The sequence below is a fragment of the Microtus oregoni genome, unplaced genomic scaffold (genome assembly GCF_018167655.1).
Source record: "Microtus oregoni isolate MIOR12 unplaced genomic scaffold, Mior012 000029F_ref0000214, whole genome shotgun sequence".
Classification (NCBI taxonomy): Eukaryota; Metazoa; Chordata; class Mammalia; order Rodentia; family Cricetidae; genus Microtus; species Microtus oregoni.
The window spans coordinates 13380766-13452854 of NW_024543088.1; the positions used below are offsets into that span (position 1 = coordinate 13380766).

Consider the following 72089-nt stretch of genomic DNA (forward strand, 5'->3'; position numbering starts at 1 on the left):
TTTCCTTTATCATATGAAAATATTCCTGGCCCATTTGGTGGGCAAGTTGGCCTATTTATTTGATCTTCCTTCTGCTTTAAATCACCATCCATCTTTTCCCTTTTATTCCGGCCTATTGCCCTCTGAGCATCCGGCAGTGCTACATATAGATACTGCAGGACCTTCTCTCGTAGGTGCAGTAGGCTCTATGCACTGTGGAGAGGTTCCAGCTCCTGAAGACAGAGTTAGGGAGTGAGTGTAAACTGCTGTGTGTAACCGTGGAATTCTGAAATGATGAATAATGCGGGCAACACGTGGATAGTTGGGTAGTTCTAGTGTCGGTTTAGTGCCATGAGAATTGAAGAATGCCAGCCTGGAAGGCTCTGTGTTGTGAAATGATGAGTTATCTCACTGGACACATCAATAACAAGCTCGATATTGATAGAAGTTAAGTAATTTAAACGCGCACTAGTCAGCCAGCACTGCCGCGATAAAACACCATACAGTAGGACTCAAGCAGCAGGGACTTATTTCTTTTGCTTCTGGAGGTTGTAAGTCCAAGAAGGTGGCAGTAGATGGGTGGTGTGTGTGTGTGTGTGGGGGGGTCCTTTTGGGTCCTGCTTTATGCTTATGCACGCTTAGTTGTCCTCACGTGACCTCACGCGGCAGAGAGAGAACGCGCTCCTCTTCTTTTCTAGTGATGCTAAGTCCAGCGCAAGACTTCACTTTACAGTAATCAAAGGACCAGGTTCCAGCACTTTGAAAGCAGGGCTTAGCCACATGAGCTTTAGAGTTGTGCAAAGGTCATAATACACCCTTGGTTTGTGTGTAAATAAGGATCAAAGCCAAGACCTCCAGAAACCACAGGAAGCTACCTTTCTAGACCAAAGGGTCAATCTAATTTACATCACTTACCTTTGAAGACCGGGTGTGTGTTTCAGCTTTACAAAGAAAGCTGAAATAAAGGTAAGGGTGGCAAATCCAGCAGAGCCCAGAAAATGAGGCTGACAAATTGTCCTAGTTCTGGATAGTTAGATCTGGTGTTAGAACTTCTCTGTGGCAGCTGAGGTCCATCTCAGAGCATTTTCTCTGTGCATTAGTGGTTATGTCTCCTAGCAGCACCCCAAATAGGGTATTTTAGAGATGTTCGATGAAAAATATAGCCATGCTTTGAAATAAATTTATTCTGGGTGCCGTTCAGCTTGTATTTCTTCAGGCGCAATCAATAGAGTGGTTGTGGAAATTCTTTCCGCTTCAGTCTGTGGTGACTTGTGACATTTGTTTCTATGCTTTGCAGCAAAGGGAATCAAGGGTTGCTACATGTCACGAAGGCAAAACCAATTCCAGCCTCCGGTGCTGCTCTCTCCTGAGGTCGTCATCCTCACCAGGGTGCGTGAGGGGTGCAAGAAGACCTTAACCATTGTTCCTGTTCTCATCCTTTATGGCCTGGAAATACCAGCTGTGTTTTCTAGTTAGCTGATCTGTCCAACACTCGTGCTTAAGGCTTAACGAGCAGTAGATGTTATAAATGAAGATCAAGATAAATTTATTAAGATAAATTATATTAATATACAAAACCATACAGCATTGACTACTCCAGTAGGTATTTTACAGCCGTTTGATTTAGCATCTCTTCAGGACGCTCTCCATAGAAGTAACTCCTCATCCTTGATACAGAAAAAGTAAACATGCGCTTCAACCTCACTGATGTTTGTGTTGCCCTGGAAAATGTTCAAGGGACCCATATACGCCCCAGAGGGACACAGGCTGGTTGTTCTTTTTATCTAGAATGCTTAACCTGAAGCCTCTTGAAGGCTTGATTTTAAAACTATTTATAACTGCATTATAAGATTTCTTAGGATGGACTTCAAATCTGAATGCAAAATTCACCTACGTTATTGTACTTGAAGGCCATTTTATACACTGTCATCAGCATTGCGTGCTTTGAACTGCGCTCATCACATGAGTGCTGGTATGGGGTTTTCAACGTCTGGCATCACAATTGATGCTTGGGAAGTTTGGAATTTGGGAGGAATTTTGGTTTTCAACTTCTGGATCAGACATACTCAGTCCACACTTGCATTTACAATTGTGGCTATGTTGTTCATTAAGAGAATGATGCTACTGGCAAAACCATAGCCTGCAGTCACAGAATGGGAGAAGTGCCCTATGTCATAGAACTTGTATATAACTGATGTGTTTCAAAGTGACTACATCTCTGGTTTTTCTAATTATGGAAACCAAAAATTCCTTCTTTTCAAACTTTTATTTATTTTTTAAGACAGGGTTTCACTATGCAGCCTTGGCTAGCTTGGAACTCGCTATGTAGACTAGTCTGGCCTAGAACTCAGAAAGATCCACCTGCCCCTGCCTCTCTGGTACAGGATTAAAGGGTGTGCTACCATGTCCAACTTTATTTAAACCTTTGAGACCTCGATTTCTATGATCTGCACCAAAGCAAACCCCAGGATAAAGTGTTTGATATCTAGAAGAACAGTACTACAAACATCTGACTTTCAAAGGTCCACTTGGCTGAGCTGGGATGACGTATTTCCAGGTTGAAAACTAAAGGCAAAGCACTGGGGTAAATGATGCTTCGTGTACTTTGGAACTCAGATCGTCTAAATATCAAAGAAAGAGCCTGGGCTCATACACTTGCAGTGTATTGCTTAAGTTTCATCTGCTGACCCAAGCTAAAGTCATCTGAGTAGAGGGAATCCCATTGAGAAAAGGCTATCAAACTAGCCTGAGGGCATGTCTGCAGAATCATTTTGTTGATTGATCTTTGATGTGGAAGGGTGTAGCCCACTGTGGGAGGTACAACCCCTAGGAAGGCAGACTAGATAGATATAAGACTGCAAGCTGAGCAAGCCATGAGGAGCAAGCCAGTAAGCAGCATTTCTCCACGGCCTCTGCACCACCTCCTGCCTCAAGGTTTCTGCTGTGAGCGCCTGCCTTGACTTACCTCGGTGATGAACTGTGATTGGCATGTATAAGCTAAATAAATCTTTTTCTCCCCAAGTTGCTTTGGTTATGGTGTTTTATCACATCAACAGAAACCTGACTATGACATTCAGGGTGACAGTTCCTTCCAATTTTCAATAAAATCATACAAGAAAAAGATGATCTTCAAATGAACCCATTAATTCTGAAAGAAAACGGGAAAAATCAGTTATTTCTAAGTGTTACCCTTCCTGTCACCACTCAGCGCTCCCAAAATGCCCAAAGTGACTAACCAGAAGCTTTGCATGACAGATGAGTAAACCTCTCCACCTCTTGCTAATGCTAACACTGGTACAAGCAGACATGTAATGATAAGAGAGACTGAATGGTAGTGACTAGGGAAGTGAGGACCATTTAAAAATATTGGTTTCTATCTGCCTCCTCCATGGCTGGCAGTGGGAAGAGTAGAAATTTTTTGCAGAGTCCATGTCTAGGACTTGCACGCTTAAGGGATTAGATGGTGGTCCACTCCTCCCAATATGAGATTCAGATGGCCAGGCAGAATGGCAGGAATGTAAACCTTATTGCTAAGAGTTCGACAGTCAGTAAGGGCAGGGACCAGACTGCTGGGCAGTGACTGTGGGTGAATTCTGTTTTTGTTGCCCTTTCATGTTATGTCCAAGAAGTCAACACACCAACCAATAGCTGTCAGGTCCATTGCAGAATTGCAAAACTTATATGGTAGATGTCAATACCTGCCTCAAAAGTCATGTCTGAAGGAAGGAAGAACTGACAGGTTTGAGCATCTCCCCAGGGACCATCTGTCAAGTGGCTAACCTGGACAATGAAGAGACAGTCCTCCCAGAGCACAGGGAAGGGCTGCAGACAGAGTCTTAAACAAGCAACTCCCTGTACTCCCAGGTTGAAGAGCCCTTGACAGTAGCTATACATGTGAGTTCAGGGCTCACCCTCCTCTTCTCTCTAAAACGGAAGCCTTACTGCAGTGGTGGTGTTTTCTCTCTGCCTCTGTGAATTGGCAGTGTTACATGTACCCTTTTGCTAAGCCATGAGGAACTACATTTAGATCTAACAGAGAAAAATGGCCTAACTTAGAGATTCTGTAATTAAAGTGGAAAACAGCAGCTAGATGAGCCTTAGTGTGGTCTGTCTTCACAGGGAAAGGATGGCAAGCATTCTGCAAGGTAAATGTCTATTTTTGTTATATTAGCAGGAACAATTTTGGAAATCTTTGTAAACACATTACAAGGTGCTAATGGATGCCAGGCAGTTAGAGGGCAGAAACAAAGCAAGTGGTATTTAACCCATACTTTGTTCAGCCTGGCATCTAACTGGAAACTCAATTTCCCACATTTAAATCCCATGTTCTGTCTGCAAGAATGGGTCCCTCCTGGGAGAATGTCCAAGTAAATACTGCTTCTTCAAATCCATTAAATCTAAGGAAGGCCACATGGGTGAAGCCAACCAGTAAAGGCTCTGGGAAGCTTTGTTGGAGTTATTGAAAAATGGATCCTACATTGATTTAAACTAGGAATGTCGATTGCTCGTACAACATGAAGTCAGAACTACTGCACTACTGCTGGCCACCCCAAAGGGAGCCAACATACAGCTTACTGAAGCAGAGAAATAAAAGAAATTATTTCTAGAATTATTATTAATAATTAATATTATTAGTGTTAATTAATGATGTTAATATTAATTCTATTCCTAGAGTTCCTAGATCTAGTTCATAGCTTTAGACAGACAAACCAACTTTTCAATTGTTTTGAGTCGATAGGCTTCTTTGTGTGTTTAAGCGAGATTGTTAGCCTTCTGTCACTTTTGAGCAAAGAATTCTTAATTCTTTCAAATGGTCATCTAACACAACTTATTTTTTAAAGACTTCTATATTTCTGAATCCCAATATGTGTTTGTTTCAAATACAGCATTTTAGGACAGGAATTGTTGATTAAGGAATTGACTGGAGGAAATCATGTTAACCTGAAATAACATTAAAACATAGCAAAGGTTGTGAAGATCTGAATTAGAAAGCAACCCCCCTCCCAATAAAGTGCTAAAGTACCATCATTTATTAGTATTTGTAGCCCACCTGTGCGTTTGTTTGTATTAGGAAGCACTATGCGATAAAACTTTGAAAGCAGCTAAAAAGATAAAGATCTGAATAGCAATAACAATTAAGGGGAGAGGAAGTGATGTGAAAGTCACAGGTTGGGTCTGCACTCCAGTGCAGCAGAGAATTGGTCTTCACCTGCTGAAATGACAAGCCACAGTGGAGATTAAAGAGCGCTGTGGTATGCCTATGGTGAAAGAAAGATGTCGTCAGGTGACCCTGCTCCTAACAGTGACACCACTGAGCTCGCCATGTAGTTAAGTCAAGTCTTCAACAAAAACTTCACAAAAATGCATGAAGGCCCTTTCTGTGGTTTCTAAGAAAGCTGATCCTTCACGAAGTTCCAATCAAGGCGATTGGAAGAGGGCTTTGATGGAATAAAGACTATGCAGGCCCTTTCTACCCTTCTTCAGTTATGAAGCATATTTGAGAATGTTTGGAGATTATAATCTAGAGCAGAGGTTCTCAACCTGTGGGTGGCAAACCCTTTGGGGGTCACATGTCAAATATCCTGCATATCAGATATTTACATTACAATTCTTTTTTGTTGTTTTTGTTTTTGTTTTTCTAGACAAAGTTTCTCTGTGTATCTTTGGTGTTTGTCTTGGAACTAGCTGTTGTAGCCCAGGCTGACCTTGAATTCACAGAGATCTACCTGCCTCTGCCTCCCAAGTGCTGGGATTAAAGGCATGTGCCACCACTGCCCGACTACATTACAATTCTTAACAGTAGCCAAATTATAGTTACGAAGTAACAATAAAATAATTCTATGGCTGGGAGTCACCAGGACATGAGGAACTGTATTAAAGGGTCGCAGCATTAGGAGGGCTGAGAACCACCGCTCTAGAGAGAGGGTGTCCTGTCTCTTGAGACTCATTCATCATAGCAGTCAGATGGTTTATAAACGCTTGCAGTTAAGATCACACAGCGGCTTGATACATGGGGTACACAGCTAGAATTCTAGCTACGGGAGGCTGGGGAGGATGCTGGTTTTGAATCTGAGTCCAAGATTGGTGTGTGTGTGTGTGTGTGTGTGTGTGTATGTGTGACAGAGAGAGAGAGAGAGAGAGAGAGAGAGAGAGGACTTTTCTGTTGTTTTTAAAAGATTGTCTTCATCCTTTAGCTTCCATTCCAGCCCAGATGTTTCCACTGGACTTCTGCTTTGCCCTCTGGTTATGCTGCCTACTGGGGATTCATTGCCACACTTTTTTAAATTACTTGGTTGTGTTAATTTTTCTAGGTTGTCCTATGGTTTTTAATTAATCTAAAATAAATCCTGTGTGCTATACTCTCTCCTCTATTCCCAAGTCTCCTCACTTACCTCTGAAATTTGTTTTATTTTCCTTAGTCCACTCACACCTGTCACACCATTTCCTATACAATGGGAAGGCCTGGCCAATGCCTCCCACACTACCCAGAATCTGGCCTCCCAGCTGGCCAGGGTCCTCTCAGCTCCATGGCAGGGCACATTTAGCATTTCCAGCCTTCACACCCCACTTCTGTTTGGCCCACAAGAGGTATGTAAGGAATGGGTGAACATTTTTGGCTCCCTCTCAAAATATATACATTAAAGTCCTAACCACCAGCACTTCGAAATGTGACCTTGACCTTCGAATGAACCACTGTATCCAGTTAATATTAGTCATTCTAAAGCAGGCTCCTAACCCAACGTGACTAGTGCTCACAGCAGCAGAATCCCAAAGAGAACACTAGACACAGGAAGGACAGCAAAGTATAAGTAAAGGCAGAAAACTTCAGGATGATTCTACAAACCAGGGAATGACAGAGATTGCCTGGGAGCCACAGAAGCCAGGAGAAGGGTTCATGGCAGAGTCTGCTGTACCTCTCAGCGAGAGCTAGTCCTGCTTCTACCTGGCTCTTGGGCTTCCAGATTACAGAACTGGACATCAATCCGTGTCTGTTACTGAACCACCCAGTCTTGCGCAGTTCCTAGTTCAGGCAGCTCCAGCAGAAGAGCACAACAGCCACCTCGGTTCCTTACGTCGTATTCACACTGCTTTCATAACTTCGGGGCTAAGTAACCGGAACAAAGAGCGCAGCCTGAAATAGCCAATAGCTGGCCCTTTACAGAGAGTTTGCTGGTTTGCAGCTTGTCTGATGGGTAGGCTGGGAAACAGGTGGTGTCTTTTCTGAAAACTGCCTGCTGGTCATTACAAGTACTTTTTTCTTCCACAGAGACCGGTGTATGCTCGGCTGATTTGCCTAGGACCAGGAAGTCCTATTCAAATCTCAAGTATAGTGAAAATAGGAAGGCAATTTGTGATCCAGGGCATGTCCTTCAGTTTAATTTTTTATCATCAATGAAGTGTTTATCATAATCTCTTTCCTGTACTTGTATATATGTCTCAATTGGTCTCAGATCCGGAAGAGGGAGCTGTATAAGTCATCGCCCTCCACAAACCTCAGCTTCTTCCTCTTCATGTCAAAACAGCATTGGAAACACAATTTCCTTCTTGAAGTCTCTCCAAAAAGGAAGCGAGCACTGATTTTTTTTTTCATTTGGCCATATCCTCTCTGAAGATGCAATTCTCATGACTCATTCTTAAAACACCACACGGCCACATAAAGCTGCTTGCACTAATGCTCACAAAGTTCAGATTCTTTTTCCAGGCATCTCTGTGTGTTTATGAGTATCTATATTTCCTTTTATGGAATAAACCTAAGTCACTACAGGGCTCTGTAGACAATGAGCTTCGGCATGGACTTTTGCTTGAGGTCTGGTTGGTTTAAACGCTAATTCTATGCTATGCTAATTAAAGGTTTCCCTTCATTAACAGTGAACACCCTCCTAATCCATTGCCAGAAGCTTTATTCACATTGAGAAGAAATAAAAATATTAAAGATGAAAATGACATAGGTAACAAATAGTAGCTTTGCAACTTAGAAAAAATTAATAATAATAAATATAAATAGTATATTTATTTAATAAACATATCTAGCATAATAGATAATACAAATATGTAATATGTGTGTAATATGTATACATATGATAAGAATATCTAGAAATAAACCTAAGAAAAGATAATGTTTCCCCATTGATCTTTGTCAAAAATACTCATAACAACCAGTTTTCTCTGATATCCAAAGGTGGAGGCATGAGAGAAGATGAGTCAAGAGTTAGGAAAGGACTTTGAGAGAACAATCTGGCTTTGAAAAAAAGATGCTCATGAGAAGTAACTGGATGGAGACTTTGGCGTTCTCAGTTTGATCATTTAAAATTCTACACCATAGATGGATTTGGGAGGATAGGCAAGGTGGCCCCAGCAGAATCTGTTGGCTGAAAATAGCTAAAGATATTCAGAAAAGGAATGCATTCTAAGGAAGGTCAGCTGTATTTGAACTCTGGGTCATTGGCAGAGGAGAAATGTAGCCATTGGGAGGACATGGTTTTTCTGGCTTGATGATTGTTGACAAGAGAAGGTCACAACAGAAAGTGAAGGAAGAGAAAAGAACAGTTTCCTAAGGACTCCAAGAGGGCACTGTTCAATAAACAGCATATGGAAGAGGGGAAAGTGGGTGTGGGTAGAGCAGAGGGTGCTCTCCCTCCTCAGGACTTGCAGCTGGGTTCTGAGGCGCATGATGGAACAGCCTGGAGTCGAAGGAAGCAAAGAGGTGAGTGTAACACTCAGCCTCAGTGTGTCTGGAGATTTTGTGCTTCATGATGGGAAACCCTGATAGATAACACCACAAAGTCTCACATGGACTATAACACCAGAAAGAAACACCAGTGCCTGCCACCACATGCCCAACAAATCCATGTTCCCCATGCCTTACCCTACCAAGACTCCTAGCACACAAAGACTTAGAGACTTACTGTGGTCAGAAATTGTAGGACTTACAGCTTCTAAAGGTGGGAACCCAATCACAAAGAGAGGATGTTATTAAAATTACTGCTTCTACTTGTGAAGATGTCATAGAGGCATGAGCACTAGGTGAGGACATGTTAGATATCAGCTGTGTGGCCTTGGTCAAGTTACTCAAGTGCTCTGGCTTTGCTTCTTGTATTAAAAGAATGGGATCTTTCCAGCGGTCTGGCAAGGCCATCATGGAGCTGACTTAGAAGCATATGTGGGCCGGCCGGTGGTGGCACATGCCTTTAATCCCAGCACTTAGGAGGCAGAGGCAGGCGGATTTCTGTGAGTTCGAGGCTAGCCTGGTCTACAAGAGCTAGTTCCAGGACAGGCTCCAAAGCCACAGAGAAACACTGTCTCGAAAAACCAAAAAAAAAAAAAAAAAAAGAAGAAGCATATGTGGGAAATACTCCGCTTTAATAAGGTGTCCTGGAATACTGCAGAGTCTGGTATCCATAAAGGTTTTGAGCACACTGATTTATAGGTTGTATTGTTTCTTCACACACCGCTTCCCGAGAAATAACTTTCCCCGTGTACATAATAGTCATAGCAAAACCTAGGGCTCCTTGAATAGCTGCTTTGAGAGGCATCCATGAATGACTGCATATTCTAAGGGGATACAGCTTGGGAAATAAAGCAATAGCTGGCGCATACGAGAAAGAATTAAGAGGAGAAAAGCCTTGGAGGGCACTGGGAAATGTGGACATAAAATTGTTGGCCTAATTTTTCCAGAAAATGGAACAGTCAGTGTCCAATCTCCTTGGTAGTGATGGCACTATTGGGAAACCCTAACTTCAAATGGCCTGCCAATTTCTGTTTTTTTGTGTCCAAAAAGAGGCATTTTTCACTTCTATGAAGCCGCTGAAAGCCCTTGTTTTATGGTAAAATAAAAGCAAAAGCCTAATTACAGAACATCGCATGTGCTCATACTAAATATATAATGAATGAGAAAGCTTTAAAAGGGCATAATAAACACTTTGATCAAACAAATCTGATTGCCCCCAACAGAAAGGCCGTCCCCATCACTCACTGAGGGGTCCAATTTCCATCAGTAATGATGCTCTGAGGTGAGGATTTCTTCTCACAGATCTCAGAGATCACAGCACTTCCTTTAGCCAATAACGGGTGACTGTTTATGAGCCTGGCAGTTAACATACACAGAGTGGAGGGTAGGGCTAGCTTAAGTCCAAGAAGTCACTATGCATAGTGACTTCAGAGTGTGTTTTCTCCTTTAGGGTCACACATTCACAGGAGTCTGTGGCACCTTTGGCTTTCACCCTTTTTCCTATCCTGTCCCAGGGTTCAAGCTGTTTTCCTTAGGTGAGAAAAGTAGGACCATTCTTTTCCTTAATGCCAAGCTAGTCTTTTCCTAAGACTCGGTGAGATCAGATCTACGTGAGTTCTCAGGAAATTCTACCCAAGCACCTGGCCTAGTCCTTGGCAATCACCCACAGCTGGACAATTTTCTCCATTTCTATTATTTCCTTTACATTTTTATTACATTTATTACAAGTACACACATGTGGAGGTCAAAGGACAGCTAGTGGGAATTAGCAGTCTCCATGTGGCACCCAGAGATTGAACTCAGGTCCTCAGGCTTTGAGGCAGGCACCTCTATATGCTCAACCATCTTGCAAGCCCTCTCTTTTACTTTTTAAATGTCCTCCCTGACTCAACTCTGGAAGGATAGATGCCTTGGGTCCCCATGAAGCCCCCCTTTCTATGTTACCCCAGAGAGCTGCTCCCCTGCACTAGCCACATGTGGCTATGGATCACTTTGGCTGCGGCTTATACATGCTGAACACACATTCTACTGCGAAAATAATATATTAAGAATTCTGTGTGTCAGTTATTTGATGAAATGATACCTTTTATTTCACCTGTTGTTTTTCTTCTTAATTTTCTTTCTTTTGTTTTTTTCTTATTTAAAAAACAAGACCTTGGCCTTGTACCCACAGTTCTCATGTCACCTCGAATCACAAAGTTGTGCCACCCTAACCTTTCTTGACTTAAAAAAGAAATAATGTGCGCGCTAGATCAATTTAAATAACATGAGTAGCTCGACTTAAACTCCCACGGGTGGTACTAATGCAGCGCCTTAAACTCTAAACCTCCCTGGTCTTCATCAGAGACCCCACCCCACTCCCCAGATGACCTCCACATCTCCAGGCCTACATTATTTTTCCCAGTGGGTATAATCACTTAGCAGTGAGCTAGTTAAAACTGGTTCCCTTTGAAGGTTTCTAACTAAAAAGAATTTCTTGACTCACAAAGAGTACTTGGTACCACTCACGGGAAGCATGCTGGTCCTAAAATTATTCCATCAGGAACACAAAGCATGTTTTCGTTATTCTCAGAGGACTTAAAACAAAACAGGCGGAGTGGGGGGTGGAGTGCTCTCAGACACTCTTGCTTGTCTTGGAGGGCACAGTTGGCTTCCTGGATAATTACATCCAGCGTGACATGCAGTGGAATGAAGTTGGTCAGGCATTCAAGGGAGTGTGGAAAGGTTCCTCTGAGAATCTAGAGCTAATAGAAAGGGATGGTGAGGCCGGATGTGTTTTTAGGCCGGATGTGTTTTTCTTGCAGGGAGTTCACAAGCAATATCAATCTAGCCCAAGGGAGCAATGGGGTTGGATACTGTCCAAGGGCTTAGATCAATGGCTCAACTTATCTCCCAAATGTGTTCGCTGCTATTTTTATACTACTGATGGTTTAGTAGGAAAATGGATTCAGATAGAGATACATTCATAGCAAGTCGTCATTGATTGCAGGTGTGTGCAAACCTGACTCTTGATGTCCAGATACCAAGAAGGTGTCTTTGTCACCCACCTCTCCACTACCAGCTCTCGTTTCCTGTCTGTCTGCCCATCGCCTCCATCCTCAAGTTGTAACTGTGGGACCCATTATTTAAAGAAAATAAATTGGGTGTAAAGAGAATGGGGCGGGGACTAGAAGCAGGAAACACAGAAGCCTGGAAGGAATTAGGGCTACTCAGGGAGGCCCAGACCTCAGATGGTGCTGCTCGGCCTTTATTTTGCTTGCTGCCTCAGGAACACTTTTCAGGGCACCTAGTTGGATTTGTCTTATTGTGTCTTATAAATCTTACAGTGCCTCCAGGACTAACTCTCACCACAGACTTGTTTGAATCAAGAGACTGTCTTTGCACAATGCAAATGCTTCTGAGTGTTAAAGGGCTTTTTCTAATTTACACAATGGTGTGAATTTATTTAAGCAAATTGCCTTTCGGCCCTGAACTCACTGCTTTGGCAGTCCCCTTTCAAAATAAAGAGCTGGAAGACTGCCTAGGTGGGGCTGCTCCCCGAGTCCACTGTGCCAGCATTTTAGAGACAAACAAATCTGTGTTGTCAACTCCTTGAAGGCATTTTTATTTGAGGGATGGCAAGTTTGGAGTTCGCTTTACCCAGAGGCAGCTCTCAGATTTCCCCCAGTAGTAAAAATGGTGTTTATGATTGGGTCCATAACCTCTGTCCTGGAGCAGCTCTTGTGGCTCCTCCCCTCCTGGGGATCTGTGGTCAGTTAACAGTGTCTGTGGGAGGGATATACGCTTCTTCAGTGGTATGGCCACTGCTAACTTATGTTTCCACAAACATCCTCTGATCCTGCAAGTAGCCTTAGTGAAATTCATGGGATTATCACTCCCAACCCTCCCCTGCAAAAACAAACAAACAAACAAAACAAAAAACAAAAAAACTACAGACAAGAATAGGAGAACTATTTGTGAAAGGGAAGATCAGCAGGGCTGGGGGAGCAATAGAGAGCAGTGGGGGCAAATATGAAAATATCACACTGAGAGTCATTTCCCTAGTTGGAGTTACTAGTGTTATGGTGAGCACCATGACCAATGGTAACTTGGGAAGGAAAGGGTTTATTTTACTTCCCTATCCTGAATCACAGTCCCTTGAAGGAAGTCAAAACAGGAACTCAAACTAAACTAGGCAAAAACCTGGAGGCAGGAGTTGACGCAGAGGCTATGGAGGGGTGTTGCTTACTGGTTTGCTCCTCATGGCCTGCTCAGCCCACTTTCTTAGACAACCCAGGACCACCTGTCCAGGGATGGCACCACCCACAAGGGACTGGGCTTCCCCCGCATCAATTACTAACAAAGAAAATGCCCCACAGGCTTGCCTACAACTACATCTTATGAAAGCATTTTTCTTTTCAATTGAGATTCCTTTCTCTCAGATGATTTTAGATTGTGTCAAGCTGACATAAAACTAGCCAGGACACCATTATTATAGGTAATAATTATATATGCTAATAAAAAGAGGTGTTTGTTTTTTGTTTTTGTTTTTTTGCTTTTTTTACTGTGAAAACTAGGAAGATTGCTATTGATGGTAGAATTATGGTCTTCTAGTCTTAACTGTGGGGAAGGAAAGGTCCTGTTTGCTAAGCCTGTTGGCGGGTTAGAAAATGACTCATAGTAAATTATCAGTTCTGCTCGCTGTGTAGGAGCAACTGTGCAATTACTGAGAAACCTGAACATCAGGACACTCAATGAAAAGGTGACGTCTCCTCTGCATTTCAATCACTCTGGTGGGAGCTTTCCTGGCTGTCTGCCTTCTCAAGGGAGCCACTGTGGTATTCTGTCACTTCCTCAGATCCCATCCATCAGTTGGGTTACCCTCGTGGGTTCTGTTTCCCCTAGGTCATGTGACGTTTTGGGACATGGTGATAAAGACATTTTGATGAACCAATGTTAGTTGGGCTTCTGAATGTTCCCCTGAGTCCATCTGCCTAGCACTTCCTTGTAAAATCCAGTTTTAGGAAGAACCCTCCATTCTATCCTCATTATTTAACCATCCTCCATGTCTTTGGTTTGTGTCTCTTTTGTCAGCCTCCACCAAGGATGTCACACCAACCCAGCCTGGTTTCAGCAAGAATCCCATTAGGTTGGTTTGTAATCCTCTTGGTAATCTTGGAAGTCTTGGATTACTGACTTTGTACTTCGCTTTACCCAGAAGTTCCCCTTTGTCCAGACTGCTTCAGAGTTGAAAAATCTGCTTAAAAATCTAGATGTCATAGTCCTAACAGAACCTTCTTGAAGCATTCTATTCAACTCTTCTCTGTGTATACACGTATGATGTGCATATGTGAGGGCATTTGTGAGCCAGAGACGCAAAAGGACGATTCTGCTGTTGGTCCTCACCTTCTGCTTTGTTCAAGATAGGGTCTCTATTTTTTGTTTGCTGCTGTGTAAGCCAGAATAGGTGGCTTCCATCCTCCAAGAGAGTCTCATGCCCCTCCTCCCATGCCATAGTAGGAGTGCGTACTTATTGCCCAGCTTTACTTGAGTTCTGGGAATTAAAACTCCAGTTATGATACTTGCATGACAATCTCTCCAGCCCCTCTGGGAGTGTTTAAGAAATGTTTTGATGGAATGCTTGTTGCTCTTCAAGAAGACTTGCCTGATTCTTAGCACCCAGGATAGGCAGCTCCTTACCTGCAGTACTGCCAGATAGACACCCTCTTATGTCCTCAACACACGTGCACACACACACACACACACACACACACACACACACACACTTTAAAAGAAAAGTATTCTGCAAAATATTCTTAACAATGTTCAATTCTAAAAGCTACAGGAAAGATTGTCAATGTTGACTCAAATGTTCTTAATCACAGGTCCAAGTTCACAACACAGAAAATCAACAGTGAAAAGACTTTCTCCAGCAGACCATTTCTCCAATCTTCTTGGGCAACTTATTAGCAACACTTATAAGCTCCACACTCAGGACCCCCACACTGGATCAGCAGCTCTGAAAGGTTCTATGCAGGGCAAGTATTCAGTAAACACCTGCACGCTGACTACTTCGATGTATTAACAAAGGCATTGAAAATGCATTGCCCACTTAACTTGCAAGTCTCTATCTTCTTCTCATAGACATATGATCGTTCCTGCTTTTATTTGGAGTGAGTCTTTTGGCTTTGGCAGGAGCTGCACAGGTCTAGGGCATGGAAAATTTATTACTGTGTTCAGAGCTGCTATCCAGTCAAAAACAGAAGAAACCCCTGCAATCAGTAAGAGGTATAAACCAAACCCGAGCAAAAGGCTTACACTTTTCAGATAGGTCTGCCAAGAAGGCTCAGTGTATAAGATGCTTGTCAAGCCTCATAATCTGAGACCATCTCTGGGACCACACGGTAGAAGGAGAGAAGTTAACTCTTATAAGTTGTCCTCTGAGGACATGAGGAAAGCCCATCCAACACACACACACACACACACACACAAATAAATAAATGTAACAACATAATTGAGAATTTGAATTTTCTGATACACTATGTTTAGGATTCTGTTTAATAATTCAGAGACAAAGTATGTTTGGCAGCTGGGCTGTCTTCAAGGGGAAGCACACCTAGCACAGTGGCCCTAGGAGGCATGTGACAGTATATTTTTGGTCACACAGTGTAAGTGGGCTGTGTTCCTGAAATAGATGCTACATTGTTTTTCACAGCTGTGGCTCAGTGCACATTAGCTATGGCAGTACTCTCAAAGTCTGCAGGTAAAAAACAGAAGGACCTGAATGTTTTACAATAGTTGATCATGATCTGATGAAAAAGCACAACATTAAGTATGGTGTTCTGTCTTTGAAGAGGATTACTTCCTAAAAAAACAGAGTCTGTCTCTGTCTTACACTCCTGGGCCATTGTGTAGGCACAGGAATGGCCTTAAGAACTCCTTCTGTCTTAGTTGGTGGCAAAGCATCCCTGCTTCTCCTGCTGAGAAAGATGTGGTTCATGTGCACTCTTTCTCAATTCTTTGACCATTTGACCATGCACAAGTCACCTGAATTCCTTGACTGTGGAGTCCAGGCGGGGACTACTGTGGTAAAAGTAATGGGAATGACAAGGGCTTAACAAGAGGCAGGATAGCCTCCCTTGGCACCAAAACCCAAGACTTTCCCGTCTGTCCTTGCCCACTTCTGTGTCTGCCTCTCTTGTAGTTAAGACATGGGCTCCTTCATGGCAGTGGTGGCGCACACCTTTAATCCCAGCACTCGGGAGGCAGAGGCAGGCAGATCTCTGTGAGTTTGTGGCCAGCCTGCTCTACAGAGCTAGTTCCAGGACAGCTAAGGCTACAAAAAAAAAATCCTGTCTCAAAAAACAAACAAACAAAAAATAATAAAGAGCACAGTCTTAAAAAATATAAGAAGGACGCAGGCTCCTTTGCCAAATCTCTAGCTCCTGTTTCATCACAACTCCAACCAAAAAGATAAGCCTTAATGCTTCCTAGCCACCCTTGATTAGATTCCAGGAAATTCCCTACCCAGAGGAGGCCTCCAGAGTACAGAGAATCATCACTCAAGACCGTCACTCTCTGTCTGATCCTCCAACGCTGTTTGAGGGAAAACGAGACGTCCTGAGAGAAGAACGTTTTGTGAGTTCTCACCCCGTCTTCCACTCATTAAAATCTCTATGAAATCCCTCAGACATCCTGTGGAGGGAGGGGGGATTTTTTTTTTTATTGTTTTTCTTACTTCACAGAGTCGAAGAATAAAGAAACAATAATTAAATGCAAAGGCATCAGAAGAGGCCGGGTAGTTTGTTGACCAAGATCTGGGCCCTTGTAGGAAAAAGAGAGCAGTCCAAAGTCCGAGTGAGGTGCACAAATTCTTCTAGAAATTTCACTAAATAGAAAATCCTTGCCTCTGAAAGTTTTTTAATACTTAACATTCAAACACCCAGAAACTTTTGGGGTGTGGTTGTATAGTTATCTTTCTTTTCCAGTGTTACTATCATGCCGAAACATCAGGTTGTTTGTATCTGAGTGACTCTGGATACTAGTCCACAGCAGAAAGGTCCTCCCACAAGCTGGAGCGACACACGCAACACCTTCAATCCTTCCATGAAGAAATGCTGTATTTAATTTGCCTAGCGCTGACTTTAGATGTCCAACTGCTTTGGGTCCCATAAAGAATAAATATAAACAAAATGATGGTGTCAACGTGATAAATGCTAAAGGAACAGGATCCATCTGTAAGCAGAGCCTTGCCAATGAGGTACAGTGAACCAGAGAGAAGATGGGAAATTTCAGATCAGAGGCACAGAACTGAGCCAAATCTGATGAGGATAAGGAGATACCTAAGGATCCAATCACAGTGTGGTGTGCTTGAAGCAGTAGGTCAGAGTCTGAGGGGTAAGAGGAGGCTGGTGGAGGAGATATGGCTGCGCCATGAAGAACTGTCTAACAAACACAGCTTGATTTTCCACATGACGACATTGAGGGGTTTTTCCACAGAACAGACACAGCGTCAGATTTATTACCCAGGCCGGCCTTGAACTCACCGTGGACTGCACATCATCCTGCGTGTGAGGGCGACAGGTGCATGGCACAGGGTGGAAAACTAGTTTAATGGACCGCATCTCGGGTGCTGGGGTCAGGACAGTGTCATTAAGGACATCAAGGGATGGAATTAACAGATGAAGTTTTAGGAATTAGCATGAGGTAGGTGTGGTGACAGAAAACACACATTTAAGGGATAGGACCCAAACTGGGTGATTCCCCAGTTTCGGGGTTGAATGATGAGTTGACTGAAGGTGACTTTAGCTAAGTCAGGAGAAGACTTGATGACCTGAGGTCATCACACCTTGTTCTTAGGGATGCCGGCACAGCCAGATGGGAGCACAGAGCTCAGGAGCATGAGGGCAGATGCAGGTTATAGGACGCAGTCCATTCTCCACCTGTCTTCGCTGCTCAGCACACTGCCCACTCCACCCTCACGAGTCAGTGAACAGAACATTAATAAAAAGCTGCTCATGAATCACTGTCCTGAGACTGTGCCAGGGGCTGCTCTTCCGAGCAAGGACACAGGGTCAGACTGGAGCATCATCATCACATTCTCAGCTCAAGACACCGTGGGCTTGGCTTCTGTGACTCAAAAATGCACAGCCCAAGGAGGCTAGGGAGATGGCTCAGTGGATACAGGGCTTGCTGTGCAATAAGGAGGACCTGAGTTTGGATACCCAGGCCTGGCAACAGTTACCTGTAACCCTAGTGCTGGGGAAGCAGAGACCAAAAATCTCTGGGAGTTGCAACTACCAGCCTAGCTAAATCAATGGGCTCCAAGTTTACTGAGAGACCCTGTCTCAAAAAGTATAGTGAAGAACTACACAGGAAAATACTCTATAATGATCTGTGGTTTCCATGCACATGTGTATATGTGCACATACACACGTACACACAGAACACATGCATACACAGAGACATCACAAGCACATACACACACACACACACACATTTAAAGCACAAATCTTGGACTTTCTCATTTCTATGAACCTGGGTTAGGCTGTCTTTAGCCATTTATTTTACAGTCTATAAAAGCCTATGTAATGAACTTTAGAGACTCGAACATGACTTGTCATATGTGCCCTAACTTCAGGACTCACCATTAATGAGCAGATGATATCTTTGTTCCATGCAGAAAAACAGGCCCTTGTGCAAGTCACACACAACACATCATGCATGATATCCCTAAGCTGTTGCCTGAACTGAACTATTTGTTTGGTTTAAGTGTTTAATCTTGGTTTTAGTCCTTATCTAGTTTAATATCTCATTTATCCTGGTAGTTACCTGGCAGCCATCACACTCTAATGACACCCGGTAAAGAGTGCCGAAACGCAGAAGCAGATATTCCCGGCTTCAGACATGTTTTTCTGAAAGTGTATTTGAAGTCTTAACAGCTATGTTGGAGTTGGGAAAGGTGTTCCCCAATGATCTGTGTATTTAAGGCTTGGCCTCCAATTTGTGGTACCCCTGGAAATGTTGGGCATTTTAAAAGGTAGGGCCTCATGGGGGAGACCCTAGTCATTTGGATGGCACGCCCTGGAAGGGGGTGTTAGGACCCCAGGCTCTTCCTTTCTTCCTTTCTTCTGGCTAGAAGGCAAAGATTGCTGCCCTCCAACATAAAAAGGCAGTAGGCCAACTGTCGGGGACTGAAACAGTTAAAGTAAACCTTCCTTCCTTTTTAAGTTAATGATATTGGGTATTTTAAAAACAGTAACAGAACTCTGACTACTACAAGTGATAAAAACTAAGTGCCTATGGGGCTGGAGAGATGGCTCAGCAGTTAAGAGCACTGCCTGCTCTTCCAAAGGTCCTGAGTTCAATTCCCAGCAACCACATGGTGGCTCACAACCATCTGAAATGAGGTCTGGGGCCCTCTTCTGGTCTTCAGGCATACACGCAGAAAGAATATTGTATACATAATAAATAAATAAATAAATATTAAAAAAAAAATCTAAGTGCCTACAACCTCCATCCTCCCAGTGCAAGCTTCAGGGTAGCACTGCCTTGAACTGTTAGAGGTCTTGCTTCAGTATCTGGAAAGAACAAGGAGCCCTTTGTTTGGCAACCATAGCCATTCAGAAACAAGTACGTACTCCTCAGATATGCCCTACAGGACAGTGAAGTCTATACATCAGAGACACGGAGGGTGAAAATTTGCATGCTAACTGAGAAAATAAGAAGAAGACAGTAAACACATAAATGAGCTCACGTAAGGCTTGTAATCATGCTGGCAAGAGCAAAAATAATCTAAAAATACTTGTGTCTCCCGCTCTTGGCTATCAGATTGTTGAAACAATGACCCCCAAGAAATTGAATTTCCCGAGTCTCTGTCTTAGGGAAGGAACAGACTGGGATCCTGATGCCAGCCAGAGAGTGAGCTTGTTTCCCAGAAAGCTTGTCACACAGTCTGACACGGTCAGACCCCTTACAAGAGAGAGGACCCGAGACAATGAGGACAGGCAGGAACACACCTTACCTGATCCTTTAATTCTTCCTACCTCCCACTCTCTATTTAAACATAAGCCTCATGTCCAAATCCCAAAGATAGACTTGTACCTACCTCCTTGGCCCTCTTCCTAAAGTGCTCCCCCTTTGAATAAATCTCCCTTTCCTGTTTTTCTCTATTACGCTGTCCCTTTAATTGGCCTGTTGAGGATGGGTGGTCAAGCCTAGCTTGCTAGGGCTGCCAGGACCCAGGCTCCGATCCCAACAACTGTAGGAACAAGTTGATGTAAATCATTGAGATAAAGAAAAAAATGTTTCCTCTCTTGAAAGAAACTTAAGCCAGTATTAAGACTGACTTTTCATATGTTTTTGTTAGGGATCAGGAAATTTTAAACTGTTTATTTATATAATAACCTATAAAGTTTGTTCCTATCCTGAATTAGCTAATTTGGAAACAATCAATTACCTGCCTCAGATAATGAAGAGCTACTGTAAAATCAAAGGGAGGCTTTTAAAACTTTCAGGAGGTTGGCTAAGAGAGGTGCCAAATGCCTCTTTACTAAATTACATTCTTGTAAGGGACGAGGGGTGGACTGCAGCAGCACACTAAAGACAATGGCTTTCTCCTTCCTAACTCTCCTTTTCTGTCTAAATAAGAAAGACAAATGTTCAGTACGTACTTTCTTTGGGAGCTAGGGAAACTCCAAGATGAAAACCAAGTGTTAAATTTGATGTTATCAATCACCCATTTTTCTTACCAAAAAGAAACCAAGCGTGGGTCACTGTCACCGTGAGCACATTTAAAATGCACCCCCCTAGCTGTTTCTCCTTTAGTTTAGGAAGCCCTTTAGAAGTCACCTGTACATTCCAATACCCTTTTTAGAGGGCCACACCACACTGAGAGAAGCACAGCTATGTCCCATATTCTCCCAGTGGTGCGCCTAGCGTCCCTCACCATCACTAGTCTCTAACAAAGTGGCACATTTGTTCTGTGTGATGAACCTACATTAACACGTCAACGTTAGCAAACCCATGGTTTACCTGAGGGTCCATTTGGCGGATCTGGAGAAATGTGTGACACCGTCCATAACTGTAGAATCATCCGGGGTGGTTTCTCTGCCCCAAAGATCCTCTGCGCCCCACCTACTCATCCTTGCCTCCACCTGACTTCTGCAAACACTTATTTTTTCTTAATTATTCCCCAGTTTTGCCAAAATTTCCTGGAACGATCTTTTCAGGTTGGCTTCTCTTACCCCAGAGCATATATTATCTTTTTCAAGAGCCGCCATACAAATCCGCCAAGCCCTTTAGAGCTGATGTGGTGGTGTGGGAGGAAACACACACAACCCGGCCTCTGGGACTGACCTCACTGCTCTGGACAAGTCACTTAGCCTTCCTGACTCTTCATTCCTTATCTGCTAAATGAGGATCACAGTGGTCCCACCCCACTAACTTGACTGCGCTGCTGTGATGATCAGGTTTTTCTAGAAAATGAAGGGAATGGTTCCTTGCAGGGTTGTTGTGGGGATTAAATGCAGTAGGTGCCGAGAGCTGAGCGCCATGCCTGAAACATTCAGTTCCAGGAGTTAACGATATTGTTTTTATTGCAATGTGAGCCAAACAGCTTCCGTTTGACCACCTGAAGGTATTTCACTCTTATTCTGAGCCTTGTTCTGTGGGGCACGGTTTCTGCAGAGCACAGCGGTGGACTGCGACTTTCTTCATAAATCAATCAATGGAAGGTCTCAGGGAACCAGAAGGTGAGATACTTGGGGTCCTTCTCTCTCTTCTGTGTCTTTCTAAGTTTGGTAGTTGCTACATTTACCTGTGAAGGCCAAGAAACCTCTTGACAAACTGCTTGGCAACTGTTTGATACAGAACAATGGGTTTCCCTTAATTTTAATATAATCCATATTTTTGTAAAGGGGTCTCTTATTCCTAAAGGTAATTTTCAAGTTTTCTCTTGTCCCTCTCAGAGAATGTCTGATGTTTGGCCTTCACATTACCTCATAAAATTATCATTTGTCTATAATTCTGCATTCAGCACATCAGAAGTTGGGAACCCTAAGGAACTGCATGAAAGCTCACAGATTGTTACTTAACTCCTTTCCATGTCCAACACTAGTTGGGACTTCATATAATCTACTCTCTAGCTCAATTTTTTTCAGTGAAAAATTTTTAATTAGTAGTTTAAAAAAGTATAACTATGATTAAAAGAGGGAAAGTATCTATAAGAAAAGCTGGCCATAGGGCTGCGGAGATGGTTCAGTGGTCAAACTCAGATATCTGCCATGCAATGAGGATTTGTCCAGGGTCACTTCCAGTGCTGGGGAGTCAGAGGAAAAGGAAGCTCCTGGGGACTCTCTTGGCCCATCAGTTTTGCTGAACAGGTGAGCTCCAAGTTAAAGGAGACACCCTGTCTCAAAAAATAGGGTGGAACACAATTGAGGAAGACACGGTCTGCCTCTGACCTCCAAACATATGCACACACATTTTGATGCACTGACACATATACGAACACATACAGAAGAAAGGATGGCCAATTTTTCTTCCCGTTTTATATAACAAGAACACAGCAGCAACAACAGTATCTATAGGCACTGTTTATAGTGGCAGGGCAAAAATAATCCCAAGTTTTTAATATAGGTATTACACAATGTCATGTCCATCAAGGGAAACAGAATATCTCATTAGGAAGAATTTATTTTTCTACTAAAAGATAAAGAAATTTGCAACACCATTTCCACTAGTAATGGAGAATGAACGGTATAAATACAATCCAGGCTCTACCTCTCACATTAGAACAACCTTTTCACTCTTTCAGGAAGAGTCACGTTTACAATTTTGTAGGTGTTCAACAATTACATGTGTTTATAATGTCTTTGCATTATAATTTATCAAAATGGTCCACTTCAATGTTAAATTTAAAAAGCAAGAATAAAAGCCATGGAAAGGTGCCTGTGGAGCTGCCGTTGATTGAGGCACTGTATTGAGGGATAAGGGGATGTGTTCTCAGCAGAAGATTCTGCAGTAACTTGACCTACCTTAGGGTCAGGCAGAGCTACAGTTGACATTTGGCTTGATACACCATCAAGACGCCAGATAGTTCCAGAGCTGTTTCTACAAATCCCTTCCTTTAATCTTTTAAAATATCATTCTCCAGGTTTATAGAATTCTGTAAAAATTAATTTAAAAAGTTGTACATATAACTAAGCATTCTTACACAATAATTCAAGTAAATAAACTACTATATGCGAACAAAAATAAATTTAAAACCCACAATGGTTTTGAAAAGTAACATAAAATGGGGAAATATGGGTTGGAGTGATAGTTTAGCTGTTAAGATTGCTCAGTATCCTCATAGTGGACCTAAGTTCAGTTCCCAGCACCTACATGGCAGCAAGCAACCATCTGTGACTCCAGTTCCAGGTGATATGGTGCCCTCTTCTGGCCTCCATGAGTACTGCATGAGCATGGCACACAGACATATATGCAGGTAAACTCACATTTATAGAAGTTTTTAAAAAATCTTTAAAATGTAAGAAAAGCCTTAAACACTAAAAATTGTTTCAAACATGAACATTTAATGAGATTAGCCCTAGTAAAGCTAGAAGATTTGCTTAAACTGATTTTACTGTATCAAAGCAAAATATAGTACTACATAGGCACAGTTTACAGATTTGTTACTGCCAAACCAAGCCAGACCTGGTGGCATAGGCCTACAGTACCAGTTCTGTAGGAGGTTGAGGCCGGTAGACAGTGAGTACAGGGTCTGTCTGGGATTTCAAAGCCTGGGCCACTTTGTGTAACCCTATCTCAAAAGAAAACATTCAGAAAGAGATTAGTTAGGGTTCAGTGATGGGGGCTTGTTTGGCGTGTGCAGGCCCTGGGTTGCAGCCCCTGTGCAGAAAAGGAGGAGGAGGGGTGAGGAGGAGGGAGAAGGAGGAAGAAGAAGAGGAAGGAGAGGAAGGAGAAGAAGAAAAGAAGGAAGAGAAGAAAATAAGTGATTTTGTTTTGGATTTGAAAAGCTAGTTTAATATTAGTTGACAAATATAAATATATATTGATGATGTGGAACAGTGTTCTAAAATATGCATTTAATGTAATCAGGGTGGATCAAGGTAATTAGTATATGTATCATCTGACATGTTAAAACATATTCTCTAAGTAATTTTCTTTGTTTTAGAAAATATATTCCTTAACTCTGAGAGAATTCATCTATTGATTTGAGCACATTCATTCTCCTCTCCCATGTCCTTCCAGAGTCCCCTGCCCAGGCCATACCCACAGGACGTTCTAGTCTCATTTGACAAGCATGGCGTCCTGTTACTGTGCAGCCGTCATGGAGCGCACACCCTGAGCTGTTCCCATTGTGTTAAGCATTCACTGTAGCCACGGAGGTACACGGCACTGTTTTCTTGAATGCATTTCTCCAGATAAACTGAAGCTTTTGTATCTCTTGACCCATTAAAATGGAAATAACATGTTGCTCCTTTAGTTCCACAGTGTTCTCTTAAGCTTAGGATCTGTGATTTCAAACTGTGTGTTGTGCTAGTGGGGAATAAATTATAAAACTGTGTTTATGGTTAGCTAGCCTAGCAAAATGATTTTTTAAAAAATTAATTTAGCATACTTAATGAGAATCCTCAATTTGACAAGTCCAAGTAAAGGATCCCCACCACTTGGAAGTCATACTGTGCACACCTGAAGAACCTTCCTTCCGACCTCCCAGTCCATCGGAAATAACCTCTGGTCTTTAAAATTTTGCTCCAACTTTTTTTTGTGTTTTCATTACTGGCTTTTTGTAGCTCAGTTATTATATAAATACTGTTATTTCATTTGTGCTGTTTCTAACCCTCAAATGAAGGTTACGAAACGCTCTCCTTACAGCTATTCTCCAAGGTCGCTGTAAAGAGAGCCTGAAGATCTACAACTGAGCACACGAGGAAATCAGTCCATGAATCACAAGAAACCAACAATGATTTTCATAAAAAGAGATTGGAGGTTTTTTAATAAGAGATTTGAACTTACAAAAAAATGTACCAAAAATTAGGTGGAGCATTACTGACTGCCCGACTCTAGTGAAAAAGTAAATATACAGAGGTAACCCTTCTATTTTAATTCGGAGACATTTAAACACATACACATTTTAATTTTTATATACAATTGGAAACCAAAATTTCCCTATATTTTTTAAGTCTCATTTCAACAAAAAATATAGGCCACATGGTTTCTATTATCTACAGGGAATATTCTAACTCCTGAGCACGTAACTTCTCATCCAGGCACCATCTGCCTTTTGCACATCTTTGTAGTCATTATTCTCAGGCACCATAGGGGTATCACATAACAATCCACACTGTGCTTTGAATGTGCCATGCTCTTTTTCTGTGCCTTCATGCCTCCCCCTGGAGTATATCTGACCTTCCCTCATAATTGGGGTAAAGGGTACCCTCCACGAACTCTTCCTTTTCCTGGGAACAGAGTTATTTTCTCTTTTTCCTCTGTCTCTATACCACTCTTACACATTCTTTGGGTTTAAAATCGTCTGACAGCTGGGAGGTGGAGGTGCACACCTTTAACCCCAGCACTCAGGAGGCACAGACAGGTGCATCTCTATGAGTTCAAGGCTAGCCTGGTCTAGAAAGCAGGTTCCAGGACAGCAGTGGCTGTACAGAGAAACCCTGTCTCAAAAAACCATAAGCCAACCAACAAAAAGCCTTGTGATAATATCCACTTAAACCTTTCTTCCCAGACAAGATCTTCAAGGAAATAAAGTATATTTTTGTTTTCCATGTGTGTGGCCAATGCTTAGCAGATGGATAGATGACAGGATGGAAGAATGAAGTATGGATAACAGGTACCAATATTCCAACATTTCTTAATTTGGGCTTATCTTACCTCCATTTTGTGAATGCCTTTCCCAAACGTTATTTTTACTGAAAAGTAATGAGATCTAGAAAACCACGCAGATGTTGTGACTTAATGACGTCCTCTGACGGGCTGAGCACAACAGTGAGGACAACAGAGCACCAGGCACACCCCAGGCCTTAACACAGGCTGCCGTGCTCCTCTTTGCTGCGAGCTTACACGAGGCTACTGCATACTTTTAATAATTTCTCTCTCCCCCCCCCTTCTTCTCTCCCTCCGCCCTCTTTTTGGTTTGGTTTTTTCCAGACAGAGTTTCTCTGTGCTGCCACAGCTGTCCTGGAACTTATTTTGTAGACCAAATATGTAAAAATAAACAAGTTTGATATTTCAATTTTAATTGGGTTTCTCTGTGTAAAAGTCCTGGATGTCCTGGAACTTTCTTTGTAGACCAGACAGGCCTTGAATTCATAGAGATTCGCCTGCCTCTGCCTCGTGAGTGCTGGGATTAAAGGTGTGTGCCACTCTGCCCGGCAATTTATGAGTTCTCTTAATAACATCTTCTTAGCAGATTTTACCCCTACAAGGGAAGGTTATGTCTTATGCTTTCTTTTATCAATACTATGTTCAGATATTTTTAATTGGTGATTGATTAAGCAGCAGTAAGTGCAATAACGATATCATCACAGGGATATGGGAGCAAGAGAGTCTACTAGCTGCCCTGGAGTCATCCATTGCCAAGCTGACATCACGATCACCACATGTTGGGATTTCCTTTTGTGAACAGAACACAATACAACTCTATGTCCCACCTAGACCACTCATCACAAAACCTGAGACTTTGGATGTTCTCCTTTACTTCAGTGCAATGAGAGAACCCAGGCCTTGGGGCGATAAGGCTCTCTTCTATGGAGCTGCCTCAACCAATGTTAAGAATGTTTTACACAAGGCAAGGAAAATGTCTAGTCAAAGTAAGACAGAAGAGAGCTTCCCACATTTAAATTTTCTTATTTTAATTGTGTATGCACGCACATGTGCATGCATGCACGTGCACACACACAGGTGCCTAAAGAGGCCAGAGGTATAGGATCCCCCTGGATCTGGGGTTACAGGCGGCAGTAAGCTGACCCATGTAGGTGCTGGGAACTGAACTCTGGTCTTCTGCAGAGAGTAGCAGCTGAGCCATCTCTGCAGCTCCTGATCTACAAGTTGGCTTTGATAGTCAACATTTTAAAGGATGCTCTTGTCAGTCATGAATCTTGGTTTTAAAGGTATTTGCAACAACATGTTTTCTGTTATTGTAGTTGAGACCACATTGCACCACATTTCCTTTCTACATAGAGTACATGCTGAAGCACTGTTAAAAAGTAGCTCTCTATTTAACAATAACGACTAGAGGAAAAGAGCCCACGATTCTGAGAGGGAGCAATGGAGAGAGTTACTCAAGAGAAGGAGGGCGTGATATAATTACATTTTAACTCTTCACAAAATAAAAACAAATTAAAGCGGTTCTAGAAATCCCAAAAGACCTCTAGACACACTTACCTACCGAATCAGTCTCTTAATGCGCGAGAACCATGAGAGCGGGGCTGTGTGCTTTGACACTGCCAGTCTACAAGTTCTGGCCTTCCACCCTCCAGCCTATCTACTATAAACAAAATAGTAAACCAACAGACAAAGCAGAGAAAATTTAAATGTATGCCTCTTGATGCAAATAGTCTTTTTTCTAAACAAAACTTCCAAGCTGTGAAAAGACTAGGAAAGGTCAAATGAGTGTATTACATAAACTTGAGTATGATTGGCCAAAAAAAAAAAAAAAAAAGTAAAAAGTAAAAAGAAGGAGTAAGAGGAAACTAGCTCATCTTCATCTAAATTTAATGTTAATTTTTTAAAAAAAGTCTCTTGGAAGAAATTATTTTTTAATAATTCAGTACTAGAACACTTAAGTAAAAGTGTTTTTTCTGCCAGGAAACAAAAATAAGACTTCAAGGGAGAGACAACTCAGAGAAAAAGTTTTGATTTATTCCTCCTAAAATAGAGACTATAAAGCTTTCACATGACTTACAGAGCTGCCACAGAGGCTCCAGGATGGGGGACAAGTCCCCAGATGCACCAAGGCCGGTTTTTGCTTTGAACATGAGAAGTCATATTCTTTCTCTTATCAGAAGAGCTGGCGTGAGTGTGTATAGCCCTCAATATGACTGTTTGTGCTTTGGGGACAAAGGGGACTTTGCACTCTTATTTATGGCGTCTTCGTATTCCTCTACAATAACCCCATTCAGAGAAGTAAAAGGCACGCTTGTTTTCATCGTTCCATGTAAGCACACTATGAAAGGCAAGAGAGCTGCCAGAAAAATCTACACTTAAGTTACTGGAATGTGGGGCTGAGCAATCCTTTAAGCAACATGTTGAGGGAGACTTAAAGGCCTAGCTAGGGCCTCATAAGACCGGCAAGATCATCATCCGATGACTCTAGACTGGACATTTTATCCTTAAGGTGCGTAAACAGATCCAATACAAACGACTGCTATCATTTGGTGTTGTAAAGAATGGATAACTCAGAAGTGGACGACACAATGCTGCTGAGAGACATGGCAAATACGATGACTAACTATTGCAATTACTTCATACACATGATGTCATATACTTCCAAAGCAAGGCTCAGGAATGTCAGGGAGACAATGCCATTTGGACTACTTCTAGTCAGTAAGTATGAAAACCTATCTTGTTTTTCTAAGCTGTATCTATTTATTCTATGAATTATGAAAATAAGAACAAACTACCAACCACCAAGTAAAGAAAGTTGGGTTTTGATTCTGAACCATGCCTTCTTCTCAGGAGTGTCCTATGGAACTGAGAATGGAGTCAATAGGCCACATTTACTACACAATTAACACGCCTCCTTGGTGAGTGAGGAATGAAGTGAACATGGGGGTTGGGAGAGTCAAAGCTGAGGCCAAGATCTGGTGCCTAAGAAGCTTTAACTCTTATCTGGGGTGGGGCAATCAGATATAAAAAAAAATGAAAACACAGTAGGTAGTTTTTTCAACGAATCATCAACTGAAAAACAGCCTGCTTTTCCTCTTTAAAGGTGCAGGAGAGGTGGCTCAGTGGTTAAGAGCGCTGGTTGTTCTTGCAGAAGACCCAGGTTCAATTCCCAGCACCCACACAATAGCTCCCAAGCACCTGTATTCCAGTTCCAGGGGATCTGGTGCCCTCTTCTGGACTCCATGGGCATCATGCACATATGTGGCAAACACACATATATGCAGGCAAAACACCTGTACACATACAATAGAAACTAAAAGCAGAAGTTTCTTTTCTCCTGGTATTTGATGGCTGTCAATCCATCAGCACCTGTAACAGCTTGACTAATTGCTGACACCGCCACACTTCCGTCCCTTTTGCTATTTTTATCTTCTAAGTGCAACTGCAGCTTACAGGGCTCTGGTTTGTCAATAATGCAATTGCCCATGAAGATACTACCCTGGAGCTTCTTCCTATTAAGTTTTGCTCTGGGTTAAACAATCAAATTTCACTTTGTTCTATGATAGAAATTTTTATTTTAGGTTGCAAAATCTATTTCAGCGTGAAATAAATATCAGCAAGAGGACAAACACCAGCCCGGCATGTGGATACTATGGATGACAAAGTTGTTGCAGAAAAGCTTGGGATAGTTTTGAATAAAATGGACAAGTTAATTTGAAGCAAGACTCTTCTTTAATGCTTTTCACTCCAGCATTTTAGTGTCCTACCTAGCATTTAACAGAGGCATGGTCAAGGCTGACTGAATTAAAATGGGAGGCACAGGAAGCCGGAAATCACACGGATCCTAGGAGACCACTGCCATGTGGTCATGTCAATCTCCCTCTAGATCTATCACAGGCTTAGCTCCAACCTCCACTTCATGCTTTCTAACAGCTGCTAGTTTAGCTTTCCTTTTCTCTCCTTGGCCATACTGTCTCAGTCTTTTCCTACTTCTGACCTCTGCTGAGTGACCTACAACGCAGCCCACATTTTCTACTTGGCCCTTACATAAACATGTAATATGTCACTGCTCAAACGGCAACAGAAAGACAGGCTCAGCAGATACTCCTCAGGTATGTATGTCTTTGCAGAGTTAAGCAGAAGTCTGACTCACAGGAAAAAAGGAAAAGGGGGGGAGGGGAGACATGCAAAATGAGTTACCACACTCCTATTTGCCTACAGCAGAACTTCTGATATTCTCCATTACTGACTCCACAGCTGTGTTTTTCTACCTTAAAGTTGCTTCTCCATTCCCTGAGCTTTAAAGAGTATTTTTTTTCCCAATAGCATCATCCAGACATACCAGGAAGGATACATATATGAACTCACAGAAGCTGTGACAGCACACACATGACCTACAGTGTCAAACAAACAAACAAAAAAATTCACAGGGTTCATCTTAAAGGAAATAAGAGTGTATTTGAGAGCCATTTTGGATGATTATAGCCCAGATACAGATTTAAGTTACCCCAAATTCGATGTTCCTATGTGGAAGTAGTTTGTAGTTTTGCAGAACCAAGATAATCATAAATCCAGACAGATTTAAAACACATTGGTGGGAATATTATAGGGGTGATGAGAGCAAGGTGGGGCAGGCTTTCCTACAGGTCTCATGCTATCTGATGCCATCCTTAGCTTTTCGGCTGGTGGAACCTAGAGGTTTTTACCTGTTAGTTATGGGATCTTAGTTCCCACACAGTGGGTAAGGAATGGCTGTTGGTTGGGGCATGTGTGGGGGCTAAAACCAGTCCAAGATAAGGTAATTAGCCTCGGGGCCTGCAACATTCCAATCTCGTCATAGTACCACAGTTCTAATCAATCAGTCTCTACCACACAGCTTCTTTTCAGGAGTTTACATTAACAACAGGACCAAACAGGAAAAAAAAAAATTACAATACAGAGGGGTTACAGACACAAAGTCCCACCAAGAGGTATTTACAGCTGATAACAGGAGGGAAAGGGGAAACCAGTTTTCTTCAATGGAGTGTCACTCCACGCCCAGTAGTTGGCCAACACAAGATTGTGTGTGTGTGTGTCTGTTACGAGTGCACCATTGTTTTATTATTTTTTGTATTTGTTTTGATTTTGTTTAAAACCTTTCTTTCAGAGAGGGGCGGGGATGAAGATGGGTAGGAAAAGAGGTGGGAGGATGGAAAAATGATCAAAATAAGTTTTATTTAAAAAAGAAAGAATATTGGTTTTAGGTAAATCACTGACACCATGGACCTCTGAAATTCCTAAACGTGTTTACCAGAGACTGAGAACAGACAGGCGGGGAAAATCGGGCTTTGGCTCACTGTCTCTTGGCCTGAAGTAAGAGGACACTGAGTCACCTGACTTTTACTTTCTGCAGCACACGTCCGTAGTTCCCTGATAAAGCTAAACCCCAAACAAAGCCCACGCACTCTGGTGAGTTCTGCCCATCAACTTAAACATGGGCTGTGAACAGACACTGCCAACGTGGGGGAAGGGGCGGGATTTCCCCTTGGCAGCTTTCCCTCAACCAACTGCTCTGGGCAGGGACAGTATACCGATATCCTGACGGAAACAACCCGTAAAACTCAAACTAAGTGCCTTAAGAGGCCGAAAAAGAAGCTTCTCCCAGTCCTCAGGAGGTATGGCTAGTTGCCACGAATGGCCCCCACTCGAGTGGGCAGACACAGGCTCGGATGAGCTCAGAGGGCGCGTCGACACATCGCTAACTTCCCAGACATGGCCAGAAACCGAATTTACAGCCAGAACGCAAGCCCCGTGGTTGGGAAACAGCAAGATAAACAAAAACCTACTACGACACCAAATCCATTTCCGCCCGGCCGGGCCAGGGAACGATCAAAGATGGAGAAAGAGGTACAGACCTCCCGTACCAACGCCCTTCTAGTACGCAGGCGCAGGCGCCGGCGGAAGCCCCGCCCCTCGCGCTCCCGCCAAGACTACGCGCGCGCGCCGGCCGCCAGAGCCTCCCAGGCACCGCCTCGCTCCTCCGCCCCGAGGCCCCGCGTTCGCAGCCCGGTTCCGGTTGTAGCCCCGCCCCCGCGCGGGAACGTGCCAGAAGGTTTGTTATCCGGAACGGGAGGCTGGCTCCAGCGCGCACTTCCGGTGGCGCCTCTTTCCGTGTCCCCTGAGGCCCAGGCTCTGGCTCTCGGTGCGGCAGCGCCATCTGGCGCCGGGTGTCCCTGCGCCCGCGGAGGGCGCGCTGCCTCCCTGCAGAACCTTCCAGAGCCGCCGCGGCCCGGGTCGGAGGGCGGGGCCTGAGACTCCGCCCCCGCCTAGGCCGCGCGCGCGGGAAGGGTTTTGCGGTTACTCTGAACGGAAACAGTTGGAGTCCTGATGTGGAACGGACCTCAAGAGGCAGGAAGTCGGCTTTTTCCCGTGATTTCAAGCCCTAGTAACACAGTTCCCGTTTCCTTTTGTTCTGCTTTCTGGCTCCTCATTTCCGGCCGCAGGCTGTGTTCGTTGTGCCTCGGTTCGCTCTGAGTGGACCGCGGTCCTCCATTTTTCGTTTCTTGGTTAGCCTGTGCCGTAAAAAGCTTTTCTTTCCTTCCGTCTACTAAGTGCGTGCTGCGAGAACGAGCAATATTGGGGGTTGAAAATTAGAAAAATTAATAGAAGTTTTAAAACAAGGCAGTCTCACCAGGTTTAGCGCAGAAATGTGGAATCTGCACTGTGATTGCATGGCGTATTTCCCTTAGATAAAGGGAAAGCAGGTTTCCCCTAAAGTTAGAAAATAAACATAAGATTTCTCTTTTAAAGAATTAGTCTGAAAATCCAGATTTCCTAGACTTGAAGGATTGTTAGCTATTGTTTACGGTATTGTATATCAAGATGCACAGTGCAAATTAGTGACCTGTCCCTTAGAAGTTTAGATATTCGAGCTCACTTGTCCCTGGGCTTTTATTATTATTTTTTTATTTTTTATTTTATTTTTGCAGTAAAAAAAATGGTTTTCCTGCTTGGACAAGCATTTGAATTCAGAAGGCTTTTAAGAAGGCTGTTTTGTAGGGCGATGTGGAAGAAGAGCTGGGTGGTTTAAGGTTGCACATGGGAATAATTTAGAGTCCAGGGTGGCTGTGTTGAGAGCGCTCTTGCTGGTAATGATATATTGACACAGAAACCTGACAAATTAGCCTTTCCACCTGGTGCCACGGAAGTAAACCAGGCTCTCAAACCATGAAGTTTGCAGAAACATCCAGACGTTAGAAAAACCAGTTCATATAAATATACTCTGTCATAGAGGGTGCTGTAATACCGGGCATACTAAATATTTCAATTATGATGATGTCATTTCTTTTCTCCTCTGATTCTTAAAAATCAGTGAAAACTCAGAATGGACAAAATTGTTTCAACGGACATGTTTTAATTTTTACTTTTTGCAAGGTAATTTTCTAAAACCCCTCTCCTTTTGTAACTGGTAATTCCTTATCTCATCGAATCATTGCCCCTTACCCTTACTATGTAACTTAAAACATACAGAGTACTTTCGTTTGTAGAGTGTAAGCTTGCTGAAGTTTGCATTCTGAGTTTGACAATGGCATTTGACCCGAACCTATCAATAAAATGCCCTGCTTTCTCTAATTTTTCCATTTGACCCCAATAGAAATATTCCTTTTTGTTCATAGCTGATGTTATTCCTAAAAGTGATTTGTTTCTTATAATAATAATAAAAATTAGGCTGTTTACTGAAGTGTGAGTAACTACTATAGAGATCATGCTCCCTTTATGTACAAGTTAGTGTAACTATGAGGACAACTGATGTAAGGAGCTATGCAATGACTCAGTAGGACTTCCATTAAAAGGAGCTGGAGAGATGTGTTGTGATAGGAGTGGCGGGGCTGCGTCCCCAGCACCCCGGCCACCTGCTAGCTTATGCCCCGAAATAATAACACGGACACTGTATTCTTTTAAACACTGCTTGGCCCATTAACTCTAGCCCTTACAGGCTAATTCTGATATCCTGATCAACCCATCTCTAATAATCTGTGTAGCATCAGTCTTACCAGGAAAATTCTAGCCTACGTCCATCCTGGGTTGGAGCTTCATCGCGTTTGCCTCAGAGAGCAGAGCTATCGAGTCTGCCTGGGAGAGGGGAGCATGGCGTCTCTGCTCCAGAGCAGAGCTGTCGAGTCTGAGCTCACGTCCTCTTCCTCCCAGCATCCTGTTCTGTTTATTCCACCCACCTATGTTCTAACCAATAAAATGGGCCAAGGCAGTTTCTTCACTAGCCAATGACCTTCCTCCATCAGATATGGCTCAGTGGTTAAGAACTCTGACTGCTCAATTTCTAGCACCCACATGGTGCACAGACGTACATGCAGGCAAAACATCTATACATTAAAAATTTAAATTGGCTATTCTAATCCCATTGTTTTTACCCATTAAAGATGAAAAATGTGGAGTTCAGGGGTCCGTCCCTCCTTCCCTCTAACCTGAATGAGTCTCCATTTAAAGGGACAGAGGGAGGTAGCAGGGGAGAGCATAGGGTTTACCTTGTATTCAAGTAACTATTAACCGTTTACACTACTGAAAGAAAAACACACATTCTGCTCTTCATTTTAAACCTACTTTGTAGTGAAAGTGGGTTCACTAGTAATACTGCTTTGCTCTACTTTGAGGTCTTTATTATATTTGTTGGTTAAATTTTATTTATTATGGCTATCAACATTGCCATTTATCCTGGACAGTTTTTTTCAGTAGGCATTACTGTGGAATAATCCTTCTGTGCACTGTGAATATGTCTTACCCTCATTGGTTAATAAAGAACTGACAGGCCAGTAGTCAGGCAGGAAATATAGGCAGGACAGCCAAACTGAGAGTGCTGGGAGAAACAAGGGCAGAGTCAGTGGAGTCTCCAGGAGACACAGGGAGCCAGACATGCTGGAGGAGAGGAAATTCCACAGGCCACACGACAATTCATAGATGAATAGGAATGGGCCAATTTAGGTTGTAATACCTAGTTAGTAATAAGTCTGTGCTAAACTGGGTGGTGGTGGCGCACGCCTTTAATCCCAGCACTTGGGAGACAGAGGCAGGCAGATCTCTGTGAGTTCGAAGCCAGCCTGGTCTACAAGAGCTAGTTCCCGGACAGACTGTAAAGCTACAGAGAAACCCTGTCTCAAAAAACCAAAACCAAAACCAAAAAAAAAAAAAAATAAGTCTGAGCTATTGACTGAGCATTTATAATTAATATTGAGTCTCTATGTTGGTTATTTGGGAACTGATGAGTGGAAAGGAGAACTCCACCTACAAGGCATTATATGAAATGGTATTAAAATTTACTTTTTATATTGTTTGATGATATTTGACACAGTAGTTAGGACCTCTTCATTAAACTTTCTTCAAACTGAAATTCCTAGGCTAGGTGTGGTGGCACATCTGCAATCTGAGCACTCAGGAGGAAGAGGCAGGAGGATCATGTTTCCAAAAACATTTTTAAAAGTTGTTTATATTATTGATTTCTATTGGTTCAATATTTCTTTAGTTCATGTTCCCTAAACTTTCCAAAACATAAATGAATGTGTAATGGACACCTGTAGACAGAAGTATTTTTTTTCAAGGAAAATTGAAAAGTTGATTCACAGTGTCATAATAGTCAGTGGTCTGTGCAGCTGTTTAGATTTTTGTTTTAGGTGACAATGTCCATATTCACGTGTGACTCAGACTGTGGAGCAGATTATTTGTTTATTTATTTATTTATTTATTTATTTATTTATTTATTTATTATGTATTCATTCATTCAGTCAGTTAGTTAAGTATTCTGCCTGTAGGCCAGAAGAGGGCACCAGATCTCATTATAGGTGGTTGTGAGCCACCATGTGGTTGCTGGGAATTGAACTCAGGACCTCTGGAAGAGCAGTCAGTGCTTTTAACCGCTGAGCCATCTCTCCAGCCCTGGAGCAGATTTTTTAATATCTATACTCAAAGTTCTACTATTTTGTTGCTTATAGTGGAGTCTGTAGCCTGCATGCTGCATAATAATGTGTCCAATCGCTCTCAGGCTTTTAGTCTTTAGCTTGATACATTTTAAAATATCATTCAAGTTGTCATTTCAAGCTGTTTTTTTTTTTGGAAATGAATTTAAATTAATACTGCTGATCTCACTTTAATGGCTCTTGTCCCCCCGTGGTGAGTTAAATTTATTATTGTGCCTTCAGAATGATCTTTCTCACTCATGATCAGTAGGAGACTCTACACTGTGTGTGTTCCAGCATTAGCTGATCTAATTGGATATATGAATAAATTACAGACTTTCAGGGGGAGTTGGAGAGGCCAGGCTTGAACTTGTGTCCTCATGTTTCAGCCTCCCGAATGCTGGGATTTCCCGGCGTGTGCCACTGAAGTGGAGCAGGTCATACGTGTTTTCTGCTTTAGGGCTATCACACTTTAAGATTTCCAAACTTTACATGCATAAAATATCTTGTCTGTTTAATAAAATATTAAAATATATCTGTCTTCCAGATTCAGCAGTGGTAGATGCACAGCTGCTTTCTGTTGCTGTGATAAAAACACCACAGGCAAAACGCTTGGGGAGGAGGGGATTTGTTTCACCTCACACTCTTCTGCTGCTTGAACTGTTAATACCTAGGCCCATCCACTGTAGGTAACAATTCACCATATTAAACACCATAGGGGCTCAGGAGGTGACTTGGTAGGTAAGTCATGAGGGCTCAAGCTTGGATCCCCAGGACCCACATAAACGCTAGATGAGCTTGGTGACCGACCTGTAATCTGAGAACAAGCTGGGTAGGGAACCCAGCCTCATCAATGAGTTCTGGCTTTGATTGAGATATCCTGCCTCACTGAACAAGGTAGGAGATTGCCTACATCAGGCTGTGGTTCTACATGAAGATACACCCACATACACACTCATACATGTGCCTACACACAGGTCTATTTGTATACACAAACATGCACAGTACACATAATGAAAATGGAAAAAAATCGAAAATGCATAGTTCATTGCTGATGAGTAATCAGAATAGAATGAGAAGTTACTCATCTCAGAGAGCCACTGGAGAAATGACTGCAAACATAAACCTAAAGGATATCCTAAAAGAAGAAAGAGAAAGAAGCAGAACTTTGGAGAAATGATTATCAACCATATATAATTCACTCAAGCTTACAGAGCATGTCCTTTTAGTATGTTTGTACATTTAGTCTCAATAAACAAGGTAAACTGCTAAATATAAACACACTGCTACATACAAATGTAAAACACACTGCTAAAAACCAGTGGGAAGAGAGTCATGTTCACTATAGCACCAGAAGTGTAAACTTTAAAAAAAACCTATACAATATCTGTGACTCACATAGTAGCATTGAAACTAGAAAAAGCCATCAGCTTGCTTCTGTCAACAGCAACACAAGATACGACGACTCCAGCTTCCTTCACAGTTAGTGAAATTCATGGGAAATCACGATAAATTGTTTCAAATCAACAAAACCCGTTCCAAATTCAGTAGAAGTCTAAATATTCTAAACCTCATTTTGTGGGGAAAATAAATGGCCTTGTATAAGCTATATTAGATACCGAATCAGACAATGTTTTGTTTCCTTTGAGAAAGGTGCTACTGTTGTAGCCTAGGCTAGACCCAGCCCCAGCCCCCAGAGTGCTGGGATGATAGGTGCACATCATCATCTGACTCAGAACCTTATTCTTTTAAAGCTTTTTTATTGGCCATGCAGTATGGGACACTTCATGTGGTACAAGATGGTGCTTGGCACTGCGGTTTAAAACTAAAATAGTGCCGACACAGGGCGAAAATAGATTGAGAAATCTAATAGTTTATATTTTTTAAGAATGCCAGCATTACAAAATAATTTGACAACCCAGTAATAATTCATCAATTCTGTTGTTTTGGGCTGCAGAAACCTCATGTGGAGTGAACGAATGCTACTGAGTTTGTCACTGGTGTCCCAAGGATAATCTGAGCTCCCTGTTCTTCACACAGCTGCACACACTGATGAATTCTACTTACGAAGAAGACATCAAATCTGGAGCAGCGTTAGTTATTAATTTTAAACATTTTCCCTCTAATGTAACCTTAGTTTAAGTTCTTCAGTCTTGACTTTTTAAGAAGTCATATGGTCTTTATATAGCATGTTGAAAGGCAAGGTGTTGTATAAAACACTAAAGGGTAAAGATTCCATAGACGAGAGATAGTGTTTAAGAGAAAGGGGTCTGAAAGTACTTGTGTTTTTCTCCTTCCTGCAGAACCCAGGGTAGTAACACATGACCAGTGCCATGTGGAGGGAAGAGGCATAATCAGTCTTATAAACCATGGGCCACTGTAGAGTGCTTTTTTGTGCATCCTAATATTACTGCAAGTGAATTTGAACAGGTCATGGCTGAGATATCCCAGGGAAAAACCCATTTCTTTTGACCTCACCTGAACAGCTCCTGTGAAGAACACATGCTGTGTACCATTTAAAAATTCTTGGGCTGGAGAGGTGGCACAGTGGTTAGGAGCATGGCTGCTCTTGTAGGAGACACTGGTTCAGTTCCCAGCACCAAAGTAGCAGCTCACAAGTGTCTGTGACACCTGTGTCAAAAAAAATCCAGTGCCCTCTTCTGGCCTCCACTGGTACTGCATGCACATGATGCACATACATACACGCAGGCAAAACACCCATAAACAAAAAACAAACATTCTGAAGACATCTTATTGCCATTTTGATTTAAAAGTGCTTCAGTATCTGTAGTACCAGGTAGGTCTCTGTGTTTGTTAAACTGGGGAGCTTGGCAGATGCACAAAAGCCAGAGACCCTTAAATATGGACTGTCCTTCTTTCCATGTCTTTATTCTGCAGTCAGCCAACAATAGCCAGCTTTATAACTTTTGGACTGGTAGCCTGTTATTCACTTCTGTGTAGGTATTAATAATCTTTAAGTGGTGTTGTTTCTCTCAGCTGGTCTCACCAGTATTGCATCTGAACACACATAAAAACTCACTTCCCACATTGCGTTTTCTAGTTTGAGTTTGTTAGAAAAGCATGTAAGCCTGGAAAGTTGATAAGTAGAGAACTAGGGAGGGCCTGCTGCTGCTGAGAGTTTCTAGGAGATAGAAGCTAGCTGGACATGAAGCTAAAAGCCCTGGGAGCTGGGGATGCAGCTCAGTGGGAGACTGCAGGCTTATTACAGTGAGTCCCTGGCTTTGGTCCCCAACACGGAAGGGGGAAAGACCCAAATGCTACAACAAAGACACAATGTTGTTAGTGTTATTCTAGAATTTAAAACCTTTGCAGATGGCGTGGGCACTGGGGTAGTGGGGAGTCAGGCTGATAAAGTATGAACCTGAATTCCTTACTACTACTGCTCGTTGTGCAAGTATTCCCAAAGAGGATCTTCCTTCCTGTGGTTGATAGTACAGGAACTCTATGCTCACTGTAGAAATGCTCTATTTCCTGGTTGCCTTACCTAAAAGTGTTCTTTTATCCTATCACACGCCTTGGCCCTTTAGATGTATGTTACAAATACATTGGAAGTTGGGTTTTACAGACCCATGCCAAGCTACCTTCCTGAAATTCATTACTGTCCTCTGCCAGTGCATGCCGTTTAATACCACAAAGAGCCATGAATAGTTTCAGGCCACTCTTTAAGTCCTCCTAAATTCGTGTTATTTTAGAGCACCTTGTTAATCCCAGCGATCCAAAATGTATATAATGAATCCCGCTGTAATCCTTTTGCTACCACACAGACAGTTTTAGAGCATTAGTCAGACAATTTCAAAAGGTGTCATCATCTGTCAAAACCCCACCCCGGGGCCATTATTGCACCACGTACTATGACTAATATACTGTCATTCCTTTCTGCTTAAACCACAACCACTTTTGAAACAAACACAAACTGGCCTCCAGATTTCTCCGTCAGCATTATAGAAGTTTTGTTTTTCTTTTCAACTTTAATAGCCCGTTACATCCACTTTAAGTTTTTCAAACTGTGCATAGCTCTGATAACATTCCCATTGCCACCTGAGGTTAGGAGATTAGTTATATTTAATGTTTAATTTTGGACCTCATATAATTCCTCCTTTTTTCCAGATCCTGAAGGCACGTGTGGTTTATTATTATTATTATTATTATTATTAAAGGAAGATAAGTCTTAACATCTAATAATAGCCAATCAGAAGAGAGCATTTGCCAACCTTCTTATATATCCCAGTTCTTCAGATATTCAAGAGGGTACTCTAGTGCCCGATGGCTTGGCTGAAATGCAAGAGGAGCCCTTATTGACCGTAAACTTCCATTATAATTCATATAGAAAGATGACAGGGTCTATATTATTGGGCCCTCTAGCAGCTCCTGGAATTTTTTTCCATGTTTTCCTGCCAACTGTCTTCAAATACGGGACAGCTGTAGCGTTCCCCTGAAGAATGACTAGCGTGGCAAGACGAACCTGCCAGTAGCTGGTGTGGCACAAGTCTCACTAGGGTAAGCAATGACTCGAGCCCTTCCTTGTCTAGAGGGAGTCAGCTGAAGTGTAAATGTGCATGGGTAGAAGTTATGTTCACCACTTGGGATGAGTCTAGAGCGTCACTCTTACTAGACGAACACTGTTACTGAGTCATATCTCCAGCCTCTTTGGACTGGATAGTTTTATATCATTGTCAGAAGCTAAAGTCATCTGAGAGGAGGAAACCTCAATTAAGAAAATGCCTCCATAAGAATGAGGCTGTAGGAGAATATTTTCTTATTCAGTGGTTGATGAGGGAGGGCCTAGCCCATTGTGGGTGGTTCCATCCCAGGGCTGGAACTATAAAGAAAGTAGGCTGAAAAATCCATGATGAGCAAGCCAGTAAGCAACACCCACCCCTCTCCATGGCCTCTGTCAGTTTCTGCCTCCAGGTTCCTTCCCTGATTGAGTTCCTGTTTTGACTTCCTTTGATGATGAACTGTGATGTGGAAGTGTTAGTTGAAAATAACCCTCTCTCACCAAGTGTTTCATCACAGTAATAGCAATCCTAAGATATTTTTTTTTATTTTAAATTTTGAGACAACTAGGCTGTCTACACTTAAAGAAACCCCAAATGACTTCACTCGTTTTTTTTTTTTTTCTCATTGTCTGGAATAATCTTTCCCCATTCCCATGTGTCCACTGGAGACAATTTCCCTCAGTCAAATGACTCTTCCTCCATGAAGGTTTGACTTATCCAGAAATAGCCTGTTTCTTTTGAATTTATTTAGTGCTTTCTATATACTTTCAGTATTGTATGCTTATTAATTGCATCCAGTTCAAAAACACACATACCATTACATTCTTCTAGGTTTAGAATCCTGACCCATTTGCCTTTTTGTGCCATGAAATGTCAAGTAAGTTGTCAGTATATTTTGAATTGAAAAAAATCTGTAGTAAAACAATGTTAATTTTATGGGCGTACACATTAAATAAATTCATTTATTAAATGATGTTACTAATTTTAAGTAAAATATAAAATAAAAGTAATTTTGTAGCATAATAGTTTGGAGGTAGAAGGAAAAAGAAAATCACCAGGAAAAAACAAGGTAAAGTTAGGTTTGGTAGCTGCTGCTTGAGGAGATCAGACTATGGTGGGAAGACACTGATAAGAATGCTTTTCATTATAGCCTATTTTTTTTATAGCTTTGCTGTTTTTGGTGTTCTTCTTTTCTTTTTAGAGGCATATTTCCATAAAATGTATAACCTATTTGGTAGTGAGGTGACTACATTGATAAAATTGGAAAATCAATAAACCATGGGTTTTTTGATCTTTGAAATAAATGGAACTGGAGTTACATGCCCTGGAACTGGAGTTATAGATGGCTGTGAGCCATCATGTGGGACCTCTGGAAGAGCAGCCAGTGCTCTTAACCTCTGAGCTCCATATTAGAGACCTACTCTGAGATATGTCAGTACTCCCCTTCTTCATTCTCTCTCTGTGTATAAACAGTTTATTTCCATTCATCCTTAAGTTCCCCATCACTGTCCCCTTCCCAGGCCTTTGTGTGACTGAAAATACTTGTATCAGTTAGAGACTTTCTCACAGCATTTGTGCAAACTCACATCCTCCAGATGCCAGAGTCTCTGAGATGGCATCCATTGTTATACAGATCCATTTCTGGGATCTGTAAAGATCCCTTTCATCAACCATACCTGGCCTTACGGAAAGCACCACATCCTAGGAGCTTCTAAGGTTGCTCTCAAGTGCATATCTGTGGAACTTGCATACACATATGCCCTAGGGAAGAGATTCTCAACCTTCCTAATGCTGTGACCCTTTAACACAGTTCCTCATGTTGTGGTGACCCCAACCATAAAATTATCTTTGTTGTTACTTGTAACTGTAATTTCGCTACTGTTACGAATTGTAATGAAAATATCTGTGCTTTATGATGGTCTTAGTGTAATGATCTGTCCTGTCCCTTTAAGAGACAAGCCCTGCCCACTCCTCCTGCTGAGGCAGGCAGATCTTCCTTCCTGCTTGCAGCCTGAGTTTCTTCCTATTCTGTCTCCCTCTCGAAGAGGCAGCTTCTGTTTCTCCCCACTTCTCCCCTTTCCCATTCTCTCTCTCTCTTTCTCTCCCTCCCTCCCTCCCTCCCTCCCTCCCTCCCTCCCTCCCTCTGCACTTCTCCTTTTCCTCTTTCCCCTCCATAACCCACTAAATAAATATCCATTCTCACTTTGCATGGCGTGACTATCCATGTCTCTGTCTCTCACCGGCCGGCTTGGCTCCCTGCCCAGGACCTTTGGAGATCTGCAGCATGGTCTCGTGGGGAGCCCATCTTATCTGTCTGTCTCTCATTGTGGCCTGCTGCAGCTGCTCGGGGAACTGTGCCATCCCTGCCTGGGACTGGCTGCTCTCAGAACCCACTTTTTGCTGCCTGCCATCACATGGCCCACTGCCACTGCTGGGAGACCTGCAGTGTTTGTGCTGCTGCAGCCGCTGGGGATCTGCAGCATTTTCCTTTTACCATTACACTTAGGCAACCCCTGCAGAAGGGTCCTTCAACTCCCAAAGGGTTCACATTACCATTACACTTAGGCAACCCCTGCAGAAGGGTCCTTCAACTCCCAAAGGGCTCACAGCCCACAGGTTGAGAACCAGGTGAGTAGAACCGTCTCATCATGCTCCCACAAAATTTGTTAGAGGTGTGAGGAATTTGCCAGGTCAGAGGGTACCACACTGCCGACAGGACATCTTCCACACAACCGAGAGTAGCACAGACTGGATAAAAATAAAACAGATGAAAGACTAGACTCGTGTATAATGTACCTAGGCTTATGGTAAAATCCTGACTACAATCTGAAGGAAGTTTGTGAGCCCAGCTCTGTTGGAAGGCACTTATACAAGCACTCTTAGTGATTTTGGTATCTTAATGCTTTAATAGTTGGTGTACAACTGATATCTGATGGCAGCTAGATGAACTGATGTTTAAAACACTCTCTTCGAGTTTTACTATTCGAAAAACACAGCATCTAGCAATTCTTTTAGGATTTCAGTTTTTAAAAGGCCCATTGAGCTTACATTTTATCACTTAAACTGAACCACAGTCCTAATTAGTATACATAAGATAGTTTCCATATCTTGGCGGTGGAAATGATTCTTGATTAGCTAACTTGTATAAGGTATTGCAGGTGCTCACTGCATAGTCCTGGGACTAAGAGTAAACTGAGCCAAATGCTACCTTATACTTTGTCACAACAGAAACAGCCACAAAGGCTCAGCTTCTACCTTAAAGAAGGCTTGCTGCCAAATCAGCGCCTGTTCTAAAACATTTTTTTCTTAGTTATAAATATCACAGCATAAAATACCAATGGATTTTTGCACTGTCACTGTTGTTTTTAAAAAAATGCTGCAAGATTCCCGTGGCAGTAGGCAGCAGAAATGCTGTAGGTCCCAAATGGTGGCAGCGGGCCATGTGGCGGCAGACAGCGGGCCCTGGGAGCAGCCAGTCCCAGGCAGAGACAGCTGCTGGTCCCAGAGCAGTGGTGGCGGGCCATGTGGCAGCAGGCAGTGGCAGTGGGCCCCAGGCAGAGACGGCTGCTGGTCCCCGAGCAATGACTGGTTCCAGGCAGAAGACAGAAACATGGATAGACACGACATGCAGGGTGAGGTGAGGTTGAATGTTTATTCAGGGGGTTATGGAGGAGGAAGGGTGAAGGGGGGACAGAGAGAGAGGGAGAGAGAGAGAGGAGAGGAGAAAGAGACAGAGAAGGGGGGAAGCAGAGAAGTGGGGAGAGAGGCAGAAGCGAAGCTGCCTCTCCAAGAGGAAGATGGAAAAGAGGATGAGTGAGCTCAGGCCAGAAGCTGAAGATCAGCCTGCCTCAGCGGATGGGGGAGGGAGTGGGCATGGCTTGTCTCTTAAGGGACAGGAAAGCACAACAGTCACTCTTAAAACTTGAGTCTTGTGAGTGTTTAAAGCTAAAGCAGTCTGTATTTTCTTCTCGGAACTTTACCTGAATAAAGAAAAATGAAGGAAATTGCCAGTGTCACTTAGTTTTTCCTATGAAGCAAAATCTATTCAATAACCAGAATTAGTTCTAATAAATGAGCTTTGGAATAGAAAGCCCTAAATGAATGCACAGAGACACAGTCAACTGATCACTGATAAAAATAATGAAGGAAACTGAATGAAAAAGGAGACCCTTTCTAACAGATATCTCCAGAGCAATTGGATGCCTATGAAAACAGTCTAGAGCCCACAGACCTCGTAGTATTCACCAAAGTAAGTAAGGATGAATTATAAATTAAAAAAATAAACAAATCTACAACTCCTAGAGGAAAACTTAGAAAATCCAAGTAACCTTGGCATACTGGTTGTCTTTTTGCCAATTTGACACAAACCCAGACATACAAGCTAGAAGAAATCTGAACTGAGAAAATGCCTCCATCAGATTGCCCTATATGCAAGTCTGTGCAGGTGCATTCTCTTGATTATTGGCAGTCCAGCCCACTGTGCTACCCTTCGGCAGGTGGTGTAGAATGTGTCTGATGTAGGACTGGTATTCACAATGTACAGTGGACACTTAAAACTCATTAATAAGAACAAAACCAAGTAAAGTGGTCCAAAACCCTGGACAGATTCCTTTTCAAGAAAGATGTAAGTGGCTACTAAGCAAATAAATTGATTAATGTCATCTGTCATTATGGGATATCAAATTGAGACGAGGAGACACCATTGTCTGCCTGTTGGAAAGACTGAGGTCCAATTTACAACACTGAGTGCTGAGGCGGGCTTGGCTGTGTACCCTAGGATCTGACACCAGACACAGAAGTTGGGGAGGCCCAAAGAGGCCAAGGGTCAGAGAGTTTGGGACTTGTTTTTAGTTCATTTAAAGTTCTTGCAGCATTGTTTGTATGTAATAGCCAGAACCTGGAAACAACCTAGATGCCCTTCAATGGAAGAATGGATGAAGAAAGTATGGAATATATACATATTAGAGTACTACTCAGCAGTAAAAAACAAGGACTTCTTGAATTTTGCGTACAAATGGATGGAAATAGAAAACACTATCCTGAATGAGGTAAGCCAGACCCAAAAAGAGGAACATGGGATGTACTCACTCATATTTGGTTTCTAGCCATAAATAAAGGACATTGAGCCTATAATTAGTGATCCTAGAGAAGCTAAATAAGAAGGTGAATCCAAAGACAAACATATAGGCATCCTCCTGAATATTAACCTTCGTGAGGTGATGAAAGGAGACAGAGACCCACATTGGAGCACCAGACAGAAATCTCAAGGTCCAAATCAGGAGCAGAAGGAGAGAGAGCACGAGCAAGGAACTCAGGACTGCGAGGGGTGCACCCACACACTGAGACAATGGGGATGTTCTATCGGGAACCCACTAAGGCCAGCTGGCCCGGGTCTGAAAAAGCAGGGGATAAAACCAAACTTGCTGAATGTAGCAGACAATGAGGACTACTGAGAACACAAGAACAATGGCAATGGGTTTTTGATCCTACTGCACATACTGGCGTTGGGGGAGCCTAGGCAGTTTGGATGCTCACCTTACTAGACCTGGATGGAGGTGGGTGGTCCTTGGACTTCCCACAGGTCAGGGAACCCTGATTGCTCTTCGAGCTGAAGGGGGAGAGGGACTTGATCGGGGGGAGGGGGAGGGAAATGGGAGGCAGAGGCGGGGAGGAGGCAGAAATCTTTAATAAATAAATAAATAAAGTTCTTGTTCTTCTAACTCAAAGGTCCCACCTAGTTGTAAATTAGAGTTCAGCTCTCTCAAGGCTATTGTCAACAGGTGTGGTTAGATGCCAGACCTTGTGCTCCTGAAACAGGGAAGTAAGTTGGTTCCTACCTAAAACAAAAATCTAAGGATCCAACCAAGTTCCAGTTCCCTTTAAGGAAATTATTTGGGATTCCACTCGGAGTGGTTTGCCTACAGAGTGTTTGGTCTAAAGTGTGAGTCTAGGGTGTGAGCGATGATTGTAGCCCCTGACTTTCAATTTTTATGTTAAAGCAGTCTTTTGTCTTACTCCTACATTTTGGGGTCAGGGGGATATTAACCAGTTGCAAATTAAACACAGGTGAAATTTCAGTACTCACTGAAAAATTCCCTCCCAATACTATCCTCTGTGTTTCTGCATTTTATTATTTTCATTCACATCTTCATAATTCTTTACTATATTTCTAAATTCTCACACCTCCACTCTGGAAGACGGTATTTTTGCCGAGGCTGGCCCCGACAAGAAGTCTAACAGGGAATATACACCCAGGTTCACAGCAACTATCTTTATACCAGCTGAAAAATGAAAATAACTATTTTCCGCTGACAGATGAATGGACAAATGATGGAAGAAATCCATAAAGTGGATTTATTTACTCATTCATTTATTCATTCATTTATTCATTTAGCTGTAGAAAGGGAAGAAACTCTGCCATGCTGTGACATAGAAAAATCTTGAAGGCATTTTGTTAAGTATGATAAGCCATACAAATCAATCTTAAGGACAAAACCAAACAGACAAAAAAAGCGGGGAACTGGAGAGGTGGCTCTTAGCACTGGCTGCTCTTGCAGAAGACCTTTTGGCTTCCAGCACCCAGATGGCAGCTCACAGCCATCTGAGATTTCAGTTCCAGGGGATCTGGTGCCCTCTTTTATATGCCATGGTTACTGCATGTGCACGGTACACAGGCATACATTGAGGTAGAACTCTCACATGCATCAATTAAAAACAATTCTAGTCAGGCATAAAAGGAAAATACTGCATTATGATGCATCCAGGTGTATGAAGTACCTAAAGACATTAAATTCATAGTGACAGAGTAGAGAGACAGTTGCCCGGGCACAGATGACAAACAGTAATGTAGTTTCAGTTTGGAAGCATGAAAGTTTCTGCAGATGGTGGTAGTGATGGAGATAGCACTGTGAATGTGCTCAGTGCCACCGAATTGTACACTTTCAGAATTTTTACAGTTCAGTACAATGAAAAATCATATAAAAGTACAGCTGGAAATGCCCAAGTAGATTTGTATGTTAAACATACAAATCCAGCAACATGAGGCATTATGCCTCTGTTAAGAAAGAACTACTTGCTCCTCATTGGGACCTAAAGAAGTCGGGACCACGAGGGGTGCACCCACCACTGAGACAGTGGAGCTGATCTGTTGGGAGCTCACCAAGGCCAGCTGGACTGTGACTGAAAAAGCATGGGATAAAACTGGACTCTCTGAGCATGGCGAACAATGAGGGCTGATGAGAAGCCAAGGACAATGGCACGGGGTTTTGAACCTACGTAATGTGCTGGCTTTGTGGGAGCCTAGCCAGTTTGGATGTTCACCTTCCTAGAAATGGACGGAGAGGGGAGGACCTAGGACTTACCACAGGGCAGGGAACCCTGACTGCTCTTTGGACTGGAGAGGGAGAGGGAGAGGAGTGGGGGGAGGGGGAGAAGGGTGGGAGGAGGGGGAGAAGGGTGGGAGGAGGGGGAGAAGGGTGGGAGGAGGGGGAGAAGGGGGGAGGAGGGGGAGGGAAATGGGAGGCTGGGAGGAGGTGGAAACTTGTTTTTTTTTTCTCCTTTTTTCAATAAAAAAATGGGAAAAAAAAAAAGAAAGAACTACTTGATAAGACAGAGCCATCCAAATCCAGGGTCTTCTATATTGCAGAATCACCACCCCTGCCCTGAGCTTCTCTGATTCATGCATTTCTGTAAAAGTCCCAGAATGTCCCTGATCCCATGTGTCTCCACATCCATATCTCCTCTCTGGCATTATTGACAAAAAGACCTTAGGAAGAGGTGGGGAATGGCTAATCTTCCAACCAAAACATTACCGGGTTTCCAGTTCTCAGTTCTGAGTTGCATGCAGCTGATGAATATTCCCAGATATGCTGACATAGTTTGGCAGGTGTGTAAGGTGTCTTGACCCAACATGCCTTCTCAGTGAAGAGATCAGATGTTAAATGGTCACGGGACCATCAAGTTTATCTTTCCCACCATGTTAATTCCTTGCTAAACCAGGTGTCTAAAATTACGACGTTGTTTTGACTTGGGGGCCACCGAAGGCTTAAGACCCTGATATGTGACTCCTAGTGTCTGCACTAGCCCCAAAGGACTGCCCCACATACCAACCCCCATTCTTCCTTGTGTAAAACCTTACTGACAGGAATTCTCACTTGAGACTTCTGACAGATGTAGAGGATAGCAGTGTGCCCACAGCAGCATTCTGTAAGTCCGCTGTTTGGCTAGTTTTCTCAGAGCTTCGTTCCTCATAGTTAAAATTTGAAGCCTAAAGGCTTCATGTAACTATTACCAGATCTACTCTATGAGTTCTATGAAACCTTCCACATCTTAGGGGTCAGGCATTTCTTTACTCATATTGACTGAAGTTCCAACATCATCCTGGAAGATTCGGTTCATTTTGAAGACTAAGAAACAAATATTCAAAGTGGCAACCGTTTTTAATCCAATTTCTTCTTTGCCCTGAGTTGTGATAGCTCACAGATCCTGCTCACAGTTGGCTCTTCAATGTTCCTTGAGGATTTCAACTCCAGATCAGCATTCAGAACCTCCCTCTGTCTACACTGATGCTCTGCAGACTTTGACATACACGAGACACAGCTGAGAGGTTTATAACATAGGCAGTGATTCACTAGGCCAGAAATGGAACTGGAGGTTCTGCATATTTAACGATCTCCCAGATGTCGCCAAGTGGCCGATCTGTAGACAGCAGTGTAGGAAGCAAGGTTCCAAAGCCCTGCTTCCCATATGGTATCCTCAAGCAACACAGGGATTAAACACTTGAAATGAACTAGCTTCAGTTGCTTTAAGCATAAAACGCATATCAGATTTTGAAGTCTTAGCCTAAAATAGAAAAATATAAAATATAATTTTTATATTGATTGCATGCTGAAATGATAGTTTAAATTTGTGGATTTGGAAAAAAAAAAGTGTTTTCAGCTCCCTCCCCAGGCCCAGTCTTCCTGCCTGCTACTTGTGGATCAGATGTGAGCGCTCAGCTACTGCGCCAGTGCTATCCCTGTTTGCCTGCTTGCTGCCATGCTTCCTGACATGGTGATCATGTCATGACCCTCTGAAACTGTAAGCAAGCCCTCAGTTAAATGCTTTCTTTTATAAGTTGCCTTGGTCATGGTGTTTTAATCCTTGCAATAGAAAAGCAACTAAGACAAATATTTTCAGTAATTATATGAGTTGGTTTTTTTAAAAATGCATTTTGAAAAATAAACGTCGGAGGGTTTACAGCAGTGTTCTAGTTTGCTTTTTGGTTGTTATGATCAACGCCAAAACCAAAAGCAACTTAGGGAGGAAAGAGTTCATGTGGTGTACACTTCTGCATCATAATCCATGGCTGAGGGAAGACAGGGCAGGAAATTAAAGGAGAAACCTAGAGGCAGGAACCGTGGAAGAATGCTGCTTTCTAGCCTGTTCTCCGTGGCTTGCATTCTTCTACAGTGAGGGACCACATGGCCAGGGAATGGTGCTCTCTTCATCAAGCAACAGTCAAGACCATTGCCCACAGACACGACCGCAAGCCAGACTGATCTTGGCAGTCCCTCGGTTGAGACTCTCTCTTTTCAGGTGACTTTTGGCTCCTTCAAGATGGAAATAAAACTAAGCGGGATCAACAATACAGTTTCACGTGTTTACTTCCCCTTTGTCAAGTGGTTATAGAAAACCCGAATAAGCTGTGAGGTTCATGTTGTGCTTTCCTTGGACAGTGTTTCTCTAGCGGAACTTCCGGAATCCTCTCTACTTCATCTGTGCTGCTAAAGGTCCCATTGAGAACTTGTCTGGGTAGGGGGCGCCTGAAAACCTCCACTTTGCCTTTCTTAGTTGTTTGTTATTCTCCTTGTAGATGAGACCATAGGAAAGTGTCTATTAATAGATTCTCAGGGATGACCATCACATAATTTTGGGCCCTAAACATCTACCCTGTGCCTCCAAGTTCTTAGCACAGTGTGTTTGAAACAGGAGGTGCTAGATTAAGGTATAGGCCAAGTCCTACCAACCCCGGGGCATCTCTCACAGTGGCTGTCAGTGTCTGCTGAGGGAATTCTCAGTGACTTTAATATAAACCCAATCAAAACACAATTGGGAAATGAAACCACTGTAAAAAAAAAAAGCCATCATCCAATGCATTCCCAAAGGAGATTAAGGAATTGTCCACACCAGTGGTTCCCTCTCTGAGGGTAATTAAAAGTTGTCTGAAAGAGAATTACTTAAAAGGAAAGGTGACTGTCTCCGTGGAGACTGATGAGTCTGAGAAAGTCCTTGGCTAGAAAGTAAGGCTTCTGAGAAGGCTGGAAGGGGAGAGGGGCAGCAGACCGTAGTCTGGACGGAGACCAGACCTGAGTTTCACTTCACTAGAGAGGGGCAGAGCTGAGCAAGCAGGTCTCGTGAAAAACCACAACTTACGGATGACCATCAGCAAGCACCCCCACAAGCCCTTCTGCTGGATCAGCAGGCCCCAAAAGTGCTTCTGCTAGGTCAGCAGATGCCCCCAGACTTGCGCAGGCTAAAGATAGCTTTTCTTACCCTGCTGCTGGAAGGTCCCTAACCATTAGGACCTCCCACCAATCAGCCCCCATACTAATTTTTCCTCCACCAATCAGCCCCAGATTAATCCCTGCTCTCTGGAATTCCCCTAACTCTGCTGAAAAGGAGCTTGTGACCTTCTTTTGAGGGTCACTCTTTTGCTACGCTGATGTTGGAATCGATAAATGCTCTTGTTATTGCATACATGGTTGTTCGTCTTCTTTGGGGACTTTTTCTGGGACCCTAACACATTGATCAAAAACTGTTTGCCAAGCACCATGTTTTGTTTTGTTTTCCTCATTTCCAGTGAAATTCAGGGACCACTGCCTCCCGTCCTGGTACATCTGCACGCGCTCATTTCCCCACCCATTCGGTCACTCACTTGTTCTCCATCCTCAGCCCCTCACAGGCTCAAACCTTTAGTAAGTAATTTTCCTGGGTACCTTTCATTAGTCAGATACCAGCAATCCTGGGATTCAGATGCGAGGGCCATGGCCAGGGCCATACCACTCCTTAAATAAACCGCAGTTTCCAGGTCCTTCTCTTTTCCACTCTGGTGGTCTGCTCTACTTCCCAGGCAAACCATTATGTGTCGGTATCATCTACAGAGAATTTCAGGGGCCTTCGCACAGTCCTGAAGTTATTTTGAAGGCTTAAATTGTTTGATCCTACTGGACTGGAGAGCTGGCTCAGCATTAAGAGCACTTGGATTCAGTTCCCAGCACGCACATGGTGGCTCACAACCATATGAGCCTTGGAGTCAGGCCTGGTCCCGGAAGTGCCTTCACTCAGGCTGCAGGAAGTAACCCCAGCAGACCAGCTGGTTCCTGTCTTTGGAGTGTTATCAGTGTGGTGTCTGGAATGGACAGACATGCATTTATGTTCCCCTAGGAAGAGTCATGCAATACCTGCTTACGAATCAAGCCCTCTCTAATAGTTAAGTAATACAAGTTTGTTTTTGGAGCTAGAGAGATGGCTCAGTGGTTAAAAGCATCGACTGCTCTTGCAAAGGACCCTAGCCCCCACATGGTAACTCACAGCCATCCGTAACTCCAGTTCTAAATGATCTGACACCCTCTTCTGCCATCTTTGGCCACTGCACACATGACTGTACATAACACATGTGGGCAAAACTCCCATATACATGAAATAAAGATAAATATTTTCAAAAAAGAATGTTCCTCCAGTCCTTGTGCACTGTGCTACTCTGTTTCCCGTGTCTGAGCGTAGGTCGGCTCTGGTTACCCCATGAGAGTGGGATCTCAGTCTTTATCCATTGGAACTACCTTGTTTGAGTTAGTGTCCTCAACCATCATCCCTAGTCTCCATTTGATAGAAAAGCTGTAATATCCCACTCATCTGTCAACAGACACTTGATTTGCTTCTATCAATATTGTAACTAATGCTTCTGTTATGGCTTAAATAAAAATGCTGCACTGTCCCTGAGTGGTGGCCATGGGCAGTGGGCCATGAGACCATGCCGCAGGTCCCCAGCGGTGGCAGGCAGCAGGTCCTGAGACCACGGTGGATCACAAAAGCAGCAGGGTCCCAGGTAGGGAGCCCCTGCAGGTCTTAGGAATGGAGCCACATGGCAGGTGAAAGACCGAGATAGGTAGGTACACCATGAAGAGGAAATGAGTATTTATTTGGTAGGTTATGGAGGGGTAAGGAAAAAGGGGAGAAGGGGACATGGAGAAAGAGTAGAGGGGGAGCAAGGGAAGAGTGGGGAGAAGGGAGAGACAGAAGCTGCCTGTTTAGGAGAGAGACTAAAAGGAAGAGACTGGGCTGCAAGCAGAAAGGGAGACCTGCCTGCCTCAGTGGAAGGGGGAGGGCAGGGCTTGTCTCTTAAAGGGACAGGACAGACCATTACAGTTTCTGTCAACACGAGTGTATTAGTTGCTTTTCTATTGCAGTGATAAAACACCATGATCAAAGCAATTTACTTTGGGCACGTAACTCCAGAGGTTAGAGCTTATGATGACAGAGTAAAACCATGACCTCTGGAGCGGGAAGCACAAGACTCACAAAACAAAAAGCATTGACAGAGGGCAAGCTGGGAATGGCCCAACTTTGAAACCTCAGAGACTGACTACGGTGGCATACTTCTTCCAGAAAGGCCACAACTCCTAAACCCACCCAAACTGGGGACCAAGCATTAGATGTGAGCTTATAGGGTACAACAATGAATATATAAACGTGTCCACATCTCCATTTTTAGATCTTAGGAGAATACACCCAGTAGTAGTAATAGATCACACCATGATATTATCGTTAGTTCCCCAGGGAACCTCCATGTCCTTCCAGGATTCCTTTTTAAACTTGACATTTAACAATAGCATCTTGTTATTCCTGCTTCATATGTGTGTTCTTCAAAGAGAGCTATTAAATGAATTTAAATGGAGACATATATCAGGGTTGTAGACACTTTGTGTTCTGTGAAACAGAAAGTGTGTTGACATTTGGGTAAAGAAAAGTACATTAAAGTCAATTAAGAAGTTTGCAGGATGGGGCAACAACCTTACCTAGTAAGACTCAGACATGCAGCTCATCTAGAGAACACATCAATTGTTTCAAAGCACTAAATGACCTCCGGAAACCTCAGTAGCAATATAACATTTTAGATAAGGCTATTATGAATTGGAAGCAAAATGGATCACGAGGCTTAAATGGTTGTTTAAAAGAGACAATTTAAATAAGGAGGGCAGAGTTTACAGTCCTGTGAGTTATGAGTTACAAAGGAAAATGTTGACACAGAAGAGGTCACCCTCATACAAAGGCACTACCTGAGTAACAAAGCATCGCACATCATTCAGTGCTTTAACAAAAGGCAGAGCCTACTGCTAAAGCAAGGAGTTTGATTTGGGATCAGAGGACAAGCACAGTTAAAGTGTGAGAGTGTGAGACCCAAGTTCAAATTCCTAGAATACATGGAAAACTGGTTATTGTAGCTCAAGAGCCTGTGTTGCACTCCCACGACTTGATGGCAAGCTGAGACAAGGGAGTCCTCAGAGGCCTGTGGGTGCTAGCCTGGTACACACCGAAGAAAGCACAAGTCCCTGTGTCAAGCATGGTGGAAGCTAAGACCCAAGGCTTGCTACACATGGTATAGCATGTGCACACACACAACAAATTAAAAACAAACAGAAGGTCTGATTGTTGTCTCTGAGTTTGCCATTTAATATTTGACTTTAGAAAGGTCACTTAGCTTCTGGGTATGTTTTTCTAATCTACAAATGGGTAATGTTCATTAGCACTGGATACAGGAAACAAAGCTATTCTAAGCTTAAATCTGAACATTTCCTGTGCCCCGTGGGATGAAAGGAGAGAGTGCCCACCTGGCCACCATCATTGTCCCTCTAACACCTTTCCTATCTCCAGGAAAACCTGAGTTGAAGAAAGGACATTGCTGCTAGTTCCTTTCATTTCTCAGCAAATTTGGAGTTTATTGCTCTTGTTTTTGGGTGAATGAAGATCAACTTGTGCAATTCAAATGATAGGAGGTAGAGGTGGAGAGATGGGAAAATTATTTTCCCATGTATGGTCATTTCTTTTGTTCCATCAGACTGGAGGATGGCTATTAAATTCAATTAACCATTTTATTTTTCCTTCATGTTCCAGAGACTTTTTCCTGTTGTGCTAGGAGACCTTGATTTCTGTTGCTAGGAAACCCAGAAGGCACTTTTGGTCTTCATGGAAACAGTGTTTAATGCAATCATTTTGACTCATAGTTTATAGGCTGTTTGGCTCGATGCCAACTCAAAAGCAGCTCACGTCAATTCCATACGAGGTAAATCTTAAAGTGGGGAAGGTACTAACCCATTGGGTGCCCTAAGGAAGTGCCTAATTGGTTTCATGGGGGTGGGAGAAGGGGAAAGTGGAGGGCAAGAGCCTTCCCCATTTGGGGAGGGCTTTGATCTGTTTTAGCCTTGGGTCCCTTTGAAGAGAATGTTCCATGGAGGCAGGAAGCAGTTGAGTGGGCTAAAAAAGGTTTGAAAAACCTTGACCTAACCTAGCACAAGAGAAAGTTGGATCTCTGAGAAATCACTTGCTCAGAAACAGGCAGCTCATAAATTTCCTGCCTGGAGATTCTCTGGAGTCTTCTCACTGGGCATCTCTTCCCATCATCCTCCTTGGGTCCATGCTGTTCCTCAGCATGCCTTAGCAGGGCCTTCCTCTGAGTATGTTCTGTAACTCCACATCCAACTCTGTCCAAGAGTCTCGAAGCTTTGCAGCCCTGGACAGGAGAAGTCAGAGTTGATGGTACCACCAGCCTTCTTCTAAAGATATTTAGATTTTAACTTAACACTTGACAGTCATTTTCCCAAATTCTGTTAGAGAGTATGAATTTCTTGAGGGGACTGGAAGAATGTTTGTTTCTTCTTGTAGCCATGATCTTGGGAAGAACCTTTTGCCAAGAGTGGGAGGATTTATCTTATCATCTTTGGTTGGATGAGCTGAAGATACTCCTGCAAGAGACTCCTAGAAGCATGTAAAACACCTTTTGAATGCCTGACCCAGCTCAGAAGACTGAAAGAGAAAGGCGTAAGAAAGGAAAACCAGAGTGCTTAGATATGATCTGCTGCTGTCTCTGCTTTGGGCAGCTAGAGGCCAGGTTGCTAACCTGCAGTTTGGAATCAGTAGCAGTTTAAGAGATTGAAACCTGGATTTGTTCAAGATGGAGGGGTGGAACTAAAGCAGCCTTTAAGCCGAAGCATCCATAGATCTAGGACTTTTAAGGGTCTACACACGTGGAATGGGCAAACCAGGAACACAGCCGCAGCAGAGGGTGGCGATGAGGAGGTCTCTCTCATTGTGTTGAGTCTCCAAGTAGAAGCATACAATTCCAGTTTTGAACATTGGTGTGTGGACTTCATGGGTTGAGGTTGTACGTGCTCCCAAGAGGTCGTTGAGAGGGTCTATTAACTCAATACGGCCGATCCTGGCCTTATGGTAAATCTGAGAGTGCCTTGCAAAGGCACAGATACATTTTTTTCAAATGTTTAGAACTTTACCAATTGAGTCCCATAGGTAACTCACTGAGTTCTTGTCTTTTTAGCTCAGACCTGTGTGTTCTGTGTGATTTCATTATCTGAATTTAAAAATTAGAAAGACATTCACTAGGAAAAAGAGTTAGAATTCAAAGAAATGATCTATCTGGAGTTTGTGGATCTTGTAGCCTGACTGTGATATATAAAAATTAAGATTTTATTGAAGGAATAAAGATAGTGATGGTATTAAAACTAGATAGATTAAAATACCAATTAAAAATGTCAAGTACAATTTTAGGAAATAAATAAAATTGAGTTAAAAATTAAGTGGGGCCGGGCAGTGATGGCACATGCCTTTAATCTCAGCACTCTGAAGGCAGAGGCAGGCGGTTCTCTGTGAATTCGAAGCCAGCCTGGTCTACAGAGCAAGTTCCAGGACAGGCTCCAAAACTACAGAGAAAACTGTTTCAACAATAAAAACAGAACAACAGCAAAAAATCAAAACAAATAAACAAACAAAAACCAAATTAAATGTGAGCAAGGGACACACCTTGAAGTAACTGACAGGCAAGTGTGAGGAGCAGAATGCAGGTTACTAGCATGTAAGTGTTGGGAGGGGATAGCCGAAGGGGCTCTAGCCAGCCTGAGCAAGACAAACACGGCTCTGGCAGGCCCCATCCCCTCTGCCTGGCTAAAAACCCTTAGCTTACAGTCCTAGAGCTAGCTATCAAGGTCTATTCCCTTATTTGGCCACTTGTTTTTCCTGAGGCTGGCTACCAAAGTCAAGAAATCAAAAGTCCCCCTTGGCTGCTTGCCCATTCAATTAAATTAGCATGCCCAATTAAAATTGAACTCCTCATCCTAACACAGGGGTTTCCCCTTGTACTTTATAAACTGGCATTTGCCTATGGGTCCCATCTGTCTCCTCTCTGTCTACTAGAGGCAGTCCTTTGTGCCCTCCCTCCCCCTTACCCTGCCTTCTTCCTTTCTCCTTCTCCCTCATCCTCTATCTCCTGTTTTTGCCTTTTATTCCTGCCCTTTGTCCCTCCCGGGCAAATAAATCTCCTTTTGTGCTGAGAACTTGGTCTTGGGGTTCCTGAGCTGATACCAATCTCTTACAGTGGTGGCCTCCTGATAATCTCTGTGCTTTGTTATCAGGGACCCCTGGATAGCAAGATTACTAGAAACATTTCTGAGTTTAATCAAGAACCCCCACCCTCCCCCCGTGTGTGTATGTGTGTGTGTCTATAATCTTCAATGTATAATGTGGAGAGTGATGGGGGAAGACACACAGGTGTCAGTCTCTGGCCTCCACATGCACATGTGTGCACATGAACCTGTGCACACACACCCATACACACAGCACACACATCATATACATCTGTGCAAGCAAAATAAAGATAGAAATAAATAAAACTGGCTGATTAACCAACTCGGAACTGAACGAAGAATTCGTAAATGGAAGATTGCACGTGAAGAGACTGTGTTTATTATACAGGTCGAGTGCTGTGAAGAGACTGTGTTTATTATACAGGTCGAGTGCTGAGTCTCAGTGGTTAGGGCACGTAGAGCCTGGGAAAGAATCAGCAGGATGTGTCTAACAGGAATTTTAGACAGAAACTGGAGTGACTCTGAGAGCTGTGAAACATTCTAAGAATATAGCTTAAAGTTTTGAAAATGTAGGATACCTGCCAATTTTTTTTTGCATGTGTATGTTTGTGTGTGGGATGTGTGTGTGTAGGATGTGTGTGTGTGTGTGTGTGTGTGTGTGCGTAGGATGTGTGTGTGTGTGTGTGTGTGTGCGTAGGATGTGTGTGTGTGGTGGGAGGAGCATGACTGTGGAAGCCAGAGGTCAACCATCTTAGTGTGCTTTTTATTGCTGTGAAAAAACACTGTGATCCAAAGCAGTTTAGGAGTAAAGGGTTTATTTGCCATCACTCAAGGAAGTCAGGGCAGGAGCCTGGAGGCAGGAGCTGAAGCAGAGACATGCAGAACTCTGATTACTGGCTTGCTTTACCAGAGCTTGCTCAGCCTGCTTTCTTATATAACCCAGGACCACCTGCCCAGGATCGACACCATCCACAGTATCTGGGCCCTTCCACATCAACTGTTCCCTCCTCCACCCCCAGACAAGGTTTCTCTGTGTAGCTTTGAAGACTGTCCTGCAACTCACTCTGTAGACTGAGTTCGAGGCCAGCCTCTGCCTTCCCAGTGTCACTGTCTCTGGCTTTTTTTTTTTTTTCTGTCTCTGGCTTTTTATGTGAGCTCTGAGGATCAAATCCAGGTCCTCATGTCTGAACAGCAAACACGTTAGCCACTGAGCTAACTCTCCAGGCTCCTAATTCTTACATTTACATGATGCAATGCCTGCCAACTCTGAGGAAAAGACACCTAGATGTGTCATGGTGAAATAAAAGAACACCAAAGTAAAGGACTCATATGCAAGTCCAGAAATAAGAATAGCAAACACATTCAACATCGGAGCTCTCCCAGCGTAACAACCCAGGAATGCTAAAATTAGCTATCGGAAAACCTAGAATTCTACCTTGAACTAAGGAATAATATACACATAGAAGCAAAATATAGACACATTCAAAGATAGTGAGTTCCATTTATAAGCCCGTTGCTCAGATAAATACCAAGCCAACAATTTACAGAGACCAACAACAATGACAAACAAATGAAAAACTGAATCAAGAATATAGAAGGCTCAAGATGCAACAAGGAAAGGCGAATAATCAAGAATGTTGGGGGGGGGGTCTTGGGTGCGTTGACTTGAACACCAGCATAAACAGATGGTACCGTTGATAATGACCGGCCTGGGTGCCATCAACCTAAGCATTCAAGCTTTCCTGCAGTAACAACAATGTGTGGAAGCAAAGTTGAGGATGAAAACATCCAGGATTTTTCCAGGGTGTGCTAACAGATGCATATAAGTACTTGGGAGTCTGATATAGGAGGCTCGAAGAGCTGAGGATCAGCCTGGACCATGTCTCGTGACTCTTCCTCAAAACAAGCAGGAGCAACAACAAAACAGAGCAAGATAAAAATTCTGTCAACCGTAAGTTATTTTAAGTGAAAAGGATGATATTGGAGATACAGAGCATCAGAGAATGAGATAACTAAGTAGAAGCATTTGATAATTAAAAGATTCTGAACCTTTGTATAAAGCTTTCTAATACCGAGAGCAGAAATGGACAGTTAAAGAGAGGAACTGAAGATATACAACCAAAATGAAATGTACATAATTCATATAGATCAAAAAGGCAAAAAGATTCATTCATGTGTATGTAGATGATAGTATTATAAAGTGGGTCAATAAAATAGTATATTGCACTCAACACTTAGGCAGTATATATTACATTCAATTATGAATAATTCTCTGGGAAAAATAGTCCACATATGCTGGGCAGTGGTGGCGCACACCTTTAATCCCAGCACTTGGGAGGCAGAGGCAGGAGGATCTCTGTGAGTTCGAGGCCAGCCTGGTCTACAGAGCTAGTTCCAGGACAGGCTCCAAAGCTACACAGAAACCCTGTCTCGAAAAACCATCATCATCATCATCATCATCATCATCATCATAGTCTACATACTGAGCCATAAAAATTCAGTAATACAAATATATATTTTCTGATTTGCATTATAAAATTATAATTCAAAATCAAATTTTACAAATACTTGAACATTTAAAAAGTCCATGGGGTTGGAAAGATGACCCAGTGGTCAAGAGCACTGGCTACTCTTCCAGAGCACCTGAGTTCAATTCCTAGCATCCATATGGTGGCTCACGACCATCTTTAACTCCAGGTTCAGGGATCCAACACCTTCTACTGGCCATCACAAGCGTTGCGCACAGATGGTGCACATACACACACGTAGGCAAAACACTTATGCACATAAAAATAAAAGTAAGTGAATCTTAAAATCTAAAGGAGAAGTGCAGTTTGCTTGCACTCAATGGTTCTGTACTGCGCTTTATGATCTCTCTGAGCTGCTGGCCCAAACTGAGCCTGTGCTGCCTGCCTGCTTGTTGCCAGGGCACCTAGCCACGCTTAAAAGTGACTGTCCCTAGGGCCTGTGGCCTCCTGGGGAGCTACTAAAATCATACCCTCTGGAGTAGTAACAAGGGAGTTCCAGTGACTGCTGGTAAAATCCAGCTGGTATGTTTTGCTTGTTTATCCTACCCCACCTCCACCCCATTCCTGCCCCTCCCCCACTGCAAGTCAAATCAGGAGCAGAGTCAAACTCAGTTTGCCCATCCTGGACTGTTTGTTGTAAGTGAGCTCCCATCAGAGGACAAACCCTCTGTCACTTGCCCCAGCCCTGGCGGGAAGTTACTTAAGCTGGTCCTTGTGCAGTGTCATTGAGAGGCCACTGGGGTAGCTAACTAAGACTTGCAGAGTTCTGGAGACAGGCAGAAAGCTCCAAGAAAGGGCGTGTTGTTTCCACTCCACCCACGGCCCCTCTGTGGGTGAGCTTAGGGTGAAACCACATTGTCCCTGGAGCTCTAGAGAGAGGAATGGCTTTGTGACTGGGGGAGAGTCGCTGCATCCCGGTGCAATTGGCATGACTTTTCTGCTGCCTTCCGAGTATCCACTTTCCCTCACATAATCTTCCATTGTGCTCACTGGTTCCTGTTTGATTTGGCAGGGCTGGCTGCCGGGCTGTGCATTCCGTTCTCCTCACTCCACTGTGCTAAGACTCGGGCTGAAACCCCTGCCTCCCCTCAGAGGAGCCAAAGGCAGCCCAAACAGTGACATTTCTGCTCACCAGAAAAACATCATGAAATCACAAGGATACAAGAAGGGAGACAAAATTTTTTCCAATGCTCAAACAAAAGGGTTTTTTTTTTTTTTTTTTTTTTTTTTTTGCATCTTAGTTGTATGGAAGTTGGTTCTCCATTCCAACTTGAAAGTCTACTGGCCTTTCAAACCACCTTCTCTTTGTCCGACCCAATTTAAACACACTGTAAATACCCTGAGCTACTCTGAGGGCAGGTCTATGTTTGCCAGACAGTCACAGTCTGAGCAGCACTTCCTTGCCTGGCACATAAACTCCAATGAAGATCACGAGGAGTTCGAGACCAGCCTGGTCTACAAGAGCTAGTTCCAGGACAGGCTCCAAAACCACAGAGAAACCCTGTCTCGAAAAACCAAAAAAAAAAAAAAAAAAAAAAAAAAATCACGAGGAGTGTGCCAGTCAGGGCCTAATATGACAGCTAGACAGTCAGGTCATTTACAAAGACTTGGAATCCATGCCCAGAGTTGAATTTATTCTTTTATAAAGCCCAGCGGGCTTGAAATAAGCTAACTGACTCACTGTGCTCTGCTTGTTGGGGCGTAGGAAGGCTTGGGAGTGGAGAGAGCACCAAAGCGGTGGAACTTGAAGGGTACCTTCCTTATGGGGTCCGCTCGAGATATTTTCTAACCTGTCATGTGTAAAGGTTTATAGTATACTGTTTGTTGGAAGCTGGAAATAGTACTTTCTTATGAACATCCTCATCCTGGGAAGAAAATAGAAAAAGAGAATGAAGAAAATAACACGGGATACAGGAAGCCTCTGGTTTCGGAGTTTAAAAACCTGTAGGTATCATTTAATTGAACAAGTCAGTTTTTCTGCCAGCAAGCAGTCCCCTGCACAGTTTCTGCTCTAGGTGCCTGCCTTAGCTTCCCTTGATGATAGACTATAACCTATAAGACAAAGCAAAACCTCTCCTCGCCAAGTTGCTTTCTGTTGTGATGTTTATCACAGGAACAGACAGCAGACTGGACCAGCAGCAGTCATTCTAAACCTGCTCAGAAGCTGGTGGCCAGGGAGCTCATAGATGCTAGGGGGCATCCACTGTTAATGTCTGCTAAATGGACGGGCGGTCCTGTTGCCTCCTACACTCTCGTGTTTGTACGCATAGCTGATCCATTGCTGCAGTGGAGACTCACACCCCGCCCGAGTGTCCAGCTTAAGGAAGGGTGAGACGCTGGACCCTAAGTGAGCCATCTGTTGCCCATCTTTCCAGGTTCCAGGCACATCACAGAGGCGCCAGAGTCTAGCGCCGTCTGTGTTGAAAAGATGTCTTTTGGACAGGCTATGGTTGCTGTGCTCACGAACTCATGGGGGATGGAAGAGTGCTCCTGGGGGACTCTTGACAGCAAGTCCCTCTCTGGGTGCTAGTGACAGTTAATGGTTGCTGTGATGTAATGTGTCTCTATTCTTCAGTGACATGGCCACCAATGTGTCGCCCTTGTTCCAATAAATACCCTGCCAGCCATGCCCATGTCAACTCAAGTGACTCACACACAAAGAAGGCAGGAAATAGGAGGGCACTTGTTGAGAAGAGGGGTCCCAGCAGGAGGAAGAACGGAGACAAGGGAATAGCAGGAAGGGAAAGAACCAAAATTTGTTAGATATGTATATGAAACTGCCAAAGAATAGAACATGAATTTTTAAAAAATCCATAAGCAATACCTTTGGATGTTTTCTATTGCTTGGCGTTAAAGGAAGAAACAGATTTTGATATCAGAAAAAACATCTCTGCACTGAATATGGATTCCTAGAATAGTACGGAGCCACACTGAAGTCTGGGAAATCTGGCTGTGCCTCCAGGCTGGAGAGCAAGAAGGACACCTACCTGGTTCCCAGAAAAACCTTACTATGGGGATCGTCTGCCATCCTCTGGGGAGTAGCAAGTCTTTTAACACAAATATGTCTTTAAGACAACACATTTGAGCGTCTGTGAGGCAGGGCACCATATCAATCCACAGTGTCCCAGATGTCACTCTGACATCCCTGCCCTCACACAACAGTGTCGTCTTTTGTTGTGGTCTGTATTTAACTTCCTCTGGAAGCAACTCTGTGGGGAAATGAATTATTTATAAGTTGTGAGGACTACTCAGACTGACTAATGCTACTGTATTTCTGTATCATTTTCAAGCATTTGGCTTCTTCAAACAATTCTTGATGCTATCAGTCTTTAAGTGAACGAGGTTAACGTTAGTAACGCAGTATCATCATCATTTGTATATTTGTATTATTTATGTATTAATGTATGATTGTATTATTTAACATTTGCTAACTCTGTAGAAGAAGCCACATCAAGCATACTAAAAACACATTCTTTCCAGGATTGATGTTTAAAAGGCAGTAGAAGAAAGAGAGGGAGGGAAGGAGGGAGGCCTTCCTTATCATCACTGAGAGATGAAGGCTGATGTATATACCTGCTTTTCCCCCTTTTTATGCAGCTCGAGGCCCAAACCCATGGGATGTTGCCACCAACATTTAGAGAGGGCCTTTCGGCCTCAGTTAACCCGGTCTAGGCATCGTCTCAGAGTCATGCCCGGAGGCTTGTCTGCTAGGTGATTTTAGTCAGTCAGGTTGCCATTCAACATTAACTATCGCTTGAACTTTAATGAATACTTTAACTGAATGAATAAGGGAGGTTAACACACACACACACACACACACACACACACACACACACACAAAGCAAAAATAGAACATAGACAACCCAATGACCAGAACCCAATGAGGCATGAGCAAGGATGATACTAAAAACAGCTATTGATGCCCACGCCCACAGCAGCAGCAGAGAAAAGCAACTTAAGATTGATTGGCTTCAGCTCAAGGTGACCCCATACTCTTTTGAACTGCCTTTGTTCACATGACCAGAGGGCATATCCTACTCCATCCACGGCTTACCGCACATCTCTGGATGTACTAGATGTATCCCACTCTTATGAGACCCAGAGAGAGAACAGGACTTTCATGTTCTGACATAGCAAACACTGTCTCAAAGTAACCAATCATCAGCAGAGAGTAACAGAAATTATAGCCCGAAGTTCAGTTGGAAATATCATTGAGACTTTGTAGCCACGTGGTGCTCCAGGCTGTATCTTCAGGAAAAGGCTGTACCCTGAGATGACTCTTACATGTAAGTGGAAGAGAGATCCACTCCTCAATCTCAACACGGAAATACAAGTCACGAAAAAGCAAAGTGGTGTGACTTGTCTCCGTGTTCGTAAATTTCCTGCCGCTGACTCTGAAGAGACTGGGATGAATAAGATGCCAGCAAATGAACCAAAATGTGTGACTTTAGGAAGAGTGGTGTATTCTAAGAGATCAGAGCAAACAACTAGTCAAATGAAATTAAACATATGGGACCTTCCTGAGAAACCTGATAGATTAAAACAAACAGACAAAAAAAAAAAAGCTACAAATCTTGGAATCTTAGAAGGAGACTTCACCGAACGGTACAGAAAGGATTTTTAAGTGTGTATTCTTTTTTACAGTAATTTTTTAAGAAATCCCACTTAAAATAGCTTTGCTCTAATTATTCATTACATATTGTTTCTGACAGAATACACACATGATTTTCCGTGCCACTTGGCATCATTTGTATGATACATGGGAGTTATCTCAGAAAGCCGTGCAATAGCTGTAAATATGGCGAGGAAGGAGGGAAGGGCGAATGGAAGGGTTGGGGGTAGAAAGTTAATCCGTCACCCTCAGCCACAGACTGGTTATAGATGAGACAATAGGCACCAATGGCCAGAAAAGTTAATCTCTGGTACTTGAGAGCACACTTGGAACAACTGCCTGGGCGTCAGGCTGCTCTAATGGTTCTAGTGCCATCTAGAAGAATTCTCCGTCTAAGCCACGCTCCTACTTGAGGTCACATAATCTGAAGACTCGAGGAAACCAACCCAAGAAATGTCACCAGCTCCTTACCCTGTCTTTACAAGCACTGCTAAATGCCACTAGACTGTCAACACTATTGAAAAGAAGATTGTGGCTTAGCCCCCTTCCCTTTCCCTCTGCTCCCCTTCTCTCCTTCCCCTCCTCTCTTTTCCCTCCCCTCCCCTCTCACACACACCTCTTCCCTGCCCTTTGTTCTAGAAATCAGACTAGGAACGTAGCTTCTCTTCTTTTATACTCTGTACATGTTAATTAATTTATTCATTAATAACTGGCCCAGTCACTTTTAAGTGATTTCCCTCTCCAGATCAGAGCAAACCTCTTTGTGTGATTTCAAGATGAGTTCTAAGGCATGAATCCGAAAGGCTCCTTTCTCTTTCCCTCTCTTATGTTGCAGTGAACCTGTTCCAGCCAGCATTAGAGTGACCTACTTTGCTTCATTCGGGTGTTCAGATTCACGGATCTCAGAATCATCTGATTTCGACAAGCGCTATCCAGTCTATAAAGAGGCACGTTAGAAAAACCACGCCTTTTTGAGAAGCTGAAGCTGAGGAGACGAGAAGCTGCCTTTAGTTGATTCTGATTGCTTCAGCCACACAAACTCAACTCCAGGCAGAAAGCCCCGATTCCACGCACCAGCATCTCCCACAGGCCGGCAGCATTTGACAGGGGATGCAGACGCCCCCCAGTCTATCCAGACCCCACATTAGTTGTCTCCTTGCTTCTGACACTGGAGAATGTCTGTGTAGCTCCCGACTTGATGGTAACCCTCACCCTTATTCTCTAAAGCCAGGGTAGAATGGCCGTGGTAGTAGTAGAGATGGCAGGGGATATTTGCCAATAATTAATTGTAATATGCTTGTTATAAGGCAGAGTAATTTCAGTGAAAATGACCAGCATCCATTCTTTCAAATGTTCTGGAAGACAGGTGTAGATATCCATCCAAACTAAAAGCAAGAGTGCCATGTTACAAAGTGTCTTATTTAGAAATGAAAACAGCAGCGCCGAGCAGAATTCTTTTAAATATTCCAGCTTGTCAGTTAGAGGGGGCATCAAGGTTGTTTCTAGACATATTTGCATTTAAAATGGTGCATAGGGCTGGTGATGTGGCTGAGTGGCTAAAATACTTGCTTCACAAGCACGAGAACCTGAGTTCAGATCCCCAGCGTGCACAGAGTAAGCCAGGCTAGGTGGCTCAGACCTCTAATCTCAGAACTAGGAGAACAGAGATGGGAAGGTTCTGGGGCTTGCGGAACAGCCAAGGTCAGTGAGAGACACTGTCTCACAAAAGTGTCTTAAATAGGAGAAGGACTGAGGAAAAAGCTGATGGTGAAGTCTGGCCTCTGCATGCATGCACATGGGCACAAATAACATACAACACACACATACATACAATACACACATGCCACACACATACATACAATACACACATGCCTCACACATACATACAATGCACACATGCCACACACATACATACAATACACACATGCCACACACATACATACAATACACACATGCCACACACATACATACAATACACACATGTCACACACATACATATAATACACACATGCCACGCACATACATATAATACACACATGCCACACACATACATACAATACACACATGCCACACACATACATACAATACACACATGCCACACACATACATATATACATTATACACACACATACCACAATGATGTGGGATTCCCCTCTGTATGCTGTGAATATGTTTTATTACCATTGGTTAATAAATAAAGCTGTTTCAGCCAATGGCTTAGCAGAACAAATCCAGGTGAAAAATCTGAACAGAAATGCAGAAAGAGAGAAGACAGAGTCAAGAAGGTGCCATGTAGCTACCGAAGGAGACAGACACCAGAGCCTTACCAGTAAGTCACAGCTTCTTGCTGAAACACAGATTGATATAAATGGATTAATTGAAGAAGTAAGAGTTAGTCAATAAGAAACCTGAGCTAATAGGCCAAGCAGTGTTGTAATTAATACAGTTTCTGTGTGACTAGTCAGGTCTGAGTGGTCGGGAAACAAAAGAGCAGTCTCTGTTTACACCACACACACCACAGACATACACATACATATAAAACATACCACACACAGAGCTCACAAACACAGAACATGTACACACATCACATACACATACAAAGTATATACACACAACCTACACATATATAGTACATACATACATCCATATACCACACATACATAGTACACACACACCAGCCATATACATACCGCACACATATCATACACACTACAGACACATAGACACACATTAGATTAATAAATATAAAATAAATGGTTCATGATTTTTTTTAGTGGGATTTCTCTTTTTGGAAGTCAATAAGTTAATATGTATGTGTTTTAACAAGACACCATAACTTCCAGGCAACCCACTGAGGGTTATAGGTTACACAGTATGGCATTCTGTGATATAAACTTGTATTCTGTAAATTGACACCTGCAAGTGGGTAAGAATATGAATCAAGCAGAAAAGAAGCAGCAATGAATTTAAATGTCATTTGTTGGACTCTCAAGAGCCAAGGCATCGTTAGACAAAAACATTTAATTCAGTCTCATTGCCTGTTTCCCTGGCTTCAGCCTATCAGAGACACTATCAGGAGCAGTAAATCTCTAATTTCCCTCTGTGCCAACAACCTCAGGTTTGCAGTATCTTTTAGCAATGCAATTCAAGCTTGTTATCGTTAGGTCTGTGGGTCTAAAAGAAATAAAATGCATAGCAGAGACAAACGAAAGTCTGTTCTTGGATCTGATACAACTGGCGGACAATGTCCAACAGTCCTTGGCATTGTCTCTCACCCCATCATTTTCTGTATATTTGTGAAAGTCTTTAAGCTTGCTGTCATTCTGTGGCTCTCAAAGCTGCCCCCTGGGGTAAATTGGAGCCGCTTGCTTTAAAGACAAGGTGCCCAAGGAGTAGGGGACTGAAATGACTCACAGCCACCCAGCAAAGTGACCATGGAAGCAAGCTGCAACTGTGTCTCTTGGTCCCAGGCTCGTTAACCACAGAATCCCAGCTCTTCTCAGTGCCTTGGACCCTCCAGCACTTCTGCCCTTCTGTTCATTTTAATGAGGCCCCCTGAGACCTTCTGTTAGCTAAATTCCAGCCTGTTTCCTCCCACGCACCTACTCTTATAGCCCCCTCAGGATGATTTCAAGGCCTGTAAGTTTACTGATGTTGTTTTGAGCTGGCCTGCTGCTGTATTCAGGCCCTCCCAGCTGTTGCTGCTGAGCCTCACCCACGGAGGTCTAACAGCCACATTCCTAGATGCAGATGCCTCTCCGCGCCGGGAACGTTTCAGCCCGACCCTAGTGACCTGTGTCCGCTTTGACATGCTAATAGCTATTACAGCTGCATCCAAGGATAAAACGCAGGAAAAGTTCGATAAAACCGAAAGGGAAGTCCTTGTGAAGAACAGTGTCTATGGAATTGTCGCGTGTCTGTCCTACTCCTGGGCCATAAAGTCACCTGCTGAAGCCAGCCTTTCTGCTGCTCACTGAGAACCAGGACTTTCTGAAGTGTATACCCTAATCTTTCCCCATCTTCCCTCATTACCTCATTGACTGTAATACGGTAGATGCAGGGAAGGGGTTTCTTTTCTAAGGCCACCGCCATCTTTATCTTACTGCTGTACAGTTGCTAAGGTAGAAAGTTGCAGATCCTCTTGGCAACAGTGAACTCAATCAACATTCATTGTGAATATTTTTGAGGTGTAAAACCTGCATTTAAAGAGGAGAAATGCTTCCATCTTTAAATGGTCTCCCAGCCTTCTGTCATCTCATTGTTTGGTTCATGCTGGTGGGAACAAGCAAGATCCTTTCCGGTCCAAGGACTGTTCAGTGGCTATCCTTGCTTACATGCTTTAGGGTTAGGGAGTCTAAAGGGCTTGCCTTGCAAGCATAAGGACCTGAGTTCAGATCCTCAGGGCCCATGCAAAAAGCTGGGTGTGGAAGTAATCCCAGCGCTGTCGTGACACACACAAGGGGATCCTTGGATCTTGCTGGCCAGAGACTCTAGCCAAATTTGTGAATTCTAGAATTAGCAAGAGACTTTGTATAATAATAATAATAAGTAGTAATATTAATAATAATAACAAAATTGGAAAATGATTGGAGAAGACACTGATAATCTATCTCTGGTATCAACATGCATACACACATATACATACACATGTATACACAAACACACACAGACAAGATTAAAACAAGATTTCTTAATAGTGTCTCTCTTGGAGCATCAACCCCTGACTTTGGTCTGCATAAGCGCTAGACGCTCTTAATACATACTGTATATGTTTTGCTTTTATTTAAAAAAACTAATTTTAGGGTCAGGTGTGGTGGCTCATGCCTTTAGTCCCAGCACTTGGGAGGCAGAGACAGTCAGCTCTCTGTGAATTTGAGAGCAGCCTGTTCAACAGAGTGAGGTCCAGGACAGCCAGGGCTACACAGTGAGACTCTGTCTCCATAAAACAATGATTTATCAGTATAGATTAATCATATAATCATGTGTTTCGCTGCGATTTTCTTCTGTAGTTACAATGCACTCGTGTTATCTTCACGTCCCCATCACCCTTTTGTCCCCACCTTCCCCACCGCTGGTCCCCTTCTTTACACACACACTTGACGATCTTCTCATATGCACTCCTCTCTCTTTAAGGCAATGCCAAATGACGGTTGCCATCTAAAGCCATGTATAAAGCGCTCAAAACGGGCAGGTGTTGTGCTGAATTCAAACTGCAATGATTGCCGGGTGGTGGTGGCACACGCCTTTAATCCCAGCACTCGGGAGGCAGAGGCAGGAGGATCTCTGTGAGCTCGAGACCAGCCTGGTCTACAAGAGTTAGTTCCAGGACAGGAACCAAAACCACAGAGAAACCCTGTCTCGAAAAACCAAAAAAAAAAAAAAAAAAAACAACAAAAAAAAACTGCAATGATCTCAAGCACTCAGACAGAAATATCAAGGTGTTCTCAAGCCTAATTTCACCTTACTCTGGAAGCACTGAGACTTCCTTCTGCATTCTCAATCTGACAGACTGTGAGTAACCTGTGAGACAGTGTCATCCTGCTGGTGACTGGACGCATGACTCTCCCACATCGCTGAACAAAATATGTGGATTCAGCACCGACTTTGGCCTAAACAATGCTGAAAGGGGGAACTAAACCAGCAATATTTGTGTTTTATTTAAATTATTTAAATTAATTCTTTTACAAGAGCCTGGAGAGAGAGCACAGTGGTTAAGACCTTCTCTTGCAGAGGACCCAAGTTTGATTCCCAAGCACCCACGTTGGGTGACTCCCAACCCCCTGTAGCTCCAGCTCCACCTGGATTCTACACTGTCTTCAGGTCTGTGGGCACCTGCCTTCCCATGCACACACCCATACACAGGCACACATATCACTAAAAACATTAAAAGGAGCTGGAGAAATGGTTCAGAGGTTAAGCGCACTGGCTGCTCTTTCAGAGGCCGTGAGTTCAAGTCTCAGCAACCACACATAATCTAAGATGATTATGGTGACTTCATCTAAGATGCAGGCAGAACACTGTATACATAATAAATAAATCTAAAATAGAATAAAAACACTAAAAGTAAATCATTTTAAATCTATGATACTTTTATGTTATGTTTTGATTAAAGTCTTAGATTTCAAAGTAGAACAAACTGCTGTTTTACAATTTCTTCAGATGTCTGTGCAAATATGAACATTTCCTTTATTCAAAATGCCACAGGGAAAGACCAAGCTAAAATATTCACATGCTGTCTGGCAGACACACACAAGCAATTTAGAGTAAAAAGGAGAGTCACAATAGCTAAGAGAGATGTTGTCATGGCAACACCCTTTCATTAGTCAAAAGACAATCTTCCATTGTAAAAGACTTAAATAGCGCTTATTAGGTAATGATCACAATAAAATTTCTGATTATAGTGTTGTGAAGGAAACTGGTTTTGTCATTATAACGGAATCCGCTTTGAACTTACCAGCCTCTTTTAGCAAACACCGCACACTGGCGCAGGTGGACAGCAGCCTGTTAGTGGGGAGCTAATAGGGTCTCCCGGCACAGCGCTGGCAAGTTACATGCAGCTATGAGCTGAAGAGGTTTGCTAGGAGACCGGCGCTAAGTTCTGCAAGACCAGTGCCTGGAACAGTCTTGCTGTTTGCTCTTGCTGGACAGTGCCCACCCTTCTTTGACCAGATGCATAAGATAAAAGTGCTAAAACTGGGCAGTGGTGGCGCGCGCCTTTAGCCCCAGCACTTGGGAGGCAGAGGCAGGTGAATCTCTGTAAGTTCGAGGCCAGCCTGGCTTACAAGAGCTAGTTCAAAGACAACTAGGGCTGTTACAGAGAGAAATCCTGTCTCATAAAACCACACACACACACACACACACACACACACAAAGATAAGAGTGCTAGTTTATGGTACCCTGCCCGAATTACATAATTATATTTTGATAAAAATTACAACATAGCCCCAAGTTATATTCAGAAAACCATTAATTGGCTAGCATACACTCCACTGCCCCTGTATTGAATCTTTATTGTCTTTATGTCAGTTTGGACCTATACAAGAAGAAATTTTGCTCCAAAATAGAAATATTTTATCAACATGCTGAAGATGCACTAAAACCAAAAAAGAATCAAGGGGGTGTTTTGTGGGGAAAATATTTTGGCAAAATTACTATCAAATCTTCCCATTTCTCTTTACCAGTGTATGTTTAGTTTTCTGAACTTATTTATAGGGTTTACTCTGACGGGAAAAAAAAGTTATTTCAGAGGCAAATCCCTTACCTACCTTTTCACTACAAGGAACAGGTTTCACTGTTTTTCTAAGAATTAGTCATTTTGAGCCAGGCGGTGGTGGCGCACACCTTTAAGCCCAGCACTCGGGAGGCAGAGGCAGGTGGATCTCTGTGAGTTTGAGTCCAGCCTGGTCTACAAGAGCTAGTTCCAGGACAGGAACCAAAAAGCTATGGAGAAACCCTGTCTCGAAAATCCAAAAAAAAAAAAAAAAAAAAAGAATGAGTCATTTTGACATTAGGTACATTATTTTAATTTTTATTAAAGAGGAAGTTGGAAGGGTGTTATTTCTTTAAAAAAGAAAAGTACAGTGATCATTCATTGAACAATCACTAATGATCAACAAAATAATAATCCCAAGCCAGAATAAAAACAGCATTATCGCCAGGAAATGTCAACTGTCACTTCTAAAGGGTGAAAGTGTCGCCGCACCAAGCTGTCATTTTTCACTTTGTACAATGGACTTGACCTGCGAGTCTCCAACAGTTCATCTTATGTCTGGCAAGAGGTCTGTGTGGTGTGGTAAATAACATCTGTGAGAAACACTGCTGGGTAGGGTCGGCTGCCGTGCTCTACCGCACCACTCAGCAAGCATCAGCCCCTTCGACACATTTAGACAGCTCCTGTTGCCACCCAAATATCGCCTAATGGTATTTATAAAGGTTCTATTTAATTGTATCATAGCCTCTTATTTAATAATACTGAAATGGGAGTTTTAAATGTATGCTAAAGTTGCTTACACCAGATTCCTGTGTCATGGACCAGCCTCGAGAAAAATACCTCTCGCCAGGGTAGAGGTGTGGGTATTTATAGTTACGTATAAATATATATCAATATAGTAAAGAATATGAAGACGTGAATGAAAATAATAAAACAAAGAAACATAGAATAGTATCAGGAGGGAGTTCCAGTGAATACTGAAATTCGTCCGCGTGGACCCCAAAAGTTAGGAGTAAGACAAAGGTAACAGGATACAAGGAAATGAACAGACCACTTGAAAGTTGCAGGCTACATTCAGGGTTAAACATTCTGTTACTAGAACAAAACAAG

The 72089-nt window shown here is 43.0% G+C and overlaps 1 long non-coding RNA gene across 1 annotated transcript; it reads left to right on the forward strand.

Moving 5' to 3' along the window:
• Positions 1–27925: 27925 nt before the first annotated feature.
• On the forward strand, positions 27926–29236 carry LOC121464635. Its single transcript, XR_005976545.1, has 3 exons — positions 27926–28252; positions 28385–28452; positions 29116–29236. It is a non-coding gene; the product is annotated as an uncharacterized LOC121464635 (long non-coding RNA).
• The last annotated feature ends 42853 nt before the right edge of the window (positions 29237–72089 follow it).